Source organism: Scyliorhinus torazame, chromosome 14 (genome assembly GCF_047496885.1).
Source record: "Scyliorhinus torazame isolate Kashiwa2021f chromosome 14, sScyTor2.1, whole genome shotgun sequence".
Classification (NCBI taxonomy): Eukaryota; Metazoa; Chordata; class Chondrichthyes; order Carcharhiniformes; family Scyliorhinidae; genus Scyliorhinus; species Scyliorhinus torazame.
The window spans coordinates 96818038-96890126 of NC_092720.1; positions in this window are offsets into that span (position 1 = coordinate 96818038).

Consider the following 72089-nt stretch of genomic DNA (forward strand, 5'->3'; position numbering starts at 1 on the left):
ACCGGGTTGATTGAATATCACTCCCACAACGTGGATTGTACCAACCATGTTTTGTTATACTCTTGACGTAGCATAAGCTGCTTCCTTGATGTGCACTGACAAAGGAAGGTTCAGACTTGGAGATAGCTTTAACATGTTTATTAAACTATTAACACTTCTCCTACTTGGATTTGACGCTACTGTTAATCCTGCTATAGCTACTCAGACTGACGAACCAGTCTGCTACAATCCACGTGGTGGGAGTGATATTCAATCAACCCGGTGTCTGTACTCAGAGTGTCTCCACTGGAAAGAGACTGAGCATGTGTGATGTGTCCTTTTTATGGGTTGGTGTAATGCCCTCCTGTGGTAGTGTCACCTCTGTGTGTATCGTGACTGCCCATTGGTCGTGTCCTATCTTACTGACCTATTGGTTGACTGCCTGTTTGTCATGTCTCTGGTGCTCCCTCTAGTATCTAGCTAGCTGTAGTGTATGTACATTAACCCTTTGTGTACTTACAGTGATGTATGTCAGCACAACAGTCACAGTCTCTGACTAGGGGAATTAGAGCACGCCAGAAATCTTCCACTGACTCACCAGGAAGTTGACTACGAGCGGAGAGGATGTGTCTGGTGTAGAGTGCGTTAGTCCGCTGAGCATAGTTTTCCTTCAGTAGCGCCATGGCATCTTCGTAGGTGGGCGCGTCCTGGATAAGTGGGAAGACGTTGGAGCTCAGCCGCGTGTAGAGGATCTGAATCTTCTGAGCTTCCGGAACTGGGTCTGGTGCAGACCTGATGTAAGCTTCGAAACAGGCTAGCCAATGTTCAAAGTCCTTTTTGGCATTGCCTGATTGCAGATCCAGCTGCAGACGATCCTGCTTGATGCGGAGGTCCATCTTCTGAAAACTTTAGTGTAATAAATTGATGCACGATCAATTGCACAAAGACGAGAGTTGGGTGCAATCAAAGCTTTATTACACTAAGATGTGTGGCCTCCTACAGCAGCTGGCGAAATGGCTGCTGTACGAGGAGCACACATATTTATACTCCGCCTACTGGGCGGAGCCAGCAGGCAGGGAACTACCCCTGTACCTGTAGTACAGGGCCTTACCACCAAGCACCTAATATATACATCAGTGGTGACTACCACAGTGCCCCAAAGGTGCGGTGTGTTCCAATGGATGACGGCTGCTGGTGATGATATTGATCCGTTCAAATATCTGGGATCTGCAATGCAAGTTGTTAAAACCCAATTTCAAGAGTTGAGAGGCATTCTTTTGGAGGCATTGGAGGCGGATGAGGTGTTTTTTATGACAGAGAGAGCACTGTCCTTGGTGGATCCAGGGAGCACATTTAATCCTATCTCCAATGTCTGAGACTGGGTGGGTCTTCCGACCCCTGGTCCCATGTTGTCCTGTTCCTAATGTCGGTCGAGGCGGGTTGGGGATGGCTGACTCCACCAGGTCATTCCCCACTGCTGCATCCTGGGTTGTTAGCCGCCTGGGCCCGGGCAGTCGAGTCAGCATGTTGGAAGCAGTGAGGTTTTGTGCTTCGATCGTTGGAATCCTTGGAAGATCCTGAAAATTGCTCTCCATCTTTGATCCTGCTTTATCTTTGATTTCTGCTTTCTTCATGCCCCAGTGGAGAGGTCTTTATCCTGATGACTGCCTCGCATGTCAGTTGTTATCCTGGACTTCACCACTAATAATTATGGTGTTGCCTGTGGATGTCGTCAATTTATTTGCTTGCAGGGAAGTAAATAATTTGGGCTTGATGCCCTGCACCACTGGTTATCCTGATTTAATAAGTTTATATTATGTTAAGCTGAATATTGAATCCATGATTTGTGCCAAAGCATCTTTATCCTATTGTATCCTGGGGCTGGGAGGAGATGAGCAGAGCTGGAGCAGGAGGAGCGGTGGAGTGTTAGGGTCAGTGGGATTAGTTCTGTCGTCACTTTGTTCAAGGCTTCCTCCAGTGAGAGCTAATGTCTTTTTTTAACTTTAGGCTAAGTCTTTTCTTCTTCAGGCCCCGGTGAGCTGTGTATTATACTGCTGGGGACTGGGGTTTGCCGGATTCCCCTTTAAGGGGAGCCGGCTGTTTCCCCTGATGTGGGGCTCCCTCTTTGACTGTTATTGATATCTGTGTGGACTGACTGTGGCGGTGTTGAATGTTGAGCCTTGGTGTCACGGACACTCAGGTACGGACTTACATTGGATTTTGAGTGGCCTCATCCTTTCTTCCTTTCAGTGGCCCAGGTTGTAGCAGGGGTGTCTCATGGGTTAGGTTGGCCCTCCCTCCTAGGGCGCTCCTAAGCTTGGGGGTTGCTCTGATGGCCTCCCATCCTGGAGTGAGTCTGCTCCCTGTTTTATGATTGGGACCAGTTTATATTACTTTTAGTTCTTAGCCCCATAATATCCTGTTGACCTCTGAGGTGGGTACTGGTGCAAACAGCATGGCAAGCTGGTACCTGACTATCCTCTGTCCATTGTGGTCACCCAGTTTACATTTAGTCTCCCCCAAATAGCAGACACCGCATTGGGAGCAGTGAGTACAATAGACCAAATTGAAGGAGGTGCAAGCGAAATGTTGCTTCACCTGAAAGGAGTGTTTAGGCCCTTGGCAGGGAGGAGGTAAAGGGGCAGTTGTTGCATCTTCTGTGATTGCATGGAAAGGTGCCGTGGAATGGGGTTGAAGGTTGGGAATGATGGTGGAGTGGACCAGGGTGGCATGGAGGGAGTAGTCCCTCCGGAATACTGGCATGGGGGAGATTAAATGCACAACCCCAACCTTCCAGCTGCTTGCATGTCAAATCTGCATCTTGCTCTCGTGCCCACATGTCCTTCCTCAGTCTGCTGCAAAGCTCAGATTGATACCCAATGCAAACTAGAAGAACAACACTTTGTCTTCCGATTTGGCATGTTACAGCTTTCTGGATGTAACATTGAGTTCAACAACTTTAGACTGTGAACTTTCCCCTCCATCTTGAGCCCGCCCTTTTGTTTTTTGTTTTTGTTTCCCTTGGCTTGCCCGAATACCACCTCACCCCCGCTCCACATGGCCAACTGTCCCTTGTGGTTAAGTTTTGCTCCCACTGAGCTCTAACCTTTGTTCTCCTGTTAACACATTCTGTAATCCTACCTTTATATCACTCTTAGCACTTCTTCAGTCCTTATTGGCACCATTGACACCCTTGTGTCTTATGTCCATGACATCTTTGTCAATCTCTCCTTAACTCCGACCCATCCCTGACCTTTAATTCTACCCCACCCTCCCTCTCCAACTACATAATTCATTTCATTTCTATCCTTCTGGAGTTCTGGAGAAGGGTCATATTGACTCAAAACTTTAACTCTGTTTCTCTCTCCCCAGATGTTGCTGAGTTCGTCCAATATTTTCTGTTTTTATTTCAGATTTCCAGCATTCGCAGTATTTCGCTTTTACCTTATGGATACTTCTTGATCCTCAACTTTGACTATGATTTCCAACTTCAAAATGCAAAAGATCTACTCAACCTTACGTTTATACTGTATTCATTTGCTGGGACATCTAATTGTGAAAGTTAAACTCTTCTAAATTTAATCATAATAATTCATAGGTTCTCTACTCAATTTTCATGAGTGCAGGAATGTCACGGCTGCTAAGGGACAATGTCAGTGTCTAATGGACTGTTGCTCTTTTTGAGACAACCTGCTGGTTTTGCCTGACTTACGCAGGAAACCTGAAGAATGGGCAGAAATACACTTTTCTGGTGAAGGGAAATTCAATATTCTGGCAAACATGATACTGAGGAGGGCACGATATTTGAGGTAGAGGGAGTGTTCCTCTTCAACCAACAGTGCAGTGTGTATGGCAGGAAAAAAATAATGCTGTATTCCATGTTCAGAGATTGTTGGAGAAGATAAGAAATACATTTTCTGGATTGAGAAAAAGTGGCCTGGTAAGAATGCTTCTAGTTTTTCAACTCAAATTAATATGCATGTTACGAGCACCGAGCCTCCAAAATCAGGGCACCTCTTCTCTTACACAAATAACTTTCTATATCTGCTATGTTTCTTCCTGTAATTAATACCTTGTACCTCAGACTTGACTCAGAATGCAGCACTCCTCCTTCTGAATCTGAAGGGTGTTGATTCAATTCCCATTTTAGAGACTTGAACACATAATCCAGGCGGACAATTGGAATGTTGAACTTTAAAAAAAATTAATTCATGGGATTATGGGTGTCGCCGACTAGGTCAGCATTTGTTGCTCGTCCCTAATTGCTCTTATGAAAGTGAAGGCATCAGGCCTACTCAAATCAAAATGATTGAAATTAAGAGTGGATAATGAGGCATATAATTATGTTTGGCATAGACTCTAAAAAGAACTCCGCTGATGTTAAATGCAAGGGTATACCAAATCTAGATAGGGAAACTGAAAAAGCCGGTTTTCAACTGTTTTGTTTGCAATTTGGTACAATGTGACGAAAGAAATGTCAACCAGTGAGGAATGTTCCAGTCCTGTTGTAATCATTCAACTAAAATGTTTATTAAACTGTAAAATACACAACAATACAGAACAAAAATTACACCCCACTACAATCGTGGCTACACACACTATATCATTGCAAATCTACCTACTTTCCTGAACTCCAAGAATATACTTTCCCCAAATACAACATCCCATAGATTTTGACACTATGAGCCAAATCCAGCAATAATTACCACACACGCCTTTCTTCTGGGAAATTTATTTCTGGTGTAGAGTTGGCCACCTAGGGTTTAAAGCAGCAACCTTCAGGCAAAAGCTTGTTGGGCATGGCTGTGTTCTTAGTTACCACTAATATACTGTGTATTTCTTTTGATGTAACCTTACCTAAACAACTTAACTTAGAAGTTCCCCCTTTTAGCATTTCCTACCTGTGAGACCCCTTTTTAGCATGCAAGTGTGGCATCCATTCTTATTTCTGCATTTGAACCCCTACCTCCTGGTATCTTTAACTCTCTATACCCTATTGTTCTTCACTTCACTCAGAGAAATATATGTTCACCCTGTTTCTAGGCCAATCCGCATAGCAAAAACCCTAGGTGCAGCTGAATCCTTATTAATTTATTTTTATCCAATTCTTTAATTCAATTCATTCCATCTTTTTGACAACTCCAGAAAACAATTCAGTTTGGTGTGCCCATGCCATTGTGGGTGCTAATACATTCATTCAGTTTATGCTTATTTGTGCTGACTGCCAAACAATCCATAAGGAGTTTCTAGCATCTGCTGTCCACCTTGTGAAATATTAATCTGTAAATCGTCTAATGACCAATTAGTTATTATCCTCACAATTAGTTATTATCCTCACAATTAGTTATTATCCTCACAATTAGTTATTATCCTCAGGGGGGGAGGAGATAGTTGTCATCCCTTTGAGATGGAGTTGTTTTCATGATACACCCAGTGATGGAAAATTGGAACTAACTCACTCCTCCATGGCAGTGTATGCAATCTGATATCTAAACCAGGCATGTTTGTAGTACTCCAGACTACTAGTAATGATTGATCACCCAGTCTGACTTCTACAAGGGAACTGCAAAGAAGTGCTGTAGAGATAGTAGGTACACTGATTGTAATTTTTCAAAACTCCCTAGATTCTGGAAAGGTCTTATCCGATTGGAAAATAGCAACTATGACTCCACAATTGAAGAAAGGAGAGGGACAGAAAGCAAGAAACTGTAGACCAGTTGGCTTACATCTGTCATAGGGAATATATGATTTCCTAAAGAGATTATCGTAGTGCACTTAGAAATTCTTAATTCAATTAGGCAGCGTCAACATGGTTTTGTGAATGGAAATCATGTTTGGTTAATTTATTAACGTTCTTTGACGAAGTAACAAATAATGTGAATGAAGAGGAATGAATACATGTAATGCATTTCAATTTCCAAAGCTCATTTATTGAGGTGCCACAGCAAAGGTTACAACACAAAATATGAGCTTGTGCTAGAGTAAGTAACATAAGTATTGGTTAGTAACAGTAAGCAGAGAGTAAGGATTAATTTTCAGGTTGGCAAGCTGTATTTAGTGGAGTATCACAGGGATTAGTTCGGGGGCCTCAACTATTGACAATCTATCTAAATGACTTGGATGAGGGACTAAATGTATGGTTGTTAAAACTGCTGATGACGCAAAGGTAGTTAGGGAAGTAAATTTTAAGGAAGACATAGAGACATAACAATGAGAGTTAGATTGGTTAACAGAATGGGTAAAAGTTTGGCAGATGGAGGAGAATGTGAGAAATATGAACGGGTTCACTTTGGCCGGAAGAATAGAAAACATAGAACATAGAACATAGAAAATACAGCACAGAACTGGCCCTTCGGCCCACGATGTTGTGCCGAACCTTTGTCCTAGATTAATCATAGATTATCATTGAATTTACAGTGCAGAAGGAGGCCATTCGGCCCTTTGAGTCTGCACCGGCTCTTGGAAAGAGCACCCTACCCAAACTCAACACCTCCACCCAACACCAAGGGCAATTTTGGACATTAAGGGCAATTTATCATTGGCCAATTCACCTCACCTGCACATCTTTGGACTGTGGGAGGAAACCGGAGCACCCGGAGGAAACCCACGCAGACACAGGGAGGGCGTGCAGACTCGGCACAGACAGTGACCCAAGCCGGAATCGAACCTGGGACCCTGGAGCTGTGAAGCAATTGTGCTATCCACAATGCTACCGTGCTGCTCTTAAGAACAAATAAATCTACACTATATCATTTTACCGTAATCCATGTACCTATCCAATAGCTGCTTGAAGGTCCCTAATGTTTCCGACTCAACTACTTCCACAGGCAGTGCATTCCATGCCCCCACTACTCTCTGGGTAAAGAACCTACCTCTGATATCCCTCCTATATCTTCCACCTTTCACCTTAAATTTATGTCCCCTTGTAATGGTTTGTTCCACCCGGGGAAAAAGTCTCTGACTGTCTACTCTATCTATTCCCCTGATCATCTTATAAACCTCTATCAAGTCGCCCCTCATCCTTCTCCAGCAGAATATTATTTAAATTAAGGCATATTGAAGAACTCTGCGGTACAGAGGGATCTGGGTGCCCTGGTACATGAATCACAAAAGTTTAGTATGGGAGTACAGCAAGTGATTCGGAAGGCAAATAGAATGTTGCCGTTTATTGCAAGAAGAATGGAATATAAAAAAGTAGAGAGGTTCTGCTGCAATTGAACAGCGCATTGATGAGACCACATCTGGAGTGCAGTGCTGGATACAGCTTTAGCTTATTTATTTAAGAAAGGATGTAATTGCAATAGAAGCAGTTCACAGAAGGTTCAGTTGACTGATTCCTGAGGTAAAGGGGTCATCTTATGAAGAAAGGTCTGACAGGTTGGGCCTGTATCGATTGGGAGTTAGAAGAGTGAGGTGATCTCAGTGAAATGTATAAAATCCTGAGGTGACTTGATCGGGTGAGTGCTGAGATGTTTCCTTTTATGAGAGAGACTAGAACTAGGGAACATTGTTTAGAAGTAAGGGATCTCCCATTTAAGCCAGAGATTGAGAGAAAATCTTTAACCTAAGATGTTTATTGGTCTGTGGAATTCTCTTCTCCAGAGAGCAATGAAAGCAGGGTCACTGAATATTTTTATGACTGTGTTGGATTTATTCTTGGTTAACAAAGGAATCAAAGGGTATAAGGGGTAGACAAGAAAATGGAGTTGAGGCTACAATCAGATCAGCCGATGTCTTATCAAATGGTGAAGCAGGATCGAGGGGCCGAATGGCCTAATTCTGCTCCTAATTCATATGTTCATATGCAACGATAAACGTATTAATGGTACTGGGAATTTCTCAGTTGGTTATAAATATCCTTGAATGTCAATCTCCGAATAGGTTAGATGGGCTTTTTAAGATAAGCTTAACTGGACTGGTTAACTGGATAGTTATTCTGCTACCTTCCTTAATCTGCATCTAAACTTCCTGCACTTAAGTAAATGCCACATGTTCATACTCAATACTCAGGCAGTATAGATTCCATATCTGGCTGAAACAAATGCCAGAATGTGGGTTTCTCACTGACCTAGGTTGGAGACTTCAGCATGGTGTTGGGATTAGGTACTGGAAAATTCAGGCTAACTAAAAAAAAACTCTACTCAGTAACTTTTGCCAATAGTTTATCCCAGATGGTACAACTCACACTTCCTTCTAATTGATATCATGTACTGTACACACAGCAGCAGTGGTAGTGTTAATCCTATAGCTGATAAATTTTCAGTGCAGACTTTCCAGCATTAACTGAGCAAACACAACATTAATGGCTATCATGATGATATTTTCAGTGTCTGAACAAACTTGTCTTTCAAATTATTAACCCCACAAGAAATTTAGACCATCTGCCTGGGCACAAATCTTCTTTTTACGAGTCATTATTGGCAGACTTTCCTGTTACACTAAACAGCTCCAACTGTTTTTTTTCCCCCCGGTGATTTCAATCTATGTCAGTCAATCGATTTGGTTGCAAAGTCTCTTCCTAATCTTTGAGTCCCTCTCAGTAGACCACCATTAATGCATTGCTGAACAAATGAAAATTTTGTAGAGCTTTAAGAAAATGTTAGATGTACATTCAGGAACTTTTGAACACATTGAACGGTTAGGCATTTGCCACCCTATCCTTGAAGCTATGAATTGGTAATCAAATTATTGATTCCTTAATTAGGTCAAAAATAGTTCAAAAGATTATCCAAGCCAATCCTGACCCAATATCTGAACTCTCATATCAAAGAAAGAACAAACAACAGTACAGCACATGAACAGGCCCTTCAGCCGTCCAAGCCTGCGCCGATCACATGTCCTATTTAGTCCAACCGCTTGCATCCTTCAGTACCCCGTCAGTTCATGTGTCTAGATAAGTCTTAAAGGTCGCTAACTTCTCTGCCTCAACCACCTCACTTGGCAGTGCATTCCAGGTCACCAGCACCCTCTGTGTAAAAATACTTCCCCCACACACCTCCACTGAACCTATCCCCCCTAACCTTGAACTTGCGCCCCCTTTTAATTGTCATTTCTGCCCTGGGAAAAAGCCTCCAACTGTTCACCCTATCGATACCCCTCATAATTCTATAAACTTCTGTCAGGTCGCCCCTCAGCCTCTGTCTCTCTAGGGAGAACAATCCCAGTTTATTCAATCTCTCCTCATAGCTAATACCCTCCACACCAGGAAACATCCTGGTAAACCTTTTCTGTACTCTCGCCAAAGTCTCCACTTCCTTCTAGTAGTGTGGTGACCAGAATTGACACAGTATTCCAAATGTGGCCTAACCAATGTTCTATATAACTAACATAATTTGCAAACGTTTATACCCGGTGCCCTGTCCAATGAAGGCAAGCATGCCATATGCTTTCTTTACCACCATTTCCACCTGTGCTGCCACTTTTAAGGATCTGTGGACCTGTAGGCCCAGATCTCTCTGTGTGTCTATGCTCCTGATGGTTCTGCCATTTATTTTAAAGCTCCCACCTGAATTGGATCTACTAAAATGTATCAGCTCGCATTTGCCCTGATTTAATTCCATCTGCCGTTTCTCCGCCCAATTTTGCAGCCTATCTATATCCTGCTGTATTCTCTGACAATCTTCATCACTATCTGCAACTCCTGAATTCTTAGCATCAACCGCAAACTTGCTAATCAGACCAACTATGTTTTCTTCAAAGTCATTTACATATATTACAAACAGCAGAAGTCGCAATACTGATCCCTGCGGAACACCACTAGTTACAGACCTCCATTCGGAAAAACACACTCCTCCTGCTACCATCGGTCTTCCATAGCCAAGCTAGTTCTGAATCCATCTAGTTAGTTCACCCCTGACCCCGTGTGATTTAATCTTTTGCACCAGCCTGCCATGAGGGACTTTGTCAAATGCTTTACTAAAGTCCACAGAGACAACATCCACAGCCCTTCCCTCGTTGATCATTTTTGTCACCTCCTCAAATATCTCAATTAAATTAGTGAGACATGGCCTCCCTGGTACAAAATCATGCTGTTTGTCGCTAAAAGGACCATTCGCTTCCAAATGTGCATAGATCCTGGGCTGGATTCTCCTTTTGGGAGTCAAAGTCCCCACGACGGGGTGAAAACGGTGGTGTTTTATGCCAGGAAAACCGCCGCAAAATGGCCACTGATTCCCTGCTCCAGGGAGACCTAGCAGCCAGCCAGCATAGAGCATTGCCAGGTCCGTGGCCGCACATGCACATGGCGGCGGTCTACAGCGGCCGTGCGGTGCTTCATGGCGGACCCAGCCCGCGGACCCGGACCGTAAAAATAGTGCCCCCCCTTCGGCCACTCGCGTGCCCCGGTCCGCCCCCCCCCACCCCCCCGCCCCCCCCCACAGTGCCGCCAGCCCTGAGTAAAGCCCACCCTGCCTGCAGATCGGCCCGCCCCTGACTGTGGCTGGACTGAGTCCACAGCCGCCACGCTGAGTTCACGACGGGAAAGACCACATGTATCCCACGCCATCGGGAACACGGCCGGTCGGGGACAGAGCATCACGGGACAGGCCTCGGGCAATGGCCTGAGGCTGTGGATATAGCATGCAATGTACTCCGAGAGTACGCTGCTTTTATGGGGGTGGAGCATTGCGAAAGCGGTGCAGTAACCGATTTTGGCATCATTGGGGATTCTCTGCTTGTCGCCAAACGTGATTTCAGCGTCAGGGATCGGAGAATCCAGCCCCCTATCTCGGAGAGTCTTTTCCAACAATTTCTCTATCACTGACGATAAGCTCATTGGCCTATAATTACCCGGGTTATCCTTGCTGCCCTTCTTAAATAACAGGACAGCATTGGCTATCCTCCAATCCTCTGGGATCTCACCTATGGCCAACATGAAAACAAAGATTTCTGTTAGAGGCTCAGCAATTACATCTCTTGTCTCCCTCGTAAATCTGGGATAGATGCCTTCTGGCTCTGGGGATTTGTCTACCTAAATGCGTTTTAACACACCTAACACTTTCTCCCTCGTAATAATGACTTGTTCTAAAGTGTTTACATATCCCTCAGACACCAGCAATCAACGTGTCCCTTTCCTTTGTGAATACCGATGCAAAGTACTCATTAAGGATCTCAACTACTTCCTTTGGTTCCATGCATAATTTCCCTCCTTTGTCATTAAGTGGACCAACTCTTTCTCTAGCTATCCTCTTGTTCCTAATATATGCAAAAAATGCCTTGGGATTTTCCTTAATCCTGTCTGCCAAGGACATTTTGTGACCCATTTCTGCCCTCCTAACTCAGTTTGAGCGCTTTTCTACTTTCCCTGTATTCTTCAAGTGCTTCATCCGATTTTAGTTGCCTAGACCTCATAAGACCATAAGACATAGGAGCGGAAGTAAGGCCATTCGGCCCATCAAGTCCACTCCACCATTCAATCATGGCAGATTTCAACTCCATTTACCGCTCTCTCTCCATAACCCTTAATTCCTCGAGAAATCAAGAATTTATCAACTTCTGTCTTAAAGACACACAACGTCCCGGCCTCCACCGGCCTCTGTGGCAATGAATTCCACAGACCCACCACTCTCTGGCTGAAGAAATTTCTCCTCATCTCTGTTCTAAAGTGACTCTCTTTTATTCTAAGGCTGTGCCCCCGGGTCCTAGTCTCCCCTGCTAATGAAAACAACTTCCCTACGTCCACCCTATCTAAGCCATTCATTATCTTGTAAGTTTCTATTAGATCTCCCCTCAACCTCCTAAACTCCAATGAATATAATCCCAGGATCCTCAGACGTTCATCGTATGTTAGGCCTACCATTCCTGGGATCATCCGTGTGAATCTCCGCTAGACCTGCTCCAGTGCCAGTATGTCCTTCCTGAGGTGTGGGGCCCAAAATTGCTCACAGTATTCTAAATGGGGCCTAACTAGTGCTTTATAAAGCTTCAGAAGTACATCCTTGCTTTTGTATTCCAAGCCTCTTGAGATAAATGACAACATCGCATTTGCTTTCTTAATTACGGACTCAACCTGCAAGTTTACCTTTAGAGAATCCTGGACGAGGACTCCCAAGTCCCTTTGCACTTCAGCATTATGAATTTTGTCACTGTTTAGAAAATAGTCCATGCCTCTATTCTTTTTTCCAAAGTGCAAGACCTCGCACTTGCCCACGTTGAATTTCATCAGCCATTTCTTGGACCACTCTCCTAAACTGTCTCAATCTTTCTGCAGCCTCCCCACCTCCTCAATACTACCTGCCCCTCCACCTATCTTTGTATCATCGGCAAACTTAGCCAGAATGTCCCCAGTCCCGTCATCTAGATCGTTAATATATAAAGAGAACAGCTGTGGCCCCAACACTGAACCCTGCGGGACACCACTCATCGCCGGTTGCCATTCCGAAAAAGAACCTTTTATCCCAACTTTCTGCCTTCTGCCTGACAGCCAATCATCAATCCATGTTAGTACCTTGCCTCGAATACCATGGGCCCTTATTTTACTCAGCAGTCTCCCGTGAAGCACCTTATCAAAGGCCTTTTGGAAGTCAAGACAGATAACATCCATTGGCTCTCCTTGGTCTAACCTATTTTTTATCTCTTCAAAGAACTCTAACAGGTTTGTCAGGCATGACCTCCCCTTACTAAATCCATGCTGACTTGTCCTAATCCGACCCTGCACTTCCAAGAATTTAGAAATCTCATCCTTAACGATGGATTCTAGAATCTTGCCAACAACCCAGGTTAGGCTAATTGGCCTATAATTTTCCATCTTTTTTCGTGTTCCCTTCTTGAACAGGGGGGTTACAACAGCGATTTTCCAATCCTTTGGGACTTTCCATTATTCCAGTGACTTTTGAAAGATCATAACTAACACCTCCACTATTTCTTCAGCTATCTCCTTTAGATCTCTAGGATGTAGGCCATCTGGGCCCGGAGATTTATCAATTTTTGGACTTCTTAGTATCTCTAAAACTTTCTTGTTGTGATGGCTACCATATTCACCTCTGCCCCCTGACTCTCCTGAATTGTTGGGATATTACTCATGTCTTCTACTGTGAAGACTGACGCAAAGTACTTATTTAGTTCCTCAGCTATTTCCTTGTCTCCCATCACTAGATTACCAGCGTCATTTTGGAGCGGCCCATGTTTACCTTTGCCTCTCGTTTGTTTTTAATGTATTTCAAGAAACTTTTACTATCATTCCTAATGTTACTGGCTAGCCTACCTTCATATTTGATCCTCTCCTTCCTTATTTCTTTCTTTGTTATCCTCTGTTTGTTTTTGTAGCCTTCCCAATCTTCTGACTTCCCACTACTCTTTGCCACATTATAGGCTTTCTCTTTTGCTTTGATGCATTCCCTGACTTCCTTTGTCAGCCATGGCTGCCTAATCCCCCCTCTGATAACCTTTCTTTTCTTTGGGATGAACCTCTGTACTGTGTCCTCAATTACTCCCAGAAACTCCTGCCATTGCTGTTCTACTGTCTTTCCCACTAGGCTCTGCTCCCAGTCGATATTCATCAGTTCCTCCCTCATGCCCCTGTAGTTACCTTTATTTAACTGTAACACCTTTACATCTGATTCTACCTTCTTACTTTCAAATTGCAGACTGAATTCTACCATATTATGATCACTACCTCCTAAGTGTTCCCTTACTTTAAGATCTTTTATCAAGTCTGGCTCACTACATAACACTAAGTCCAGAATGGCCTGTTCCCTCGTGGGCTCTATCACAAGCTGTTCCAAAAAGCCCCCCTGTAAACATTCAATGAATTCCCTTTCTTTGGGTCCACTGGCAACATTATTTACCCAGTCCACCTGCATATTGAAGTGCCCCATGATCACTGTGACCTTGCCTTTCTGTCATGCCCTTTTGATTTCGTGGTGCATTTTGTGCCCCTTGTCCTGACCACTGTTAGGAGGCCTGTACATAACTCCCATTCTGTTTTTTTTGCCTTTGTGGTTCCTCAACTCTACCCACACAGACTCCACATCATCTGACCATATGTTGTTTAGTGCTATTGATTTAATTTCATTCCTAATTAACAAGGCAACCCCGCCCCCTCTGCCCACCTCTCTGTCTTTTCGATAGGTTGTGAATCCCTGGATGTCTAAATGCCAGTCCTGAACCCCCTGCAACCACGTTTCTGTGATGCCTACCACATCATACCTGCCAGTCACAATCTGGGCCACAAGCTCATCTACCTTGTTCCGTACAATGCGCGCATTTAAATATAGCACCTTTAATTCTCTATTGACCGTCCCTTTTGTTTTCTTAGTGTGGTGGACCTTGGTTTACTGAGCCTTTCCATACACCGTGTCATATTTTGTGAGATGGGGACTATCGTAACCTCTCCTGAGTTCTGTCTTTTCGTGCTTTTTTCATGTATGCATCCTTTTTCTTTTTGACTAGACTTGCAATTTCCCTGGTCATCCACGGTTCCTGAATCCTGCCTTTTCTTTTCATCTGCACATGCCTATCCTGAACTCCCATCAACTGCCCCTTAAAAGACTCCCACATGCCAAATGTGGATTTAGCCTCAAACAGCCTCTCCCAAACAACAGCCTCCAAATCCGGCCTAATCTGGTTGTAGTTAGCCTTCCCACAATTTAGAACCTTAACCCCAAGACAACATTTGTCCTCTTCCATGAGTATCCGAAAGCTTACGGATTGTGGTCACTGTTCGCCACATGTTCCTCCACTACAACTTTGATGACGTGGCTGGGCTCGTTCCCTAGTACTAGGTCCAGTATAGCCCCCTCTTAGTTAGAACCTTAGTTAGGCCACACTTGGAGTATAGTGTTCAATTCTGGTCGCCACACTACCAGAAGGATGTGGAGGCTTTAGACAGGGTGCAGAAGAGATTCTGGTGATACACCACTGTACTTCCCTAGCATTGTACATAGTTATATAATAGCTGTGTGTAACGTGGCCTTGTAATCCTGTGTATGGTACTGTGTATTGTACTGTAGCTCTGTAGAGGTTCGGTCACCTGTATGTAACCTGACCTGGCCACGGAGAGCTCCGCCTTAGCCACTCCCCCGGGAGTTAAGTATAAGACCCAACTTCTGAGACCGGAACCATTTTGTCTGGGGTCGTCTGTGTCGGGTAAGCTTCCTATGTAGTGTATTAAAGCCTTAGTTAAAGTCTCAAATGTCTTTGTGGTTCTTGACGCATAGTGCATCAATTTAATACAGTACAGTTATAATGGAGGCTGCTCTGAAACCCGACAAGCTCTCGCTCGACCCCCACGCTCCACGCGCGGATCACCTTTTCACCTGCTGGCTCCGGTGTTTTGAGGCCTACCTGGAAGCATCCTCCGCCTTCGCCAAAACAGACGCTGACCGACTCAACCTCCTGAGCTCACGGCTCGACTACGGCCTTTTCGACCTAATCACGGGAACTACGACCTACGCCGATGCCATCGTGAAGCTCAAAAGCCGGTATGCACGAACTGTTAATTCTATTTACGCCCGCCACCACTCGCCTCCCGGCACCAGCAGCCGGGTGAACACCTATCCGTGTTCGTTCGGGTCCTCCGTGCCCTCGCACTCACCTGCAACGCGCCAGCAGTCTCCGCTGAGCAGAACACTGAGGCCCTGGCGCTCGATGCCTTTGTAGCTGGCATCGCTTCCGTCCCAATTCGCCAACTCCTACTGGCACAAACTACCCTGACTCTGGACACGGCAGTCACTATGGCAAAGGCCCAACAGGCAGCCTATGACAATAATGCGTCCTACACGCCTGCACAAACTTCCTATATGCCTGCCCACGTTCCCTACGTGGCCGCTACCTCCCAGCAACAACCCCTGCAAATCACGGCCCACCCAGCCACACAGCAGTAAAAATAATGCCTGGGCCCCAGTGTTACTTTTGTGGCCAGGCAAAACACCCCAGGAAACGCTGCCCTGCTAGAGATGCTACCTGTTCAGCCTGTGGCAAGAAAGGCCATTTTGCAAACGTCTGCCGCTCCACTGCTGCCTTGGGGTCCAACACCGCGGCCTGCTACTCCTGGGTGCCGCCATCCTCCGTTCCCGGCTCGATATTCGACATGTGCGACGCAGGGGCGCCGCCATCTTTGATTATCCCCGGCCCGGCTCCCGTCACTTCCGGTCCGCCACACGTCACTTCCGGTCCGCCGCCGATCGTCGCTTCCGGGTCCACCCCGCCGCCGATCGTCACTTCCGGTCCTGCGCACTGGTCTGCATGGGCGCCGCCCGGAACCCTGACTTACGTCACTTCCGGTCCACCGCCGATCGTCACTTCCGGTCCTGCGCACTCGACCAAAATGCTGCAAACAACTGAGATGCAGCTACTGACAGCAACCTGGCCTCCAACAGCAGCCTACGACGCCTGGGCGCCGCCACCTTCTTCCGCAGGCCGCTCGCCGGATCCGGCACCCTTCTCCAACAGCTCCACCATCGCATCCATCGTCCTCGACCAGGACCGACCGCATCAGCTCGCCAGATCCACCATGGAGGTTCAGGTAAATCGTTTCACTGTTACCTGCCTCTTCGACAGCGGCAGCACGGAGAGCTTCCTCCACCCGGACACAGTACGCCGCTGCTCCCTCAAGGTACTACCCACGCGCAGGCATATTTCCATGGCCTCCAACTCCCAGTCGGCCGAGGTTTCGGGCTACTGCGTCGTCACCCTCTCAGTGAACGGCGCGGTGTTCCAGGGTTTCAAATTCATGGTCCTCCCTCACCTCTGCGCCGCCGCGATCCTCAGCCTGGACTTCCAACGCCACCTGCGCAGCCTCACTTTGCATTTTAACGGCCCCCTCATGGTCTCCAACCCCCAGTTCTTCCCTGATCCCCCCCCCGGGTCCCACCTGTAGTCTCTCCACGCTCAGGATTTCCCCTCCCTTCACTGTTTGCTAATCTCACCCCCGACTGCAAGCCCGTGGCTACTAAAAGTCGGCGTTACAGTTTCGGGGACCGCCAATTCATTCGAGCGGAGATTAAGCGTCTTCTCTCGGAAAAGATCATTGCTCACAGCACCAGCCCCTGGCGAGCCCAAGTGGTGGTAGTCAAGTCTAGCGAGAAACACCGCAGGTCATTGACTACAGTCAGACCATCAACCGGTACACGCTGCTTGATGCGTATCCCCTCCCCCGCATATCTGACATGGTCAACCAGATTGCACAGTACCGGGTGTTCTCCACCATAGACTTGAAATCCGCCTACCACCAGCTCCCTATCCGCCCGGAGGACCGTAACTTCACGGCCTTCGAGGCTGACGGCCGCCTCTACCACTTTCTTAGGGTACCCTTTGGCGTCACCAATGGAGTCTCGGTCTTCCAACGGGAGATGGACCGAATGGTGGACCAGAACAGACTGTGGGCTACCTTCCCGTATCTGGACAACGTCACCATCTGCGGCCACAACCAGCAGGACCATGACGTCAACCTCACTAAATTCCTCCAAACTGCCAAACGCCTCAATCTCACGTACAACGAGGCAAAATGTGTTTTCGGCACCACCCGCCTCGCCATACTTGGCTACGTGGTGGAGAACGGTGTCCTCGGCCCCGATCCCGACCGTCTGCACCCCCTTCTCGAACTCCCCATTCCCACCTGCCCCAAAGAACTCGAGGCGATGCCTCGAGTTCTTTGCCTACTATGCCCAGTGGGTGCCCGAGTACGCTGACAAGGTCCGACCCCTCCTCCGTTCCCCCTCATTCCCCCTCCCGCCCGAGGCCTGCCAGGCCTTCCACCTCCTAAAAACCGCTATCGCCAAAGCCGCCATGTATGCGATAGACGAGTCTGCACCATTCCAAGTCGAGAGCGATGCCTCCGACTTTGCCCTGGGTGCCACCCTCAACCAGGCGGGCAGGCCCATTGCCTTCTTTTCCCGCACACTCCAAGGCCCCGAGATCCGCCACTCCTCTGTTCAGAAGGAGGCACAGGCCATAGTGGAAGCCGTCCGGCACTGGAGGCACTACCTGGCCGGAAAACCATTTACCCTCGTTACTGACCAACAATCAGTTGCGTTCATGTTCGACAACAAACAACGAGGTAAAATCAAAAATGATAAGATATTACGGTGGAGGATCGAACTTTCCACCTACAATTATACTATCTTATACCGGCCAGGTAAGCTCAATGATCCTCCTGATGCCCTGTCCCATAGTACTTGTGCCAACGCACAGGATGACCGACTGTGGGCACTACATAATGACCTCTGTCACCCGGGCGTCAGGCGGCGCTACCACTATATCAAGGGCCACAACCTGCCCTTCTCAGTCAAGGAGGCTGAGGCCATGACTAGGGACTGCCAAGTCTATGCGGAGTGCAAGCCGCAATTCTACAAGCCAGACAAGGCGCACCTAATCAAGGCTACCCGCCCCTTTGAACGTCTCAGCATTGACTTCAAAGGGCCCCTCCCCACCCACAACTGCAACACGTACTTCCTCAACGTCATCGACGAGTACTCGCGGTTCCCCTTCGCCATTCCCTGCCCCGACACGACCTCCGCCACCGTCATCAAAGCGTTGCACGACCTCTTCATGCTGTTCGGTTATCCCAATTACATTCACGGTGACCGGGGCTCCTCCTTCATGAGTGACGAGCTGCGTCGGTACCTGCTCGCCCGGGGCGTTGCCTCGAGCAGGACGACCAGTTACAACCCCCGGGGGAATGGACAGGTGGAGAGGGAGAACGCGACAGTTTGGAAGGCCGTGCTGCTAGCCCTCAAGTCCAAAGGCCTACCAGTCTCCCGTTGGCAGGAGGCCCTCCCTGCCACACTCCACTCCATCCGGTCCCTTTTGTGTACTGCAACGAATGCTACCCCTCATGAGCGGATGTTTCTCTTCTCCAGGAGATCGGCATCCGTGACATCGCTTCCGTCCTGGCTCCTGTCCCCGGGAGACGTCCTGCTCCGCAAGCACGTGCGGACCTCTAAGGCGGAGCCCCTGGTGGAGAGAGTCCGTCTCCTCCACGCCAACCCACAGTACGCGTACATAGCGTACCCCAACGGGCGTGAGGAGACCATCTCCATCAAGGACCTGGCCCCCTCTGGGGCCCCTTCCGCCCCACCCCGCAACCTCCACCCCGCTCCCTCTCTGCTCCCGTCGATCCCTCGGCCTGTTACTACTCCATGCCAGCCACTGTCATCCCGCAGTTTCGCCTCGAGCCAGCCGAAGCGGTGGGGGACGTCATGCCGCCTCGCGACCCAGCACCACCGACCGCACGGGTACCACCGGACACTACCTCAGCGCCGCAGCTCCGACGTTCAAAGAGATCGACCAAACCCATCGTTCGTCTCGACCTCTGACGACACGGAACCTCCTGATGGACTCTGTTCGTTACTCCCTATTTGTTCACTGTGTTTGCTACTCCATATTTTCACCCTGGACTTCCTTCTAAACAAGGGGTGAATGTGGTGATACACCACTGTACTTCCCTAGCATTGTACATAGTACGTGGCCTTGTAATCCTGTGTATGGTACTGTGTATTGTACTGTAGCTCTGTAGAGGTTCGGTCACCTGTATGTAACCTGACCTGGCCATGGAGAGCTCCGCCTTAGCCACTCCCCCGGGAGTTAAGTATAAGACCCAACTTCTGAGACCAGACCCATTTTGTCTGGGGTCGTCTGTGTCGGGTAAGCTTCCTATGTAGTGTATTAAAGCCTTAGTTAAAGTCTCACATGTCTTTGTGGTTCTTGACGCTTAGTGCATCAGAGATTTACCAGGATGTTGCCTGGTATGGAGGGCATTAGCTATGAGGAGCGGTTGAATAAACCCGGTTTGTTCTCACTGGAACGACGGAGGTTGAGGGGCGACCTGATAGAGGTCTACAAAATTATGATGGGCATAGACAGAGTGGATAGTCAGAGGATTTTCCCCAGGGTAGAGGGGTCAATTACTAGGGGGCATAGGTTTAAGGTGAGAGGGGCAAGGTTTAGAGTAGATGTACGAGGCAAGTTTTTTACACAGAGGGTAGTGGGTGCCTGGAACTCACTACCGGAGTAGGTGGTGGAAGCAGGGACGATAGTGACATTTAAGGGGCATCTTGACAAATACATGAATAGGATGGGAATAGAGGGATACGGACCCAGGAAGTGTAGAAGATTGTAGTTTAGTCGGGCAGCATGGTCGGCACGGGCTTGGAGGGCCGAAGGGCCTGTTCCTGTGCTGTACATTTCTTTGTTCTTTGTTCTTGTTCTCGCTAGTCAGACTATCCATATATTGTTCCAAAAAACCTTCCTGGGCACACTGAACAAATTCCTCACCATCCAGACCCCTAGCTCCAAGGGATTTCCAGTCAATATGAGGAAAATTAAAGTCTCATGTTCTTCAACTTCTCGTGGGCTGTTGGGAGACCAGTACTATATATACCCAATATAGTGACTGCCGTCTTCCTGTTTCTGAGTTCTACCCACAGTGTCTCGTTACTTAATTCTTCCAAGATGTCCTCCCTCTCTACAGCTGTAATATCTTCTCGAACCAGTATTGCAACTCCCCCACCTCTTTTACCTTCCCCTCTGACTTGCCTAAAACACCATTATGCTGGAATATTTAGCTGCCAGTCCTGTCCCTTTTTTAACCAAGTCTCCATTATCGCAACCACATCGAAGTTACACGCATGATTCAAGGCTCTAAGTTCATCTGTCTTACCTGTTTTACACCGTGCAATGAAGCAGATGCACTCCAGACCTCCAGGCCACTGAGTTCAAGCCTGCCCTTCCTGTTAGCCAACCTGGCCCTGCTACCATTCTCATCCCCAGTCTCTACACTTGCTGGCTTACTATTCTGATTCCCACCCCCCTGCAACATTAATTTAAACCCACCTGAACCATACTAGCAAGCCTCCCAGCCAGGATATTGGTGCCCCTCCAGTTCAGGTGTAACCCGTCCTTCTTGTACAGTCCCCAACTTCCCTGGAAGACATCCCAATGATCCCAAAAACTGAAGCCCTCCCTCCTGCACCAGTTCTTTAGACACGTATTTAGCTGCACTATCTCCCTGTTCCTAGCCTCGCTAGCATGTGGCATGGGGAGTAATCCTGAGATTACTACCCGAAAGGTCCTGCTTTTTAATCGTCCACCTCATTCCCCAAATTGCCGTTGCAGGACCTCTCTACTCTTTCTACCTATGTTATTTGTGCCAATGTGGACAATGACCTCTGAGTTAATTTCCCTCCTGTTTTAGGATGATTTACCCGCTCAGAGACATCCAGGAACCTGGCACCAGGGAGGCAAACTACCATCCTGGAGTCCCTTTCACGGCCAAAGAAATGCCTATCTGTGCCCCTGACTATTGGATCCCCCACCACTATTGCTGTGCTATGCTTTGTATGCCCCACCTGTGCAGCAGGGCTAGCTGTTGTGCCTTCGTTCAGGCTACTGCTCCTGCTGTCCCCTGATGGACCTTCCCCCTCATCAGTATCCAAAACGTCATACTTGTTAGATAGGGGGACAGCCGTAGCCAACCCCTGCACTGTCTGTCTATCCCCTCTGGTGGTCGCCCATCTATTTTCCTGTACATTGGGTGTGACCACATCTCTGTAGCTATTATCTATAACAATTTCTGCTAAGTTTGTGTTCCTCAGTGCTTCCAGCTGCTGCTCTAACCCATACATGTGTTCGGTGAGCTTCTGCAACTGAATGCACTTCCCACAGATGTAGTCCTCAGGGACACATGAGCTGCCTGTGATGTCCCACGTCGTGCAGGAGTAGCACACAACACCACCAATTGACATCTCTCTCCCTCTATTGGTTGTTAGATTAAAAACTAAATACTAGTTAGGCCCTTAATAGAAATTTACTGCTGCTGCTTTCATGAATAGGCCCCCAAAAATTAATGTGTCTCCTGGTTAGTACAGGTTGGCGTATAATGTTAAATCTAGCTTGCCCTCTGGTAAGTGTGAGAAGAGAAAAAAAACCTCTTCCCTTGCAAAATGCAGCTCAAAACCTACTCCGGTGAGCCTTCCCAGACTGCACTCCGGATTTCCCCCACTCAGCTCCGCTCCCGATATGAAGGACTTACCTGTCTTACCTGCTACTCACCAATCAGCTCTCTCCCTTTTAGTCACCTGCAGCAGGGCAGGGCTATTCACTGGAAATTAGAGAGTGACAAATCAAGGGATTAGAAAGCACCTCCTCCCACCCAGCCTCGAATTCCCAGCTCTCAAACTCACTCTTCGATGTGCCTTCTCTGGGACTGTTCTTAAATAGGTCTGAGCTGGGCTGGGATGACTCACACACCTAGTAACTTAAAAGCAAAACAATTGCAAACAGCGCCGCTTGCCTCCTAATTAGGCTGCAGGCGATTGACAGTTAACTGCCACTCAGTTATGTGAGTGGGAGGCCTTCGTGCTCGGTGGGCATCGCAGGGGTTTGTGCTTTATCGACGCTGGTTTTCACATTTCGATATGATGTTTTTACGTTTCCATTTCTCTTAAGTCATTTTTGGGCTCCAATAGGAGCAGCCCCTTTTAATTTGTCTCTTGGTTAATTCTGTTCTTCTATTAAGCTTCTTACACCCAAAATATATTATGTGAGTGGGTGGGGCAGCTCCTTATTAACCTTTACTGCACAACTTCTAGATTAAGCTAAACTACTGAAAAATCCCTGCAATGAACAAATTCTTCTTCTTCTTATCACTGACAGTTTTTTTGCCAAGTATATAAAACATAGAACATAGAACATACAGTGCAGAAGGAGGCCATTCGGCCCATCGAGTCTGCACCGACCCACTTAAGCCCTCACTTCCACCCTATCCCCATAACCCAATAATGCCATCTAACCTTTTTTGGACACTAGAGGCAATTTAGCTTGGCCAATCCACCTAACCTGCACGTCTTTGGACTTGTGTAGCAAGTGCTTATATATTAAGCACTTGCTACACAGTGTGGCAAAACCTTTATAATAGTGCATTGATTTATTTGCATACACACTTTAGCAGAAGATAATAAAGAACATTAAGACTACATGAGGAAGTAGAATCTTCACGTTATAGAAATAAACTATTTTGTTAATTACTTTTTGTACAATAATAATGTTAGAAAGAATTGTTACTCTTGATTGTATTCTGTTTAAATGTGACTGGTGAAATCAACCAGCCTGTAACCCTATGTGTAGTATAAAGCAGAATCATTCCATCTGCTCTTTCATTGCAGAGTGTATTTTAACTAATTACATATTATCATTGGGGTTTAATTGCCATGCAGAACATGGCTATAAGAGATTGCATCCGCAGTGGAGAATAAATTGCTCTCAATGTAACTTTAAGATGGTGTGCTGGGAGTTTGCTGCAATTGGTGTTCTTTCACTGATGACTGAATGTGATGCTAGTTGAACTAAATGGTATGGAACAAAGGTGTTGAAATGTTTGGCACAGGCAGTTGGATCCATGTACCACAACCAAAAACAAGGCTGCACATAATTAAATCTTTCTCGGATCAGGCAGAATCCTGGGTAAGTACGATGTATAACATTTCAAATAAATATTTTCACATTTATTGGACAAACATTCTAAATCACCTCAAACATCACATCCTATGAGTTGTTTCTTATTGACACTGTATAACATTTTGCATATCAATTGATGTAAAATTGATATTTCTTAATATGTATCTTAATTTCTCTTCCTGATAAATTTAAACCCATGCACTAAAAATGGCATATTGCATTAAACCATAATGATAAAAATATTAAATGTGAAAATTTGAATTTATATTAAAATTGTACTTCTTTATTTCATTAATGATCAATAGATTTTTTTTCAAAGAGATTGCTATCTTCTTGAATTCTTTAATACTTTACTTCATCAAAAAAGTGTCACTGTAATATGTAAAACAATCAGCTGGTCAAATTATCTCAACACTGTCATATTCGGAATGATAGAAAGATTATCATTCTCCTGATTGCTCAGCCAGTCCGGGGTGTATCTGAACATTAAAGACCAAAGCTAAAGAATGTTGACTGATCTCAGTTACAGCAGCAGTAGAGGTTCTGAGGAGGAAAATTGTTCAGGGTTCCTGCATTTGCTCCCGGAGATAGGCATTAAGTGAGAATAGAACCAATCTCTCTACAGTGCTCTCTGCATTCAAATAGCTTGTGTTATGACGATGGAGAAATACCTTGGAATTATACAACTAAATATTGGACTTTAAAATAGACCTGAGTTGTACATGGAGACAGACATGAAATATAACTGAGAATGTACAACTAGTCACTGACAGGAATGACTGCAGGGGATTTCTCTAAGGAACACTGGAAGCAGCCCCTGTGCTTCTGGACAACCATCCAAAGATTGATTACAATCTTCAGTAAGGACAAAGGAACGTAATGGCCCTCTCATCTCCAAGACCTGGGTATAATTGCCTAGACAGGCTGGTGCATTCCGCTCTTCCTGAAACACATCTGGGGGTTAAAAGCCTGCTTGCTACCAGCCTGTCTGTCGGTCTGTGTGACAGACTTGAACAAGTATTGAAAAATGTTACCTCATTTAGGAATTTTGATTCTTCCATCCTGACCTGCATGTGCTGTGAGAAAAGAAACTGAATGTTTGCCACACAGAAAAGAATGCAATAACCGAGGCAGGGGCCCTGCAAAGCTAGCTAGCTTTTGCAGGAACATCTAAAACTCTCTCGCTTTCTGCAAAATTTGATAAGTGAGCTGAAAGATCGTAGCTAGAAAAGAATTGAAATCTCTACCAAATTACTGAACAACAGGTGAATCGCAACGGCCTGATAATTCCAGCCATTGCGTCAAATAAGAATAATAATTATCTTTATTGTCACAAGTAGGCTTACAAGAACACTGCAATGAAGTTACTGTGAAAATCCCCTAGTCGCCACATTCCGGCGCCTGTTCGGGTACTTGGAGGGAGAATTCAGAATGTCCAAATTACCTAACAGCATGTCTTTCGGGACTTGTGGGAGGAAACCGGAGCACTCGATGGAAACCCACGCAGACACAGGGAGAACATGCAGATTCCAAACAGACAGTGACCCAAGCCGGGAATCAAACCTAGGACCCTCGAGCTGTGAAGCAACAGTGTTACCCACTGTGCTACCATGCCGCCCATGTGCTACCGTGCCACCCATAATAAAATGCGTTACCCAGTCTAGCATTTTGATTATCAAGGACAAGGACAGAACCTGATTAACAAGACACTTAGAGAGTCACCACGTGCTGAGTACCAAGACAGATCTGTAAATAACAAGTTGGAATAAAACTGCGTTGTACCAATCGCAACCATGTTGGTTCATCTGTACCTCAGAGCACCCAACACCACATGATACCAGTGAGTGGATCGATACCTGCCGGCAAATCTGCCATCCTGAGCCATGGACATCAACAACAAACCGCAGCCGTTGCAAGTCGCTGGGAACCTGGGCACCAATTGGAAGCTCTTCAAGCAGCGATTTGAACTGTACATGCGAGCCAACGAAAAACAGGGCGCCTCGGACGAAACAAAGATTGCCACGCTCCTCACTACCGCAGGTCAGCACACCATCCATGTATACAACTCCTTGGTGTTCGCAGAAGGCGAGAACCAATCTAAATATGACACGGTCCTCCTCAAGCTCGACCAGCACTTCAACGTTGAGGTAAATGAAAGCTTTGAGAGGTATATCTTTCAGCAACGCCTGCAAGGTAAGGATGAGCTCTTTCAACCCTTTCTGACGCACCTCCGCATACTCGCGCAATCCTGCGGTTACGGCAACACCTCAGAGTCCATGATCCGGGACCAGATCGTTTTTGGCGTTGCCTCCAGTGGCCTACGCCAGCAGCTTCTTAAAATTAAAGGCCTGACCTTAGCATCTGCGGTGGAAGCCTGTGTCCTCCATGAAAATGCGACCAGCCGCTTTGCCCAATTTCAGGCGACCAAATCGGCACGGAGGGGGTCCCTAGCAATCGAATCGGCAAGCCAGGCCGCCCACGAGGCTGAACGCATCCAAGCACACATAACACGGCAGCCAATCACAGACAAGGGCAGAGACAGTATAAGACAAGAAACACGACACCTGGTGGACAGTCCATCTGGAGACAAGGACAAGGACAGGACTTGATTAACAAGACACTCAGAGAGTCATCACGTGCTGAGTACCAAGACAGATCTGTAAATAACAAGTTGGAGTAAAACTGCGTTGTACCAATTGTAACCGTGTTGGTTCATCTGTACCTCAGAGCACCCAACACCACAGTGCGTGCCTAGCATTCCTCCTTGTATTTTGTTTTTTCCCTTTCCCTTTCTAATCCTTCCAGTTCCCTCTCTATTGGCTGTTGTCGGCCTCAAATAGGTTTTGGAACAGACCGACAAATTGCCCCCATGCAGTAAGGAAACCTTTCTCCGACCCTCGGATGGCATATTTGACCTTCTCCAGGTAGAGGAATTCCGAGAGGTCAGCAAGCCAGTCTGCAGCTGTGGGTTTTGCTGCTGATCGCCAGCCGAGCAGGATTCTTCGGCGTGCGACTAGGGAAGCGAAAGCTAGGGCGCCGGCCCTCTTCACCATATGTAGCTCTGGCTGCTCTGATACCCCGAAGATTGCCACATTTGGGCATGGCTTCACCCTCACCCCCTCGGAGAAGGCTGTCCAGAACCCAGCAACTTTGGGACAAGCCCAGAACATGTGGGTGTGGTTGGCCGGGCCCCTCTGACACCATTCACATTTGTCCTCCACCTCCGGGAAGGACCTGCTCATTCAGGTTCTGGTCAGGTGTGCTCTGTGTACCACTTTGAACTGCATGAGGCTGAGCCTTGTGCAGGAGGAGGTGGATTTGGCCCTGCTCAGTGCTTCGCTCCAGAGTCCCCACCCCATTTCTGTCCCCAGTACATCCTCCGGTTTCCGTCTGGTCTCGTCCAGTGGTGTTCGGGCTCTGTCCAGTAGCTGTCCGTATATTTTCCCATAGAGTCCCCCTTCCTTATTATTCGTGGTCATCAGGTCCTCTAATAGTGTGGTCTCTGGGGCCCAGGGGTCTCCTACTGTCTCTTTGCAGAGGGAGTGCTTTATTTGTAAGTGTCTCATTTCCTGTCCTGTCGTTGATTTTCATTTCTACCGTTGCCCATTAGTGTTGCCATTTGTACGATTATGTGAAATATTATTATCAACAGCAATTTATGTGAAATAAAATTCAAAGAATCTCCCCTCAAATCAGAATTTATGGGGAACAGCATTGTTTATTAAAACATGAGGGTAATTGTGAAAGAAAGGGATACTTTGTCAGAGGGAATTGGATCTCAAAAAGCTAAAGGCACAGATTCACAAAAATTCACTCTGTAAATCTTCAGTGATACTGTTTGTTTGACCTTTCAAAGTACACAGCACTGCTGTCTACAGTGGGAGCCAAAAATAAATCAAGACCAGATCAACCTTTTGTCAGTACATCTGTAATTTTGCTCGCTAACTAACAGTTGTTGACAAATTATGGAAAATTATTTTTGCATGTGAGAAAGATATCATATTTTAAAATCTATAAAAATAAATTTCAGTGCCGTGACTAAAGTGATAAAGATTTTTAAATTTGGTGTATGAATATTCTGAATTTCTAATATAAATTTCACCTCTGCATGGTTAGGGCTTTCAAAATAGAAGCTGCAATAGTTTTGTTCGGCATCATGGCTCAGAATTTCTCAGAGACTTGTGCTATCATGACAGATCAATCTCATACAACATGGAATGGCACAAAAGTCCCAGGAAATTAGGGTGTAAGTTACTTGCACAACTAGTTACACCATGCCCTAATTTCCGGGTTTCTCTCCTACGCCATTGCTGCCCTCTCTGCACAGTGAACAGTTAATTAGAGTAACTCTTCTCCAATTTAAATCAATGGCAATCACGATTTTGATACACAAATACTGATTTAATCACCACTGCAAATTAGTTCATTGAAGAATGATGCTGGTCTGCTTTCTAACTTCAGTTAATATTTCCCCAGTTCATTCGATTAAATAATAATTAATACTTATGACACTGCAATAATTGCCAAATGTGATTCAATGTAAATTGCCTTCACTTCATTTCTTTAAGCATACTGGGCATGATATTCAGATCCGTAATGCAGCTAGCATTGATGTTAAGGAATCCACAGGCCCTCTGAATGGGCCATGCAGTTACGTCTGGCGCAGCCTGCATGGCATCCCTTTCAGGAAGGGTACTTACTCGGGCAGGTTGCAAACACTGCAAATACTCCCTAACTGGCCAAAATTGGATTGGATTGGATTGGATTTGTTTATTGTCACGTGTACCGAGGTACAGTGAAAAGTATTTTTCTGCGAGCAGCTCAACAGATCATTAAGTACATGAGAAGAAAAGGGAATAAAAGAAAATACATAATAGGGCAACACAACATATACAATGTAACTACATAAGCACTGGCATCGGATGAAGCATACAGGGTGTAGTGTTAATGAGGTCAGTCCATAAGAGGGTCATTTAGGTGTCTGGTGGGGAAGAAGCTGTTTTTGAGTCTGTTCGTGCATGTTCTCAGACTTCTGTATCTCCTGCCCGATGGAAGAAGTTGGAAGAGTGAGTAAGCCGGGTGGGAGGGATCTTTGATTACACTGCCCGCTTTCTCGCAGGAGGTATAGATGGAGTCAATGGATGGGAGGCAAGTTCGTGTGATGGACTGGGCGGTGTTCACGACTCTCTGAAGTTTCTTGCGGTCCTGGGCCGAGCAGTTGCCATACCAGGCTGTGATGCAGCCTGATAGGATGCTTTCTATGGTGCATCTGTAAAAGTTGGTAAGAGTCAATGTGGACATGCCGAATTTCCTTAGTTTCCTGAGGAAGTATAGGCGCTGTTGTGCTTTCTTGGTGGTAGCGTCGACGTGGGAGAACCAGGACAGATTTTTGGAGATGTGCACCCCTAGGAATTTGAAACTGCTAACCATCTCCACCTCGGCCCCGTTGATGCTGACAGGGGTGTGTACAGTAGTTTGCTTCCTGAAGTCAATGACCAGCTCTTTAGTTTTGCTGGCATTGAGGGAGAGATTGTTGTCGCGACACCACTCCACTAGGTTCTCTATCTCCCTCCTGTATTCAGACTCATCGTTATTCGAGATCCGGCCCACTATGGTCGTTTTGTCAGCAAACTTGTAGATGGAGTTGGAACCAAGTTTTGCCACGCAGTCGTGTGTGTACAGGGAGTAGAGTAGGGGGCTAAGTACGCAGCCTTGTGGGGCGCCGGTGTTGAGGACTATTGTGCAGGAGGTGTTGTTGTTCATTCTTACTGGTTGTGGTCTGTTGGTCAGAAAATAGAGGATCCAGTTGCAGATTGGGGAGGAGCCAAGTCCTAGGTTTTGGAGCTTTGATATGAGCTTGGCTGGGATTATGGTGTTGAAGGCGGAGCTGTAGTCAATAAATAGGAGTTTAATGTAGGAGTCCTTGTTTTCGAGATGCTCTAGGGATGAGTGTAGGGCCAGGGAAATGGTGTCTGATGTGGACCGGTTGCAGCAGTATGCGAATTGCAGTGGATCAAGGCATTCTGGGGGTATGGAGGTGATGCGCCTCATGACCAACCTCTCAAAGCACTTCATTGCGACTGAAGTCAGGGCCACTGGTCGGTAGTCATTGAGGCACGTTGCCTGGTTCTTCTTTGGTACCGGTATGATGGTGGTCTTCTTGAAGCAGGTGGGGACCTCGGAGTGGAGTAGGGACAGGTTAAAGATGTCCGTGAATACCTCTGCCAGCTGGTCCGCGCAGGCTCTGAGTGCACGACCAGGGATCCCGTCTGGGCCTGTCACCTTCCGAGGGTTCACTTTCAGGAAGGCCAATCTGACTTCGGAAGCTGTGATGGTGGGTATGGGTGAATTATGGGCTGCTGGGGCACCCGCCAGCGGATTGTTGGTTACCTGCTCGAACCGAGCATAGAATGCATTGGGTTCATCGGGGAGGGGTGCGCTGCTGCCAGAGATACTGTTCGGCTTCGCTTTGTAGCCCTTTATGTTGTTTAGTCTTTGCCACAACCGCCGAGTGTCTGTCTGTGATTCTAGCTTGGTTTGATATTCTCTCTTGGCATTCTGGATGACTTTGCGGAGGTCGTACCTGGATTTCTTGTATAGGTCAGGGTCGTCTGCCTTGAACACCTCAGACCTGTCCTTCAGTAGGGAGTCAATCTCGCGATTGAGCCATGCTTTCTGGTTGGGGAACGCATGTACTGCTTTCTTTGGCACCCAGTCGTCCACACATTTGCTGATGAAGTCTGTGAGGGTGGTGGCATACTCATTTAAATGTGATGTCGAAGAGCCTTACTGCCTGATTTGACATTTGATTTACAAACATGGAGGTCCATTAAACATGTAATGTAATGGCTTCCACGTGTGTATTTTTTCAGACCATCCCTAACTAAAACAGAATCTCTCTGGGAGAGGGATTTGTAACTGGATTTCCTCGCAGTCGCATCAGACTTCTGACAAATGAACCTGTGCATTTGGTTGCTAAGGAAACAGAAGCTAATTGGAAAGAATAAATCAGGCAGGGAGGTCAGATTTCAGCTTAAGGTCAGAACAGGAGTGTGGCTATGAACCGGGTTGTATTAGCCAGCTGAGAGGGCTGAATTCTAAAAATACTGTGAGCCAACAGACATGCTGAAGAGCTGGGTGGATTCTACTAGAGCTTGCCGCAACATGTACCAGGATGTCATTAACTGGTTTGATGAAGTTCATCCTGGGAAACCAAGATCCAAGTGAAGGGGGTTCCATGTCTGCAAATCAAATGTCTAATTGGTGGTAATTATATCCATCGAACCCGGATGGTTACTTGTGGATTAGATCCAATATGTTGAAAGAATGATTGATATCTACAAGAGGATGATTGAGCTGTGAGAGACATTGGAACTGCATACGGTGCAACATATTTGCCAAGTGTGCCTCATTAGAAATCTATGAGATGTATTTTTGTCATATCAGCTATATAAAGTTGTAGTAGCGTGGCCCCTTTAAGGGGCAATCCCTTGGAGTCCATGTGACAGGCTCGGGGCCTATCATGCAGGAGCACACAAACACCGAGCAATGAGGAAAAAGTGCGGGGTCCTGGAAGCAGGGTCTTGGGCAGAATGGACCGGGAGCCAGAGAGTGAAGACCCTTTTAGAGGCTTCACCAGTGTATAGTTTACCTTTATTGTTACCAATAAGCCCTTGTTCTGTTATATTGGAAGGCTCCCTGGTATTACATCGAAAATTCTAACTGAGCAGTCCAGTTTTAACACGGGGACGATTGGGGTCACCCATTCAGAAAATGCATGGATCTGATAATTCCCAGTTCTTACAAGCATTTAAGTTCAGCTTCCACTTTGTAGTGTTAGGGACCGGTCTCGCCCTGAAAAACTTTGGATCGGATCAGGACTGATGCAAACAATGACCTTTATTCCTTTTATTTGACATAACTCGTTCTGGAATACGTCTTTATATACGTCCTGGAAAACACAATCCAAAATTTTGAAGATATCCAACCAGTTCAACTTGACTTGGCACAGCCACTCCTGTCCCATGAGACATGGCCGATGTCCCTCGTCAGTGATCATAGGTAACTGGGCATCCTGTTGCTGATATAACACTGGCGTCATGGTTGTCCCCAAAATCTTCAGTCTATCCCATATATGTCGCCAACCTGACCATTGTACATCTCAAGTTCAAAGACTGAACTCATCTTCGAAGATATTTAAACGTTTGTTCTCCCACAACCATGGCCAATGCCCCAGTGTCAAACTCCATCTTTAGTGGCTTTCCATTTACTATGAGGGCCATCTCAATTGGGACTGTTTTTATATTTTAAACATTTTTAATATATTACCTTATGTGTTTAATACGAAAAGGCCTGTTTGGCTTAATTCATCCTTACTGAACACAGTCAAGTACCTCCTGAATTGGTAACACAGTATCCTTTTAAAATTCAAAACCTCTACTAGGACAAAATGGGGAGTGGGAAAAGAGAGGAGTCATTGTACTCACTGTACCTGATCATAACAATAGTAAGTGTTAATGTACACTGGACATTTTTATATTTAAGTATTTTCAAGCTTACACCAACTTTGAAAATGCAGTCACGCATCTTGCTCTAAAATTCTACTGATGCCAATTAAAGACATTTACATTCAGTATATTACTATCTGGACCAGACAGCAACAGTGGCTAGGGTACTGGACATAAACCATAATATCTTGTTTTAATTTTGTAAGACTGTGAGGAAAGGATACCTCGCTCCAGGTATGATTTCACACAAAATAAGGATATGGTATATTAAAACAAACTTTATTACTAACACAGTATTAAAATATCCATAACATCACTCAAGAAAATAGCTTACAATTACCCTCATTTTTCATCAAGGTGGAGAATGATGGAGTTGATTCTGAGGCTATGGTCCTGAATCTTAATAAAGGAAACTACGACGATATAAGGCGTAAGTTGGCTATGATCAATTGGGAAACGTTACTTTAAGGGATGACTGTGGATAGGCAATGGCAAACATTCAAGGAGCGGATGGCAGAGCCGCAGCAATTGTTTCTTCGTGTCTGGCACAAAGGTAAAATGGGAAAGGTTCCTACAGATTGGAGGGTAGCTAATGTAATCCCACTATTGAAAAATGAGTGTAAAGAGAAAATCGGGAATTATAGGCCAGTAAACCTGACATTGGTAATGGTAGTGGTAGTGGGGGCACCCCTGTATTATTTTAAATGATGCCATATAAGTAAGCAATCTCATGAGAACTCCAGACTTCATCTCCTGTTAAGTTGTGACTATTTATGGATAGCATTTAACAAGCTGACTGCAGGCAAGCAATTTAAGATACTCAATTCCTGACATAACTGATATATGTTTCTCAATAGAGTCTGAATTGCTAACCAGGATGAATTACCGTTTTAATAAGAGACCTTATCCTAATGAACTGCGTTAAATTTTTGCAACCATGATGCACAAATTACTTCCAAAGATATTGATCATTGTGCTCGTTCCAATACCAGGTTTAGATTTGATCCATAAACCAAGTAGCAAAGTCAAATAAAAATGTTTGAGTCAATGAACCAATGTCCAAGTCATGTAAGTCAATTCTAAGCTAAAATCTGCAGGTTAGAGGGCTATGTGCCCAGAGGTAATAATCAACATTTTTACAATGCCAAATAGAAATGTTTCTGGCTGATGAATAGTGATTTGTTATTGTATCCCATGCTAGTTTCAATGGGACTGTGTGATCCCATGTTTCAAGTGACATGCTTTTCTTCTTAGATGGGGCGAACACTGCGGTGGGAGCCTTGATTACTATACAGGACACAGAGATAAAACTCGGCACTATGCATGACAGAGCACTGATCACTGGAAAATGCGGACAGCATCCAAGATAAGGGGCTGGATTCTCCTTTCCGGGGACTAAGTCCCCATGCCGGCGGGTGAACTGGCGCCAACCACTCCGGCACCAACAGCCCCCGAAAGTGCGGAACTCTCCGCACTTTCCGGGGCTAGGTGGACGCCGAAGGGGTTGGCGCCGCTCCAACCGGCGCCGAAGTGACTATGCGGGTTTGCGCAGGTGCCGAAGGGCCGGCATGATCTTGCGCATGCGGGGAACCGCCGGTGTGGTTCAGCGCATGCACAGACCGGCCGGTGTATTCTGGCGCACACGCAGGGGGTTGTCTTCTCAGGAAGAAGTACCCCCACGGCACAGACCCGTCCACAGATTGGTGGGCCCCGATCGCCCTCCCTCCCCCCCCCCCCCCCCCCCGGGTCAGATCCCCCCCCCCCCATGCCCACCCCCCGAGGACTGCCCCAGCTGACCTACCTGCCAGGTCCCGTCGTGTGGAATCTAGGAGATTTATAACAGTTTCTAATTCATTTACTGTGTTTGACAGAAGTAAGTAGTGAAAACTTTTCAGATAATTTTCGAAAGGTTTGTAGAAAATTGCGAAGTTTAAAAGATGTGGGGAAATAGTACAAAATTATTAAATGGGTCACAGAAAATAGCTCTCAGACTTAACAGAATAGGCACAGCACAACAAAGTGTCATGTGTGTTCCAGGTATGCTGCAGTCCAAATTGGATTGATGCTACACATTATATCCAATAACAGAATATGCGATACCATTCTGAAATGTGGGCCAGTGCGCTAATAGATTCAATTTTAAACAGAATTGTGAGTATTAATTTCTGGAAATGAGAGAACAGGTAAATTGAACACTGATGAGGAATCATGCTCTTTCTAAACAGAGAAAGGCAAAATCAAGAAGTACAGGACACGACTGACATTGAAAATAACAGGATAATTCAAAGATTAGTAAATAGGTAATACCAAGGTTGGGGTTTCATGAGGCTGAAGCAGAGGAGAATGAGTGAGGGATGAACTCTTTCAAAATAATTATTTGGGGAGGAGACAGCATGGTAAGACTTTTGTTCAATGCTGTGATTATTCAGGGAGCGGGAAAGATATATTGGAAGAACAGAGGAGGAAAATTCAGGAGGGAAAATTAGGCATACTAGCACTGATAACATGGACAGATTTATATTTTCCAATCATTGCAGAAGGGCGGTAGAATAATAAAATATTCATCCATTGCAATGAGAGGAATTGCAGTTTCTGCTTTGAAGACTTTTTAGACTTTGTTATAACCCCAGCGAAGGTTATGGGATAGGAACCACCAGGTTTCCCGTGCCCTCCGAGGAATATGAATTTCCCCAGTAACGGGAGTAGCCCCTCGAGTATCAGTGGGACCAACAAAACTTAGGGCGTTCCTGGGGTTGGCCAATTGTTATGGAAAGTTCCTTCCAGGGTTGGCCACAACATTGGCTCCCCTCCATAGACTACTAAAGAAAGGAGAACTTTGGGAATGGGCCTACGCCGAGCGCTTGCCAGAGTAAAACAGCAGCTTTCCTCTTCAAGACTGCTTACTCATTTTGTCCTTTCTGGGCCACTCTTACTGGCCTGAGATGCATCCCCTTATGGCGTGGGGGCTGTGCGAGCTCAAGTAATGGAAAATGGTTCCAAGTAACCTATTGTGTTTGCATCTAGGACATTAGCCGACATGGAGAAACAGTACGTGCAAGTGGAGAAAGGACTGGCGTAAACAAATTCCATCAGTACATCTACGGGTACCACTTAACCGTCCTGAGATTCTTCAAGGAGGACCGTGCGATTCCCCCTTAGCCTTCACCCACATCCAGCGCTGGGCGCTATTCCTGGCAGCGTATGATTACGCATCGGTACACAGCTCTGGGGCCCACATACATCACGCGGACGCTTTGAGCCACCTAACACTGCCCACTGAGCCACCTACTCCCAACACGGCCGCTGAGGTAATAGCTGCCCTTCATTTCATAAACTCATTACTCATCATGCCATCTCGCACCCATGGCTTGACCCAAACCGACTCACAGCTCTCCCTCGGCAGGCACATGGTGCAGTACATTGCCCAATAACTCAGCATCAAAGAGAGCGGGCTCTTATGGGGCACCTGCGTGGTGGTCCCCAAGCATGGGTGTGTGCTGCTCTTACTGGACCTCCATTATGGACAACCAAAAGTGTCTAAAATGAAGATGCTTGCCCGGAGCTACGTCTGGTGGCCCTGCACCGATGCGGACATTGAAAGAGTAGCCCAACAACACCCCCAATGTCAGGCACACCAACGATTACCCCTGCCAGCCCCACTCCACCCTTGGCAATTGCCCGGAAGGTCTTAGGACTGGGTTCATGTCCGCCTTGAGGGCTCTTTCCTGTCCTGATAGACGCTCACTCTAAGTGGCGCAGATATAGGCGACAACCACCCAGGCAAGCATGGAAAAACACTGCCACGTTTTCACGCACAAAATTCCTGAGGTACTGGTGTCTGATAACGGCAAGGCGTTCACAAGCCCAGAGTTCACGGCGTTTACCTCCGCCAACGGGATTCGATATTTGGGGACTGCACCCTATCAGCCGGCTTCAAACGAATTGGCCGAAAGAGCAGCCCAAACTTTTAAGTCGGGCATGAAAATGCTGGTGGCTGGATCCTGGGACACTCACCTGGCGCATTTGTTTTTAATCTCACGACACCGCATGCCACGACAGGCGTCAAACCAGCAGAGCTCTTGGTGGGTCATCGACTCTGGTCATCCCCGAAATAGGAGGGTCTGTCAGAACCAGGACCAGTCTGAGATTGACGTCGGTCAGCATGCATTGACCCACTGCTTTGCCACCGGCGGAATAGTACACGACAAAACTTTGGCCTTGGGGCCGTTTGGGTTCCAGGTGTCATCTTGGCAGCCAGTGGGCTGGTATTCTACAAGGTCAGGGCACAAGGGCAGGAATCCGATCGCCACCTGGATCACCTTTGGAGCCACGTGCCAATTATCCTGACCCGCTCCCTCTGCAGTCCCAGGCTCGCCACTGGCCCTAACGCCCCTATTGCCATCACCAACGGCTCTGGTCCCAGTGGTGGTCACAGACAAAAGCCCCCAACTGAGGACACCGAGATGTTGAGTCAGAGACCGAGATGGACACGCTGCCCCCACCCGAGGCACCTGCAGCAGCACCGGCCACCGCGCCAGCAATGCCGCAGGTGCCTCAGCAGTCGTCATGCAAGTGCCATTCTCCAGTCTAGGCTGACACAGACCACGCCAGAGTATCAGCCCCGATCTAAACCATCTCTGGACTTGGGGGTGGGGGGTGGTTATAACTCCAGTGGTGGTCACGGGGTAGGAACCATCTGGTTTCCCATGCCCTCCAGTGAATATGAACATCCCCGGTAATGGGGCAGGACTTCCCTTTAAGCTGAGTAGCCCCTCCAGTATAAAAACGCTGACCTGGGTGCAGGTCAGGGAAGGAGACCCTCCGGGGGAGTGTTGGTGGTGGTGTTTGACTGAAACTAGTAATAAACCTCGTTGTGCCTTTCTGAACTACTGTGTATGTGTGTCTGCTTCCCTCAGATCTAACAGACATCATCATATTTTTCTATAAAATAAGGATATGTAGAATCATGCAGAATCAAAAACAGATTATCATTCAAGCTTTCACTTATAGTGATGGCAATGATATATAACAAGTGCAGACCTATTCCTAACAAAATCAGGGAGTAGATCCTGTTGGTCCAGTGGAGAAAGATGTCATTAAGCAGTTTATTTCCTAAAGTTATTGGTAAGGGACAACTTCAATTACATTCTCCTTATCAGGAGTTGTATTTTGACTTTTTTATCATCACATATTGCAGAAACAATTACCCAGCTGGAGTGAGAAAAAGAATTTTATAATGTGGCAGGCTCTAATGGATTTGTAAAGGCTTAAGACACTGAACTCAGAACTACACTGTGTTTGAGTCTCCAACCCATCCATGGTCTGATATGGTGGTTAGTATAGCCTTTTAAGTGCATGTTTAAATATGTGCTAAATGCTTAACAAACTGTAAGTAGGAAGCTTATTGATTTAAGAAGGATATAGAATATTTAATCATTAGTTAAAGCCTTCCTCTGACAATGAGCAGCCCACGCTATTCGAGTTGTCAATCGGAGGTTCATCCCCGATGAGGCTGGAATTCCAGCTCACTGGCTCGATTTCCCTGGCAACTGCCAGGATTGTGCAGCTGAGCCCACTCAGGTTTAAAGGCCGAGAGAGCACCAAACACAAACATCTTAAGAACCTTTAGCTGAGGTACAACAACTGCCCATGCTGCAGCCAATGGCCAAGAACCTCATCAGAGCACTAGTTCAGTTAGGAAAGCACATAAGATAGGCACAAGGGCCTTCCACTGGGATGAGCACTCGAATTTATTTTGGAAAATTAGAAATTACAAAATGCTTACTGAAATGTGTTCTGGAAGTATCAGGTGTGGAGTGTTAGGAGATTATCCTATTGGGGAACGAACTGCCCCCACAACTATTACTTCTGCAGATGCTGTCTTTATTGCATTAGTTCTCAGTGGAGATTTCCACCAAGTTAAAAAAAATAAGTGAATGTACACAATTAACTGATACTAGGCATACAGAATTTTCCTTAAAAGCTGAACAGTCTGCTAAATTTTAAGTTCTATCCACTGAAGGTAGAAATGTATGTTAATTGGGCTTATCCATGAGACACCATAGGCATCTCTCTTTGTTAGGGTCTTGATGGGCACCACTTCACACTAAGGCAAGGAGGCAGGCCTCCATGAACTACCATAATCAGTCAGGGGATTGAACCCACGTCATTTGCATTATTCCACACCACAGTCCAGCCAACTGAGCTAATTGAGCCCCAGTATACAGATAATAAGGAATGAATCAAATATGTCATGTTCTTACATGAAGCATTTGCCATACTCTTCATGATCTTGGCCTTTCACCACATAACCACAATTTTTCTAGTGTTTGTGATCAAGTGGGGCAATCTGTTTTTGTCAGTAAAGTGACATTTTCTGTGAAATAATGATGCTTTTAACACTGCAATGTTCGCAATTGTTCCATGGGGAGAGAAGCTTTTATGCATCAAGGATGTGAAATCTTACAGCACCATCCACCCAGCTGTAATACAATTTTTCAACTATTAATGGAGTTCCTTCATCCATTCATTAATTATGCATGTGAAGGAACTACATCCTGAATAAAAATTATACAATTATTTCTCCTGGGAATAATGAACATAAGTGGAGTAGGCAACTCAGCCCTTCAAACGTGCTCTGCCATTCAATAAGATCATGGCTGATCTGATTGTAACCTCAATTCCACGTTCCCACCTACCCCTGACAACCTTTCACCCCCTCGCTTATCAATAAGCTAGCTACCTCTGCCTTAAAAGTATTCAAACCCTCTGAGAGAAAATAAATTCTCCTCGTCTCTCTCCTAAATGAACAACCCCTTATTTTTAAACAGTGGCCTTTCATTCTAGTTCATCCACAAAAAGAAGCATCTTCTCCACATTGACATAAGAACATAGAGCAGTGACTCTCAACTCACTTCTGGAATTCAGCTCTTTTGTCCTTAATGTTTTCTTTCTCTTGCTGAATCTCTGGTTTCGAAGTTATCCATTTAGTTCTTGTGAATTTACTCACAGTCACTTCTCATTTTGCATTTTCTTTAGAGGTTACCTGGTTAATGTAATTGCACAGAATCTCAGTTATTGGATGGCTAACCCGACCCATTTTAAAAGTGAATCAAGTTATTCATATTTATTAATTGGGTGGGTATATTTCATTTCTATAACTTTTTCAATATAACAATTTATCAAAATAAATCGAATAATGTACGCAATGCTATATGCATTTTAACTTTTGTGTAAGAACTAGCGACCTGTGAACCACACTACAGATTTGCTAGTTCTTACACAAAAGTTAAAATGCATATAGCATTGCGTACATTATTCGATTTATTTTGATAAATTGTTATATTGAAAAAGTTATAGAAATGAAATATACCCACCCAATTAATAAATATGAATAACTTGATTCACTTTTAAAATGGGTCGGGTTAGCCATCCAATAACTGAGATTCTGTGCAATTACATTAACCAGGTAACCTCTAAAGAAAATGCAAAATGAGAAGTGACTGTGAGTAAATTCACAAGAACTAAATGGATAACTTCGAAACCAGAGATTCAGCAAGAGAAAGAAAACATTAAGGACAAAAGAGCTGAATTCCAGAAGTGAGTTGAGAGTCACTGCTCTCAACATCAAGGCAACATTTGACTGAGTGTGGCATTAAGGAGCCCCAGTAAAACTGAAGTCAATGGGAATTAGGGGGAAAGCCTCAGCTCGCTGGAATCATACCTGGCACAACGGAGGATGGTTGTGGTGATTGAAGGTCAATCATCTCACTTCCAAGATGACATCGCAGAAATTCTTCAGGGTTGTATCCTAGGCTTAACCATCTCCAGCTGCACCATCGGTTTGTCCCGGGGAGAATGGATGGGGGATTCCTGAGCTGGCACAGGGCAGGTATTAGAAGGATGGGGGACCTGTTTATAGATGGGACGTTTGCGAGCCTTGGGGCGTTGGAGGAAAAATTCGGGCTCCCCCCTGGAAATGCCTTCAGGTACATGCAGGTAAGGGCGTTTGTAAGACGGCAGGTGAGGGAATTCCCGCTGCTGCTAGCATGTAGAATCCAGGATAGGGTGCTCTCGGGGGCTGGGTTGGAGAAGGCAAGGTCTCGGCGATCTACCAGGAGATGCAGGAGGAGGAGGAGGCCTCGGTGGAGGAGCTGAAAGGTAAATGTGAGGAGGAGCTGGGGGAGGAGATAGACGAGGGTACGTGGACGGACACCCTGGGTAGGGTAAATTCTTCCTCCTCATGTGCCAGGCTTAGACTGATATCTGCATAGGGCGCACATGACTGGGGGAAGGCTGAGTCTTTATTTTGGAGTAGAGGACAGGTGTGTGAGGTGTGAGGTGAGTCCAGCAAATCACGCCCACATATTCTGGGCGTGCCCAGCGCTGGATGGGTTCTGGAGGGGCATTGCGAGGACGGTGTCGAAGGTGGTAAACACCCGGGTTAAGCCGAGTTGGGAGCACGCACTATTTGGGGTATCGGACGAACCGGGAGTGCAGGAAGCGAAAGAGGCCAGTATTCTGGCATTTGCGCCCCTGGTACAGTGGAAGGGTGCGAGGCCCCCAAGCGTGGAAGCCTTCATCAGTGACATGGCAGGGTTCATTAAATTGGAGAGGGTAAAATTTGCCTTAAGAGGATCTGTGCAAGGGTTCTGCAGGTGGTGGCAATCGTTCCTAGACTTGCCAGAGGAGCGTTAGGAGGTGGACAGCAGCAGCAGCAACCCGGGGGGGGGGGGGCGTACTTTGTGTCTACTACTGTGCTTATTATCGTTTAATGGGGGGCTTGTATATTGGGGGACTACGTGACATAGCTATATGATGTTTATTTATGTGTTCTTTGTTTTTTCTTATTTCTGTAAGTATAGGGGCTTTGTTGAAAATATTGTTAAAAACTTGAATAAAAATGTTTTTTTTTTTTTAAAAACCCATCTCCAGCTGCTTTATTAATGGCCTTCGCTCAGTGACGTGAGGATGTCGCTGCTGACTACACAATGTGCAACCCCATTCACGACTTCTCATATACTGAAGCTCAGACGTAAATGCAATGGGTCAAGGGCTGTAGACCTCTATGGCTATGTCCAAATATAGCAAGACATGGACAATATCCAGGCTAGGGCTGACAAGTGGCAAGTAAATGCCCAGCAATGACCATCTCCAAAAAGAGCGAAGCTAACCATCACCCCTTGACAATACCATCACTGAATCCTCCACTATCAACACCCTGGGGGTTACAATTGACCAGAAACTGAACTGGATTTGCCATATAAATAAGAGCAGGTCAGAGGCTGGGAATCCTGCGGTGAGTAACTCACCTCCTGACTCACCAGGACCTGTACACTATCTACAAGGCAGTCAGGAATATGATGGAATACTCACCACATGCCTGGATGAGTGCAGCTCCATTACACTTGAGAATCTCATCACCATCCTGGACAAAGATGCCTGCTTTATTGGTAACCCTTCCACAAACATTCACTCCCTCCACCACCGACGAACAGTAGCAGCCGTGCGAACCATCTACAAAATGCACTGCAGCAACTTACCAAGGCTCCTTCGGCAGCACCTTCCAAACCCACGACCACTACCATCTAAAAGGACAAGAGCAGCAGATACATGGAAACCCCACCACCTGGAGGTTCCCCTCCAAGTCACTCACCACCCTGACTTGGAAATATATCGTTGTTCCTTCACTGTCACTGCGTCAAAATCTTGCAGCGGTTCAAGAAGGCAGCTCATCTCCACCTTCTCAAGAGGAACTAGGGATGAGCAATAAATGCTGGCATAACAGTGACGCCCACGTCCTGTAAAAATTAGTGATTTCTTTTAAAAATCAGGTGGACATAGACATAAGACATAGGAACAGAAGTAGGCCAATCGGGATATTGAGTCTGCTCCACCATTCAATGAGAAGATGGGGTTTGGAATGTACAAAACTGGTAAATAATTTAATTAACAGAGTAAAACAGACTTCCGGTTGAGGCTATGCCTAGGTAGGTTGCATGGTCAGCAGACTTTTGGGCCCTTTTAAGGAGCTCCAGCGGCACTTTGATGATGATTCCAGGTGTGGGAAGGAAACAGTGAGGGTCCCCCAGCGCTGTATGGAGTGGACCAGGAGTGGGGCAGTCAAAAAAGCGGCTTTAGAGAAGAGAGGAGAACGGGTGCGAAAAGACAAGATGGCGGCTGGCGGGGATCAGGCAGCGTGGGCCCAGTGGTCACGGGAGCAGCAGGAGTTTTTGAGAAGCTGCTTGGCGGAGTTAAAGGCGGAGGTACTGGCCCCTATGAAGGCGTCGATCGAGAGGCTGGTGGAGACCCAGAAGGTGCAGGGGACGGCGATCAAGGAGGTGCAACAGAAGGCCTTTGATAATGAGGATGAGATTCTGGGCCTGGCGGTTAGAGTGGAGGTGCACGAGGCGCTGCACAAAAAATGGCAGGAGAACCTGGAGGACCTGGAGAATAGGTCAAGGAGGCAGAACCTCCGGATTCTGGGTCTCCCTGAAGGCGTGGAGGGGTCGGATGCTGGGGCGTATGTGACCACGATGCTGGGTACGCTGATGGGCGCGGGGGCTTTCCCGCGGCCCCTGGAGCTGGATGGGGTGCACAGAGTCCTGGCAAGAATGCCGAGGGCGAAAGAGCCACCGAGAGCTATGGTGGTAAGGTTCCACCGCTTCACTGACAAGGAGTGTGTCCTGCAATGGGCGAAGAAGGAGCGGAGCAGCAGGTGGGAGCACACCGAGATCCGGATTTATCAGGACTGGAGTGCAGAGCTGGCCAAGAAGCGTGCGGGATTCAACCGGGCCAAGGTGGTCCTCCATGGAAAGGGGCTGAAGTTCGGGCTGTTACAACCGGCGAGGGGGTTACATATCAGGACCGGCACCACTATTTCGATACGCCGGACGAGGCGTGGACATTCATCAAGAATGAGAAGCTCGACTCGAGTTAATGGACTGCATTATGTTGTGGGGGTTGTTGGTGGGGGGGGGGGGGGGGGCGGTGTTATGTTGGGGTTTTCCCCGTGTTTTCTTGTGTTTTTGTGGCTCCTTTGCCCTGGGCCCTCGAGGCTTTGGGCAAGGTCGCAGTTGGGAAGAGCTGCGTCACAGGAGGTGGGGTCGGCCCAGACAGGGAGCGCGGTTTACCCGCAAAATGGTGGGGTGGCACCTGAAGCTGGGGGTTTGAGTTACAGTACGTTGTTTTGTTTTTCTTTCTCTGTTCACACGGGGTGTAGGGGGGGGGACTCTCTCTACCCCACTTAGGTGGGGGGGGGGGGACGGTTTGGAGATTTGTAAGGGGAACCCACAGGGGGATTGGAGGTGGATGCGGGAGCGGCCGGGGTCAGCATGAATCAACTGACTTACGGGAGTGCATGGGGGGGGGGGGGGGGGCGGGGGGGGGGGGAGGGGGGTTAAGTGGATGCTTGACTGGGGGCGGGGGGGGCTGGGATGCTGCTTGTTGACTGAGGGGGAATCGATGTTAAAGGGGAGAGTCAGGACGGGGAGCCTCCGCCTGGGGGGCTAGAAGGTGCGGGAGGCGCGGGCACGTGGCTGGCCTAAAAAAGGAGATGCCTAGTCGGCAGGGGGTGGGGGTAGTCCCCCGACCAGGCTGATCACGTGGAACGTGAGAGCCTGAATGGGCCGGTCAAGAGGGCCCGTGTGTTTTCGCACTTAAGGGGGCTAAAGGCAGACGTAGCCATGCTACAAGAAACGCATCTGAAGATCGTGGATCAAACCAGGCTGAGGAAGGGATGGGTGGGCCAGGTTTTCCACTCAGGGCTGGATGTGAAGACCGGGGGGGGGGGTCGCAATTTAGGTGAGCAAGCGGGTGGCATTTGAGGTGGCCGGTATTGTGGCGGATAAAGGGGGTAGATATATTATGGTGAGTGGCAAGTTGCAGGGGCCCGGGTGGTGCTAGTGAATGTGTATGCTCCGAACTGGGACGATGCAGGGTTCATGAAGCGGATTCCGGATTTGGAATCAAGCAGTTTGGTAATGCGGGGGGGGGGGGGGGGGGGGGGGGGGGGGACTTCAATACGGTCCTGGACCCGGCACTGGACAGGTCTAGGTCGAGATCGGGTAAGAGGCCGGCAGCGGCCAAGGTCCTGAGGGGGTTCATGGACCAGATGGGGGGAATGGACCAGTGGAGATTTGCCAGGCCAAGAGCGAAGGAGTTTTCTTTCTTCTCCCATGTGCACAAGGCGTACTCGCGGATTGATTTTTTCATGGTAAGTAGGGCGCTAATCCCGAGAATGGAGCGGGTGGAGTATTCGGCCATTGCGATCTCGGACCATGCCCCGCACTGGGAGGAGTTGGGGCTGGGGGAGGAGAGAGGCCAACACCCTCTGTGGAGACTGGACGTAGGACTATTGGCGGATGAGGAGGTCTGTGGGCGGATTCGGTGGTGTATCCAAAGCTATGTGGAGACCAATGATACGGGGGAGGTTTCAGTGAGTGTGGTCTGGGAGGGCTGAAGGCAGTTATCAGGGGGGAGCTAATTTCAGTCAAGGCCAACAGGGAGAAGAGGGACAAGATGGAGAGGGAGAGGTTGGTGGGGGAGATACTTAGGGTGGACAGGAGGTACGCGGAATCCTCCAAGGAGGGGTATAAACTGAATGTTGGGAAAAGCGAGCTTTTTGTGATACATGCGAGGGACCAGGAAACGAGACTGGGAGAGCTACCGCTTAAGATGGTGGAGAGGAGCTTTCGCTACTTGGGCATTCAGGTGGCTTAGAGTTGGGATGCCCTGCACAAGCTCAATTTAGTGCGGCTGGTGGATCAGATGGAGGAGGACTTTAAGAGGTGGGACCTGCTGCCGCTTTCCCTGGTGGGCAGGGTGCAGTCCGTGAAGATGACGGTCCTCCCCAGGTTCTTGTTCGTCTTCCAGTGCCTTCCCATCCTCATCCCCAAGTTCTTTTTCAAGCAGGTAAAAAGGATTATTACGGGATTTGTGTGGGCAAACAAGACCCCGCATGTTAAGAGACTGTTCTTCGAGCGCAGTCGGGGTGGGGGTGGGATGGCGCTGCTGAACTTTTGCATGATTCGAAAGTGGGTAGTAGAGGAAGGGTGGGCAGCATGGAAGCGGTTGGAGGTGGTGCCTTGCAGGGATACTAGCCTGGGGGCATTGATAATGGCTCCGCTGCCGCTCCCGCCGTCACGGTACACCACGAGCCCAGTGGTGGCGGCGACATTGAGGATCTGGGGTCAGTGGAGACGGCGCAGGGGGGAGGCAAGGGCTTCAGTCTGGACCCGGATATGGAACAATCACAGGTTCGTTCCAGGTAGAATAGATGGTGGGTTCCTAAGCTGGCACAGAACGGGTATCAAAAGGATGGGGGATTTGTTTGTTGATGGGACCTTTGCTAGTCTGAGGGCGCTGGAGGAGAAATTTGGGTTGCCCCCAGGAAATACCTTTAGGTACATGCAGGTTCCGGCGTTCGTGAAAAAGCAGGTGGGGGAATTTCCATTGTTACCTGCCCGGAGGATACAGGACAGGGTGGTCTCGGGCGCGTGGGTGGGGGATGGCAAGGTATCGGACATACACCAGGAGCTGCAGGAGGCCTCGGAGGCCTCGGTGGAAGAGCTGAAGGGCAAGTGGGAGGAGGAGCTGGGTGAGGAGCTAGATGAGGGCCTGTGGGCTGGCGCCCTGGGCAGGGTCAATTCCTCCTCATCTTGCGCCAGGCTTAGCCTGATTCAGTTTAAGGTGGTGCACCAGGCGCATATGACAGTGGTGAGAATGAGTAAGTTCTTTGGGGTGGAGGACAGGTGTGTGAGGTGTTCAGGGGGCCCAGCAAACCATGTCCATATGTTTTGGGCATGCCCAGCACTTACAGAAATTTGGAAAGGCTTTGCAAAGACTATGTCCATGGCCTTGGACACTCGGGTAAAACCGAGCTGGGGGATAGCGATATTTGGGGTGTCAGACGGTCCGGGAATGCAGGAGTAGAAAGAGGCCTGAGTTCTGGCCTTTGCCTCCTTGGTAACCCGGAGAAGGCTCTTGTTAATGGGGACAGACGCAAAACCCCCCAATGTAGAGGCTTGGGTCAGTGACGTGGTGGGATTTCTCAGGTTGGAGAGGATAAAGTTTGCCTTGCGAGGGTCCTTGCAGGGGTTCTCCAGGCGGTGGCAACCGGTCCTTGACTTTCTCGTGGAATGTTAAGTGGAGGTCGAAACAGCAGCAAACCGGAGGGGGGGGGGGAAAGAGTGGATAGAGTTTGTTTGTAAAGGGCAGATACCCCACCTTGCTTTGCTAATTGGTTAAGTTGTTTTCTTAATTATTACTATACTTTGTGTTGCTTCCTTTTTGTAGTGGTTTGTAAAAATTATTGAAAAAGTTTGAATAAAAACAAATTTTAAAAATAAAAACAGTAAAACAGAAAAAGGTGATTGATTGTGCTACTATTAAGGACTAAATGAGATCCTTCATCAAATATATAGGACTGGATTCTCCATTTCAGCGGCTAAGTGCCGGCTTGAACAGAGAATTCACAGATGTTTTACGACGCCAAAATCGTGCCGAGACCCTCACCGATTCCTAGACCGGTGAGCAGCTAGCAGCGGCAGCAGGTGAAACACCCGGCTCCCACACCGAAAACAACTGGAGAATGGCCAGGTCCTTGGCCACGCATATGCATGGCAATGACGTGCCGCAATCGCGCCGTACAACATGGCGCCGGCCGTGCGTGGACCCGAACCGCCATCCACTACCCCACAGGCCACTCCCTGGCCACCCCCCACACTTTCAACAATAGAAATTGAAAAAGAATTAAGGCCTTGGAATTCACACAGTAAATGAAAAGATGTAAAAAAAGAGGAAACACTATGAGAATTGCCCGTAATCGCAGAGATTGGGGTCTGAGATTACCATCAGTGAACTTGAATATGGTGTTGATAAAGTCACTGCTTGTGAAAGAGCAGAAACATGACCCTAACTGCTATGTTCTTGTTCACGTTTTATTCGTTGCAGGAAAAACATTCAAGGTCAATAATAAGTGATGCAACTCAGGGACATTTGCCTAAATTGATCATGATAGATGACCGTTAGCAAAGATTTAAAAATCATGAGTCAGCCTGCCAAAATATTGGATTTTAAAAAAGATGTCATGACGATGGAGTAGGAAAATGGAAGGCGTATTATATAATCCAATTTCAAGAAGGCGTTTGATAAGATCTCTCACAAGAAACATGGATTTAGAAGGTGCTTGTAAACTAGAGAAAAAAAAAGTGATCGGATCATGGAAATCAGAGGGTTTTAATGAATGCAAAATTGTGCACTTGTCATGATAGTGAAAAGCATGGAATTTGTCTATGGTGTTTGCAGTTGGAGATCCAAAAGAGGTGGCAGCATCTAGCTCCAATAACATTAGAAGTGGCAGCACGCTGATCCAGTGATGTCAAGGCTACTTTCTAGCAACTGATTCACAATGCTGGATTATAAATACATACAACAGCAGCAGTACTCCCTTACTGCCCACTCCTCTCTAGGTGGTTCCATACTGGCCAGCTTTATTTATGTAGGGAATCTGCTAATAATTTCTCCATCCCCCCTCATTGAGGAAGCTCATACTCCCTAAGAATTGTGGGATTGCCATTAGTCCCCAGCCAGTGGTAAGCAGACAGGTTATAACATCCCTCCCCCACAAAGTCCAAGAAATCCACCGAAGATCCTGGCGAAGGAGGGTGTCGGACTCGTTTTGCCGCAGGCCGGACACCATTTGCATGAGGCGCTGGCTCGGGCGATGTGTAACGAGACGGAGAACGGCGCTTCCGTGATGAACGGCGTAACGGTTGTACATCCACGACCCGTGGGCCCGAGGACTCCCCCTCTGAGGCGTCCTGTGTCTCCATCTCGGAGTCGGAGTCCACTGCCTCCGTCATCTCGGCGTCTCTATCTCCACGCGGTTCTGCAATGACCTGCGCAGGCTTTGAGTGCGGCACCAGAGGAAGATTGTGAGGAATACTCTCCACTGTGTCTGGTCTCTGTGGCTGTAGAAATGAGCTCCGGGGGCGGGGAATCTTTGGAAGAGATGGTTTTCTGGACCGAACGTGGTCTATATGCTTGCGCTGGAGACGACCCTGGGCTTGCACCTGGTAAGATATAGGGCCCGTTCGGCGAAAGATAACGGCAGGGGCCCATTGGGCACCACCAGCAAAATTTTGAACGAACACTGGGTCACCGGGCGCAAACTGCCGAATCGGCTGATGCCGAGAAAAACCATGTCCTTGCCGTTCTTGAGTGCGGCGTACCTTTGCGCCAATGTCCAAGAAAACCATGCTAAGGCGGGTGCGAAGTCTCCGGCCCATTAGGAGTTCCGCGGGAGCTACCCCAGTCACCGCATGTGGAGTGATCCTGTATGAGAACAAAAAATGAGCCAGTCTCTTGTTCATAGACCCAGACAACTGCTTCTTTAGACCCCATTTGAATGTCTGCACTGCGCGCTCTGCCAACCCATTGGAAGCCGGTGGTATGGAGCGGTGTGAATATGGCGTATAACGTTCATCTTCATGAACCTCGCAAACTCCTCATTTGTGAATGGAGTGCCGTTGTTCGTGACCAGCACCTCGGGGAGGTCATGCGTACTGAAAGACAAACACATCTTCTCGATTGTTGCGCAGGACGTTGTGCCTACCATCTTATGCACATCTAACCATTTAGACTGGGCATCGATGAATAGAAGGAACATGGACCTTGAAAAGGGCCAGCGAACTCCGCATGCAAGCGCACCCAAGGCCGCCCTGGCAATTCCCAGTGGTTTAGGGGCGCGGCCGGCAGAAGCTTCTTATGCTCCTGGCAAATGGAGCAGTTTTGGGCCACCTTCTCAATGTCGGTGTCGAGGTCTGGCCACCAGACATAACTCCGGGCCACTATTTTCATTTTGGTCACACCTGGATGCCCATTGTGCAAGTCCCTTAGTATCAGCTCGTGTCCTTTTTCCGGGACAATCACACACATCCCCCACAAGAGGATACCGTCTTCTACGCTAAATTCTGACAGCTTGGAGGAAAATGCCCGCAACTCGCCTGGGAACTGTCTATGCTGCCCAACATACAGGACTATATGCCGAACCATTGACAGGACTGGCTCAGTTTGGGTCCACTCACGGATCTGTGATGCCATGACAGGCAAGGAGTCCATAAAATTTATGGTTGCAACCACCTCACCGGTCGTGGGGGTCGACATGGGGCCAGTCGATAAAGGCAATCAGCTCAGTGCGTCGGCATTCGCTTTCTGGGTTCCAGAGAATACTCGTAGGCAGTGAGCAACAAAGCCCAGCGCTGGATCCGTGCGGAAGCAATGGGCGGTATTGGCTTATCCTCGCGGAAAAGTCCCAGCAGAGGCTTATGATCAGTCACGATAGTGAAGTGGCGGCCATACACATACTGGTGGAAGCGTTTCACCGCAAAGACCACCGCCAGGCCCTCCTTCTCGATCTGCGCGTACTTCTTTTCCGCTGCAGTCAATGTGCGGGAGGCAAAAGCTATCGGCCGCTCAGCCCCGGTCTCCACCTTGTGGGACAGTACGGCCCCAATACCATATGGGGATGCATCACACGTTATGAGCAAAGGCTTTCCAGGATCATAGTGGGTTAGTAACCCAGACGACGAAAATTGTTGTTTTACCCGCAGGAAAGCAGTTTCTTGCGGCTGACCCCAAACCCAGATGTGATTCTTCTTTAGCAGAAGGTGCAACGGGGCCAAAGTAGTTGCCAGATTGGGGAGGAACTTCCGTAATAATTTACGAGGCCGAGAAAAGAACAAAGATGCGAAGTGTCAGTCGGGGCGGGGGCCTGTTGAATTGCACGCACCTTGTCTGCGATGGGGTGCAAACGTTCGTGGTCCACCCGATAACCCAGGTAGACTACTTCCTTCGCCTGAAAGATACACTTTGTACGACGTAAACGGACTCCAGCCTCTGAAAAGCGTCTAAGGACAGCCTCCAAATGTTCCTGCTCCGACGTCCCTGTAATCAAAACGTGGTCTAAGTAGACAGCGACACGCGGTAAACCTCTCAAGATGCTCTCCATGACGTGTTGAAAAATAGTGCAGGCAGAGGATACCCCAAAGGGCAACCGTGTATATTCATACAGGCCTCGGTGTGTATTTATAGTTACATATGGCCGGGAGGCAGGGTCCAGCTCCAACTGTAGGTAGGTGACTCACACCTAATTTTGTGAACGAGAGTCCACCTGCAAGCTTCGTGTAGAGATCCTCTATGCGAGGCATTGGATATCGGTCGAGCCGGGATGCCGTATTGACTGTAAGTTTATAGTTGCCGCACAAGCGAACTGTGGCATCTGGCTTCATTACAGGTACAATTGGTGCTGCCCAGTCAGCGACGGGCCCGAGGACTCCAAACGAGTGAGTTCCCCTTCTACCTTATCGAGCAAGGCGTAAGGCACCGGGCGCACCCGGAAATAGCGCGGCGTGGCTCCTTGTTCAACTTGGATACGGGCTACGGCCCCTTTTATTTTCCCCAAACTGGGCTGGAATACATCTGGGTACCATCCTAGTACCTCCTTCAACCCTCCAGAATCTGTTTGGAGGATGTGCTGCCACTGCAGCCGCAAATGGCGCAACTAGTCCTGACTCAACAGGCTGGGCCCGTGGCCGCGCACCACGATAGGTGGGAAACGCCCCTCCTGGCATCCATAAACAACCGGGGTCATTGTAGTTCCTGCAATGTCCAATGGTTCCCCCGTGTAGGTGGCCAACCTAGCCTGTGTTTCGGTTAATGTAAGGGTCTGTATACCCTGCTTGATGCGGTCGAATGTAATCTGGGCGATCACGGAGACCGCTGCGCCAGTGTCCAACTCCATCTCAAGCGGGTGACCATTGACACATACTGTCACCTTAATGGGGGCCACACGAGGAGCAGCCACACAATGCAGCTGCAGGCCTTCGTCCTCCGTCTCCCCGTCCTCGGGAGTAGTCGCCGCAGGTTCATCCACATGGAAGGTACGGCCCCTGGGCTAGCCCCAGTCTCTGTCGGAACGACGGTGCCTCTGGCGCCCCCAGGACCGATGTCCGCGACGGGGTCGGCGCCCACAAGTCCGAGACTAACATGGCTCCTCACTCCTCATCCATCGGTTCAGGAGAAGGCTCCCTTCGGAGAGGAACATCCGGCAGCCACTGGTGTCGATCCGGACGCCGCCCCGCCCAAGGTACCGCAGGGGTGCGGGGAGACGCTTTTGGACAGAAGGGGTTGCTACCCAAGGCGTGCACCTCCATTCCCTGTAGCTCCTACACTCCCCGTTCTGCGCTCCCTCGGGACAATACTATTTGAATGGCCTGTTGAAAAGTCAATGTTGGCTCAGCTAACAACTTTCTCTGGGTGGCCGCATTGTTAATACCGCAAACCAAATGGTCACGTAACATTTCTGACAACGTCTCACCATAGTCACAGTACTCCGCAATCCTGCATAGCCTGGATAGAAACTCTGCAAGGGATACTCCTGGGGTCCTCTCAGCAATATTAAACCGGTAACACTGGACTATCATGGACGGGGTTGGGTTAAAATGTTGCCCCACTAAGTTAACAAGTACGTCAAAACGCCTTGGTGTCCGGCGCAGCTCCTAATCACCCCAAACGTATGCGGGCCGCAGGCGGTGAGCAAAATGACCACCTGCCGCTCGTTTTCGGTGATATTGTTTGCCCGGAAATAGTAACGCATCCATTGTACGTACTGGTTCCAACTTCCCAGCGCAGCATCAAAAACATCCAAATGTCCATACAGAGGCATGGTGTAACAGAAAAACAATTCCAACCTGTATCCAACAAAAATCCAGGGAGGTGGCTTCAGCAGCGTAGACAGCTATCCACTTTAACCCCCGTTGCCAGTTTTGTGAGGGCCACGAGAATCCAGCACGAGCTGTAGGATAGGAAGAAATAACATTTATTTACAATAACATATATATTTATACAACAGCAGTAACTCCCTTGCTGCTCACTCCTCTCTAGGTGGTTTCAGACTGGCCAGCTTTATTTATGCAGGGAATCTGCTAATGATTTATCTGCCCCCCTCATTGGTGAAGCTCATACTCTCTAAGAATTGTGGGATTGCCATTAGTCCCCAGCCAGTGGTAAGCAGGCAGGTTATAGCAGAAAGATTCTGGTTAATTATGGCCCTAAGTTCAACTAATTTTGTATAACAACATTCCAGTTCTGTGATGGAAAGCAATTCCATATGATCAGTGGAATGGATCAAGGCCATCTCTTATAATTTACTCCTATCCTTGGATTGCCACCTTGCCGTGGTGGAGAGGCTTGAACGCTCCGTTGATCCCGAGAGCAATGCTGTTGGGAATCTACTGGCAGTCCCTAGCTTCGGACAGGCACGGAGGCGATGGAATTGGAATAGAAGAGTGTTTCGGCAGCTTTCTTCACAACTGAGCAGGCCTCTTCGGGATCCATTCTGCTCATTCCGCATGGGGAAAGGGCTAGAAAAGATGTCCTAAAATAATCTGCTCCGTCCCAACCTAGCTGGAAAACCGCATCCAGCAGGCTCATCTACCTGCGGTCGGAAAACCAACAATAAGCTGAATTTTGAAACCTGGAATATGTGAACCCTCATGGATAATAAGCAAAACAAATGACTGGAATGGAGAACTGCCCCTGTTTCCCGTGAACTAAGGCACTTCAACATTGAAATTGCTTCCCTGTAAAAGTCCTGAAGAACAGGAGACGAGCAGCTGAGGGAAGATGGCAGTGATTACACCTTCTTCTGGAGAGGAAAACCCGATCATCAGCCCAGGACACATGGAATTGGTTTCGCCATTAAGAACAAACTCATCAACCAACTCTCGGAGCTCCCTGTCGGCAACAACTAACGCCTCTTGCCCCTCTGTCTACAACTTGCCAAGAACCAACAGGCAACGGTCGTGAGTGGTGCCTATGTCCCAACTCTTGATGCCAATGATGAGTTCAAAGAAATCTTCTACTCCACCCCGGACACCATACTCTTCAACATTCCTAAGGAAGATAAGATCATTCTCCTTGGATACTTCAACGACAGAGTTGGTAAAGACTCATAACTCTGGAAAGAAACCATCAGAAAGGGAGGAGTTGGGAATTGAAACTCCAACAGGGTAGTCCTACTTGCCAAATGCGCAGAACATCAACTTGTCATCAATAATACACAGTTCCACCAAAAAGACAAATTTAAGCCTTCCTGGAGATATCCACAATCAAATCATTGGCACATGATCAACTTTATCATCGTCATCTCAAGCTGTGAAGAAACCATCAGCTACAAGATCAGGAATCATCAAGACGAGGACGAGCACATGATCCAAGACCTCATCGACAAGATGAAGAAAGCTCTCCATGTCTGGCAAAATGACGTAATCAACAAGGCAAAGAGAAGAGCCAAGGCAGAGGTATAAAGAAGAACATGGGAAATCAAGAAGCAATGGTGGACTGACAAAGATAAGGAGCTACAACTCCTTGCTGACAAGTATGACATCGGGGCTTCTTCTGTGCCACCAACACAAAATATGGATCCAGTACCCTAGGCCTCAAACCAATATGGAGTAAGGATGGAACCCTCTTGAGAATCAGAGAAAACATCAGCCTTTGATAACAAGAACACGTCAAAGAACTACAAAATTGCAATACAACCATAGATGAGGATGTGTTTGAGGAAACTCCCCAACTCCCCATTAAAGATGATCTTGGACTCCCACCAAGCATGGATGAAGTCAAAGCCACCATTAAACACATGAGGAATGGAAAAGCTGAAAGAATGGATGGGATTCCAGTGGAGGTGTTCAAAATTGGAGGAGAAGAGATCACCCTCATGTGTTGTTGAAAATCTGGGACAAAGAAGAAATTCCTGGTGACCTCACGGATGTTGTCATTGCCACCAACTTCAAGAAAGGAGACAAAGCGGACTGTGGGAACTACAGAGGAGTCTTCTGACTCTCCATCACCGGGAAGATGATACCTCAAGGCCCTGGAGAGGTACCATCATTGCTGTTTGAGATGGACAAGCTGGGAGGACAGGTATACCAACATTGGTGCCCTTGAGGGAACCAAGAGCATTAGCATCAATGCCAGGATCATCCGAAACCAACTCCGCTGGGTCGGCCATATGCTAAGGAGATCAGGGTCCCGATTGCCAAAACAAATATTCTTTGCCCAGCTCAAAGAAGGCTTCCCAACTAGAGGAGGACAAAGGAAGCTTTCAAAGACACCCTGAAGGTTTCCCTCAAGAAAGGCAACATAGACATCAATGCCTGGGACACCCTTGCTCAGAAGAGGTGACCAACTTGGAGGAGCCTACTGATTAAAGGGGCAAATTTCTTTGAGGACACCTGACAGCAAGAGGAGGCCTGGAAAAAGAGCCTGACAAAGGAATACCAGCGATCTAGAGTCTAAGGACCGATCCCACCACCCAGAAACACCTGTGGAGTGTGCAGTTGAAGATGTGGCTCTAGGAATGGGGTCATCGACCATGCTAGAAACCACAGAAACCATGACCAGTAACACAAAGTTTCTTAAGTGGACGATCATACTCGTTAGTGAATGATCACCGAAAAGGATGATATAATTTAGTGAAAATGAGTACAGAAATTCTGGGAATTGGTATATTATCATGGCGCAAGTCTTCTGGTGTCTGGGGCATCAGAGAGCAATGTCCAAGTGAGATGCGTGTTGGGAGCCTGTGGAAGTCCTGCACTGCCCAAAAAGTTTCAACTTTGATGGGCAATTGGCCTGGGCCCTGAATTAATATCTCCAACTCTGAGTTGAAGTCAGAGACATTGGAAAGTTCCGATATATTTACCTGCATAGTTACCTAGGCAGATTAAAACCTGGTCTAATGTCTGGGTAACTACACAATTTACCCCCAAATCCCGAAGACTCGTCTCCCCCAATCATCCACCTGACTACTTGATTACCCCTGACCAGATCCAAATACCCCCCCCCAACCTCCCAACGAGCCCCCTGGCTCCCTTCCCGCCTCCCTCCACCCTGACTAACCCCTGCTCTCCCAGTTGTCCCCTTGCCTGCCTGAGTACATCCCAACTCCCCCCGGCTATTCCACAGACCACCCTCCCAACCAGCTGATTAACCTCGACCACACCTGACCACCTCCCCGGCCACCCAAGTACCCCCAAACACCCTTCTAACTCCAAACATGCAACTATCTCTGACTACGTGACTACCCTTGACCACCCAACAAAACCCGACTACCCAACTGCCTTTGATCACCCGACTACACCCTACCCCCAACCCAACTGACTACCTCCCGGTCACCTTCACCCCCAGCCACTCGTCTGTTCACCACTCCCAAACCTGACCTGACGAGAGTCAGAGCGGAGATTCAAAAAAAGCTGGAGCTGAGAGTCAGCACAGAGATTTAAAAAGAGCGGGAGCTGAGAGTGAGAGCGGAGATTTAAAAAGAATAGGAGCTGAGAGTGAGAGCGGAGATTTAAAATGAGTGGAGCTGAGAGACAGCGGAGATTTAAAAAAAGTAGGAGCTGAGAGTCAGAGTGGAGATTTAAAATGAGCGGGAGCCGAGAGTCAGGGCAGAGATTTAAAAATAGCGGGAGCTGAGATTTAGCACAGAGATTTAGAAAGAGCAAGAGCTAAGCGTCAGAGCGGAGATTTGAAAAGAGCAGGAGCTGAGAGTGAACTGTTACTTTAAGTAGATATGCATGGCATGAGAAAGGTAATTAGGAAACAATGATGAGCTTGGAGCTTCCTTTCAAAAGGGGACTTATCTGGAGACACTTGGTTTAGCACATTATTCACAGAACTGTTTTCCAAAATGCTGTGTTGTAAAACCATGCTTTAGGAAGAACAACTTTATAAATTTACTGGATGGAAACCTCCATTTGAATTGTTTAAATACAAAAACCACATACATGGGCTTGAAATCGCAGTCAAAGATGACTGCACATTTGCATCACTGCACCTTATAGAATCCAAGGTCATTAAATGGAGCCAACCTGTCTGCAAAGGCTCACCAGGAACAGTTGCCTTGAAGGAGCAGGGGCCAACCCCTATCACATTAGCAATGTTTCCAGGCAATCATCTGGATAGTCAACTAGGTGAAGACAAAATCAGGTGGACAATGGGGCTCTAAATGAGAGAGGAATTTGCAGCCTTGAACTAATCAAGTTACAACTGGAATACACTGGCCATGACCATATTTATGTCACTGGGCAATTGTTGAGAGGTCATGTGACAAGCCAACCTTTTGTTTGTTTTAGCACCTGTTCTCTCTGCAGACCAAGGCAAGCAAATGAGATGCTGAAGGAACTAGAGCCTGAGTGAAGTTTTCTTTCTCTCTACATCTAATTTTTGAAACCTGTGTGCTCCATTTTGATTATCCAGGTGCTGCAGTCAAAGATTTTTTTAAATAACTCAACTCCACAGCTGCACCTTCAGAAAAACAGATGAATTCTCCATATATGGCTTCAAAATAATCACTAAATCTATTCTTGCCCTTTGTAATCTGTGTTTGTGTGTGTACCTGAACTTTGAATGTGTGTGTAGAGAGATTTTATCATTGTGTTCGACCAGGTTAAGTACAATAAATAATATTCTCATTTCCTTTTTAAAAACACAAGGAAACCTGTCTGCATCTTTTCTAGTCAGAGCACATTAACACTTAAGCATGCACTGAATTGGCAAGTGTATCCTTTTTTTCAAGGATAACAAGGAGGGGCAATTCTAACCCTCCTCACCTGATGGTAACAGAAATTGGAAGGCTGTGTCCTTATTTGGACCAAAAGACAAATGAGAAATTGGATGTGGGAAATCAAATCAAGTATTTCAAATACATCCATACAGATTTTCTTATGGTTTGCAGTGCTACAGTACTTTTTGAGGGCAGTACCTTTCTCGAATAGGGTGAGGTAACATTCCACAGTTTAAAAACCTTATCCATTAACGAGTTACACAGCTAGTCATTCAGAGGTAAGTGTCCATCCAAAAGATAGAAGCCTCAAAGTCCTAAAACATGTGGCCAACCATTTTGCAATTAAACTTGAAGATTAGGCGAAGGATATAGAACGAAAAATGGACAGGCTGGCATTATCAAAGATACTGCTGGAAAAGCGGAGACCAGGGGTTGGATTCTCCCAAAATGGGACTATGTTTCCACACCGGAGTAAAAACGCTGGAGTTCTACTCTAGAGATTGCTGGAAAAAAGCACAGCTAATTCAATGTCCTGTAGGGGGCTTTCAGGGACCCGGAGTAATTCACGCAGCTTTTGCTGTGGATACAGGCCCCCACACTTCCGTTTTGAGTCCGCGTATGTGCACGGCGGCGGCGCCGAGGTCCATGGCGGACTCGGACCACAGAGGCAGACATAAAAATTAGACCCCCCTCCGATCTGACCGCGCGGATCTAACCCCGGCCGCTTATAAGGACCCCCCCCCCCCCGCGGTGTCCAATCCCGCCGCCCCCTCACCAGGGCCGTCGCGGACTGAGTCCGCAGACGTCACGCCAGCTTCCCGACCGGTAATACCAGGTTAGTTCCACGATGTCGGGAACTCGGCCATTTGGGAGCGGAGGATCGCTGGGCTGGCCTCTGTCAATCGGGTCCCGGAGAATCGCCGGAGCGGCGTCGGGCCCGGTTTTGGCATAAAATTGGATTCTCCGCCCCCGCGCCGAACACAATTTCAGCACGGAGAATCCAGGCCCAGAGCTAGAATTCCATGCAAAAAAAGAAGGAACAAGAGATACAGAAATGGAAAGAGAATGGAGAATTCCAGGAAAGGGCAAAAGAGCAAGCTTTCCAGAAGGAAAAGTACGAAAGGGAATTGAGGCAGCTAGAACTCAGTAGGGAAAGGTCCCCATGTACCCAGAGGTAGCTGTCCCTGTCTCAGGATCGAGTATTGAGCTTTTAAGGTACTCACAATTGATGCCACAATTTGATGAGGGATGTTGAAGAATTTGTCATTTCAGTTGAGAAGTTTGCAAAGTTGAAGTAGTTAATTGAAATTTGGACCCTTCTCCTGGAAAGTAGATTAACAGGAAAAACCCATGAGGTTTATCCTCTATTGTGCGATGAAAGTTCACCAGACTATGAGAAGACGAAAAGTGCTATCCTGCGTGCATATGAGCTGGTACCAGAGGTGTACCATCAAAAATTCTGAACTTTCTGAAAATGGTCTGAACAAATCTACATTGAGTTTAAGAGGATTAAGCAACTTGTTTCAATAGATGGGTACAGATGCTTGCGATAAATTCAACCTATGAGGGCCTTAGAGATGTGATTCTCCTCAAAGAACTCAAAACATCACTTCCCATTTCCATAAAAATCCATTTGGAAGAACAAAGTGTCTCCAGCCAGACATCAACTATGCAAAGTAAAGCCATCATAATCCCAGATGACCATAGGCTGCTTTCCCCTTTTGAGGGGGAAAGCTTGAGGATTGAAGAGCCGAGTGACCTACTCCTGCTCCGAACTCATACGTTAATATGTTCTGTTATGGGCCAGGGTTTAGAGAACCCCAAAGTGTATCATGGAGTTCACCTGACCCACAACTTTTAATAAATTGTGGTATGGGGAGCACATGGCCCCCTCTACAGGTGTGGTACAGCAGAAATGGAAACTTTTTTTTTTAAAGCAAAACAATGTTTATTCTATGAACTCAAGTTAACCTTTTTAAATCATACAGTGAAGATATTAACAACCATCAATTAAAATACAACCCCCAAAGACTACAACACTAAGTAATCCTTAAAGCTTTCCTTTTAACATCCATACGACTTAAAACACCTTTTACCAGAAGCACATCAGGTTAAAGTCACTACTGTTATTAGTTTTAAATCACCAGAATTGATTTACAGTCTTTAGATTACAGAGAGAGATTCATACACCTTCTGGCTGTGACTGCAGCTATCCAGCTCTGAAAACGAAACTAAAACACACCCTGCAGCCTGCTCAAAAACGAAAGTAAAAAGCTGACAGACAGCCCAACTCCACCCACTCTCTGACATCACTGCAGTAGTAAACACCCATTTCTTAAAGGTACTCTCACTACAGATATTTATATCACACCCATTTATAAACACCCATTTCTCAAAGGTACTCTCACATGACAGTTTTCAAGGGCAATTAGGGGTGGACAATAAATACTGGCCTTCCCAGTGACATGCACAATTCAAGGATGAATGATACAAATAAAGCTCACCAGATGTCACCAGATGAGTTTCCTCCATCTCCACTTCAAATCAGCTCATAGGTAGGTTGTGGGGAAAGGAGGTCAAGTGGTGGAGGGGAGGAGTGGCGGGGGGCGGGGGGGGGGGGGGGGGGGGGGAGTCGGTGGCCTGTGTTATATTTTGAAGACCTTTCTTGCTCTTTTTGGCTCTGCAGGAATGTAACTTTTTGAAGGTCTTATGGCCATTGCAGCCTTCACTGATCTATTTAAGAATTACAATTAAGTTGCTTCATCAGAGTACAACGTGCTCATTTATAGCCAAATCTTAGATCGGATTCTACAACCAGTGGTATGACCTTGATTTTTAAAATCAGGAGATCTAATGCCTTGTTTAGGTAGATGACGTGAATACATGCAAAGAATTTGCTTCCAATATCAAGACCAAATTGCTTGCACCGAGAGGTCACTGCCTGAAATTTGCAGCCACGCCAACCAGCTGAAATTCTTCGGTATTTTTTAAAATCGTAGATGCCTGAATGTAATTTAATCTCAAGCGTTGAACATGATGCCCATAAACCACTCAGTCTTAACTGTAGTGCTTCACAACATAGGTTGAACTCTTGATTAAAGTGCAGTCTTAACTCATACCCATCCTCACAGTTTGATGTATTTCATATCACATCCTCTGTAACCTTGGATAATTATTGCATCTATACTTGTCAACAGAGCTCTCTTGCGCATTCATTCTTACAAAATTGGTCTAGTTGATGGCATTGATTCAAATTATGTACAAAATACTTTGGTCATTTTGTTCCCTATTTCAAAACATTGTGATTAAATATTAATCCTGGTGCAATGTATATTGTAGATTCTTGTGACTATGAAGTGATATTACACTTGCATTGAAGCAGTAAGGGATGTCCTGATGTTTGTGGAAAGTCACAAATCATTGGCATCACAGAGGTGAATAAAATGGGAAAACGAGGTCAACCAAATCCATTCAATACTGAGATATGCGTTTAAAATGCAGCTTTCTATTTTTTTTATGTGACGACGAATGAGTCAAAAGGTGTAGATTAATAATTGAAAACGATGAAAATGATTACCGATCTTCATTGCAGTCAATTACAGTCCTGCAATAGCTTTCTGAAATAAACATTTCCCTTCACTTTAATTCAATAAAAAAACGGTTTCAAAAACCTTTCTCAATTCTTATGAGTTTCGGTTTTTCAGTACTTCACATCATTCAATGATCCCAGGCATTTATAAAAGGATATCGTTAAAGCATTTTGTGATGGTCCATGTGCTTTTGGAGGAAAAAAAACTATATTTTAGTTTGGAATGATTGTCACTTTTAGAACTGGGCTTCTCTCGGAGATGATTTCCGGTAAGTTTTCAGATTTCCAGTAACTGATGTAACCAGGTTGCCTGGGTGATAAAGCAATAGAAAAAAGATCAACAAGAAGTTAATCATAGGGAGAATAGATGGTAGCTGTGGCTCAGGCTTCAAGTAGAACTTTTGTTTTAAAAGAAACTGAGGGTAGAAAACATCTCTTTAAGCTGAGTTGAATTTCTGTGCATGCAGGCTAAAAAAGTGTGTAAACCTTGGCAAGTACCTTACTAACAGTGAGTTGAACTTCTGGGATACCAAGCTGATAAGAGAGAGAAAGAGAGCTTTAGATGCAAGACTCAGAGTTAAAGAACATTAGAACTAGGAGAGTTCTCCTAAGATGCTTAAGATGCTAGTGGCACCTATGTTGAATTGGGCATCTACACGCATGGGATGGTTGGAGAAGATTTGAATGGAAAACCTTGCTGAAGTAAGTGAAAGGCCCAAGAAATCACAGCTCCAATACAAATCTTTGAAAATGTACTTATTCCAAGTGGTTAATCTTCTAATGTCTGGTAAGTACCTGACTTGAGTTATTCTGGGTGTAAGCCAAATGGGTGTTGTAGAATTTGAAGAAAGACATTTGGTGTAAACTTTAAGTATCAGTGTACATTGTGCTTTCAATATATTTAACATAACAAACTATTAAAGATATAGGGCTGGATTCTCCGTTTCAGCGGCGAAGTGCCGACGCCAGCAGAGCATGTGTGGTATTTTATGACCAAAACATCTGTGTGGAACCCTCACTGATTCTGGGACTGGTGAGGGGCTAGCACTGGCTCTGGGTGAAACTCCCGCCCCCCACTCCAAAATTGGCTGGAGAATGGCCTGGCCGCGCATGGCTGACGACCTGCAGCGGTCGCGCTGTACAACATGGTGCTGGCCGTGCGCGGACCCGACCGCCATGCTAGTCCCCCCGACCAGCAGCATTTATCCCGACCGCGCGTGGCGGCGCTCCGGTCCTCTGCCGTAACACATGGCTGAGACCACATGAGTCCCGCACCGCCGGGAACTCGACCCATTGGGGATAGAGCATCGCGGGAGGGCTGGCTGATGATGTGCCAATGCCATTGCAATGGCACGAGGCATGCGACGCGATGACACCATTTTGAAAGGGGCGAAGCATGGCTGACCAGCGTCAAACCAGCACCGGCCCCGATTTCAGCGTCGGAGCCCATTCTCCGCCCTATTGCCGAACATGAGTTCGGCGTCAGGCAACGAAGAATCCTGCCCATAATGTAGTCATTAATATTCATTTTCTTTGATATTTGGTGCAGTGAAATGTTTTTGTTTTAACTTCGAACGTTGTGGCTTCATTCTTTCAGTAACTAGCTGGATTTTCAGATTTGCAAAAAAAAACATCACTGGTCTCTACTGGGACCTGAACAATTTATATAATATAATAAAGACACCCGTATATATTACTACATATATCTGTATGATACCCTACTTGCTGAGATTTGATTATTCCATGATGAACACTTGGCAATTGATATGATTAATTCATCCTATGAGCTGGGATCAATCAGATGCTGGACTCAAATGCTTGCCCTAGCAAAGGAGATTTAAGTTTCTTATCTCACTCTCTTCTGTCCGGATCTGTTTTATCTTCATGCGTAAATCTCTTGCACTTTCTTCGCAGTGAAATGATCTATGCCTTCCTATGATCTCTAACAATCAAATCACCTAGATTTACTCCAGGCAGACTTCTGAACGGGTCAGATGACCTCCTTCATTTTACCATGGGTTGAATTCTCCGCAGCCCTGTGCCCAAATCATGTTTGGCGCAGGTCGGAGAATCGACGTTTACGCCTGAATCGGGCCTGGCGTCACTCCCGCGAGCGAATTACGCAGCACGGCTGAGGGGCCATTGCCAGAGGCCCTCCCAGCGATATTCCAGTCCCGACCGGCCAAATTCCCGACGGCATGGTTCTAACCACGTCTGGCCGGTCTTTAAAGACATGGGGCTGGATTCTCCAAAAATGGAGCTATGTCCCCATGCCGGCGTAAAAACGCTGGCGTTTCACTCCAGACTGTCCTAAAATAAATAAAAACCAATTCACTTCCTGCAGGGAGCTGGCACGGGGAGCTTCACGCAGCTTTGGCTGCTGATACGGACCCCCGCACTTCTGGTTCCGAGTCCGCACACACGCACGGCGGCGGCCTCCAGCGGCCGCGCCGAACGCGATGGTGGACTCAGCCAGCAGACCTGGACCAACAAACAAGGTCCCACCGTTCTGCCCCGCACCGCTCCATATGACCTGCCCGATCGCCGCTCCGGCCGCCCATAAGGCCCCCCCCCCCCCCCCATGCTTGATCCCCCTGCCCCCCCCCCCCACCAGGGCAGCCGCGGACTGAGTCAGCAGCCGCCGCGCGAGAGTCCCGACCGGCCAGACGTGGTTAGAATCACGTCGTTGGGAATTCGGCCAGTCGGGACCAGAGTATCGCTGGGAGGGCCCCCAGCCGTGCCGCATAATTCATGCGTGCCGGGCCCCATCCGGACTGAAACGTCGATTCTCCGCCCCCGTGCCAAACACAATTTAGGCGTGGGGTTGCGGAGAATCCAGCCCATGTTTCCCAAATCAGAACAATTTAATGAACCCTGACTGTATGATGCTCTGTACCAGAGACAACATTCATTCCTTGCAATTGCATCTGTTCCTGACTCATTCAGGAGTCTCAAGTGAATCCTTATCCTTTGATCAATGGCAGTACCAGTGAGATGTTTCAGGATGATCTCACTGCCCAGCAACTGTTTCTTCCACCAACAGAATCTACTACATCAAAGAGTCACCATTGATAAAATGCTGCTCATGCCCTGGTTCAATGTCAGGGAGATGCCAGGGTTCTGTCATACATGAGATTCTCCCTCTCTCCTTTCCATTCATTGTTTACAAATTCAGGGCGGCATGGTGGCACAGTAGTTATCACTGCTGCCGCACAGTGCCAGGGACCCAGGTTCAATTCCAGCCTCCGGTAACTGTCTGAGTTGAGTTTGCACTTTCTCCCCGTGTTTGCGTAGGTTTTCCAGGTGTTCCAGTTTCCTCCCCAGCCCAAAGATGTGCAGATTAGGTGGATTGGCCATCCTAAATTGCCCCTTAGTGTCCAGCGATGTGCCGGTTAGGTGGGGTTATAGGGTTAGGGGAATAGGGTGGGGAGTGGCCAAAGGTTGGATGCTCTTTCATGGGGTCGGTACAGACTTGATGGGCCAAATGGCCTCCTTCTGCACTGTAGGAATTTTAGGGTTCTTTTATGATTCTTTTATTGCAGGTGCAAGGAGAGTTAATAGGAATTAATAGAGATTTCTCTCTCCCTCCCTTTCTTCTTGATAATGTTGTTGATCAGATCCTAGAGGAAGAGCCCATTGTCATGATGATACACTGGTTAGGTCGGTGTAATGACTTAGGCCAGACCTTTGAGATTGGCCAATTAGAATACAAGTTCCCTGATTAGTGGCCCAATCAGGGAACCCCTTTCTCTGTATATAACAAGGAGTGTCAGGTCTTCTGCACTCCCCGTGCAGACAGCAAGCTGAATGCACCTGGTTGTTGGTTTTGTAAATAAAAGGCATTCTGGTGATGGGACCTCTGCCTCTGTGGACTTATTACAGTAGGGAAATATCGCGATGCCTCACTTGTCTAAAAGGTCATCAGCCACCATTGGTTCCAATGACATTAAGTACTAGCTCTGTGAGTCTATCAATTCTAGCAAAGAATATTTTATACGGAACCACAGAAGGCCCATTGTTCGAATAAGGTGTGGAAAAATGCAATCTGTTTATGAAAGAAAGATTGGCATATCATACTGAAGTGCAAAAGTGCATCCCAGCTGTGTTTGAGGTACAATGGTGCAAGGCCAGGAGAAACAGACAAGCTGAGACAAGGCCTGCAATATCAATGACATTGCAAGAAGCTTGTAGAGAACCAACTTCTCAGTAATTCTACAGCATGCCAATTTTCACAATTAAATTTGTCAGGCGGTATATTCTATTCCAGGGGCAGGACTTTGTCAGCAGGGAGGGACAGAATATAAAATGCCTTGGGTGTCAAGACCACCACCTACCCCCATCCCTGAGCTGTCTCCCATAACACGGTAGATGGGCAGCTGTCGACATCGGCAGCCCATATGCCATTTAAAAAATTAAGGGTCAGTTGAACTGGTTAACAAGCCAATTGGCTCAGTTAACATGTCTGTGCACACTATGATATGGTTGGCATAGGCAGCCAAGTGGGAGTGAGTCGGCCATGTTTTAAACAAAGTATTTAAAAAGTGAGAAGATTGGGGAGGAGGGAGTGGACTGCCCTGTGTGGATCAGGAGCACCACCACCAAAACTTTAACCCCTCCACTTTATTTCCTCCCACCTGGATTGCAAAACTAGCCTCACCAGCACTTTTGCTTCCTTGTTGAGCTGCCTTATCAATCCCCACTCTAAAAGGCCTACCCTTGGCTTTAGTGCTCATCATCTCTTCTTCCTGCAATCTCGTTGCACTGCCCAAAGCTGAACTCTTGCACTGCGGTGACTGCTGGAGCTGCCAGTCAATCTGCTTGACTAGCAGCTCTCAAGAGAGGGGTGGACGTCCCACTATCACTTTGTTTAGCCTGTTCACAGCATTCTCTCTCTCTGCAAGGTGGGCTTCTTTCGAGCATGCAGGCTGCCAGTTGGATTAGATTGGATTGGATTTGTTTATTGTCACGTGTACCGAGGTACAGTGAAAAGTATTTTTCTGCGAGCAACTCAACAGATCATTAAGTACATGAGAAGAAAAGGGAATAAAAATACATAATAGGGCAACACAACATATACAATGTAACTACATAAGCACTGGCATCGGATGAAGCATACAGGGTGTAGTGTTAATGAAGTCAGTCCATAAGAAGGTCATTTAGGAGTCTGGTGACAGTGGGGAAGAAGCTGTTTTTGAGTCTGTTCGTGCGTGTTCTCAGACTTCTGTATCTCCTGCCCGATGGAAGAAGTTGGAAGAGTGAGTAAGCCGGGTGGGAGGGATCTTTGATTATGCTGCTCGCTTTCCCCAGGCAGCGGGAGGTGTAGATGGAGTCAATGGATGGGAGGCAGGTTTGTGTGATGGACTGGGCGGTGCTCACGACTCTTTGAAGTTTCTTGCGGTCCTGGGCTGAGCAGTTGCCATCCCAGGCTGTGATGCAGCCCGATAGGATGCTTTCTATGGTGCATCTGTAAAAGTTGGTACGGGTTAATGTGGACATGCCGAATTTCCTTAGTTTCCTGAGGAAGTATAGGCGCTGTTGTGCTTTCTTGGTGGTAGCGTCGACGTGGGTGGACCAGGACAGATTTTTGGAGATGTGCACCCTTCGGAATTTGAAACTGCTAACCATCTCCACCTCGGCCCCGTTGATGCTGACAGGGGTGTGTACAGTACTTTGCTTCCTGAAGTCAATTACCAGCTCTTTAGTTTTGCTGGCATTGAGGGAGAGATTGTTGTCGCTACACCGCTACACTAGGTTCTCTATCTCCCGCCTGTATTCGGACTCATCATTGACTTTCCTTCTGGGGGGCTACAGGTAAAAATCCAACCCCAGAGCATAACAGTGTCACATCAAGTCCGGTTTTTGGTGGAGTCTGAAAGTATCACATTTACTGTCATCACCAGCATTAACTGAAAAAGGTTTTTTCTTTTAACACCTCATACAGGGTGACATTTCTCCAGCCAGGAAGCTGAGAAAAAAAATTCACTAACAACAGGAATCCAGGACAAATGAGCATCAGCAACCAGCTTCTCCAAGAATATTTCAGGGGCTAAAGACCAGTGTAAAACAAGTCTAAAGGAACAAATCATCAGGAAAATGGCCCAGAACTAATGCACGCATCAGCAGCTGTAATCAAATGCAGAGGTTCCCAACCTGTGTGCCGCGGGACACTAGTGTGCTGTGGAGTCTCTACAAGTGTGCCGCAAAATAACATGTGCGTGGGCTTAGCTGACGTCAAAAAATCAGAACTGTGCTTGCATAGCCTTTTCCCAACCGGCGTAATGCATGGTTCGGAATACCGACATGAAACATTCCGAACCAGGCACGTGCAGCCTTTTCCTGGCTGGCGCATGCACAGGAGACCCCAGAGGCTGAATTCACCGTTCCTGAGACTAAGTATTGATGTCATCATGAAAACGGTAGACGGCGTCATCGGGTCCCCAGCTGCAGAGATTCAACTGCTCCCAAGGGGCTAGCACGGGCGCATCGGGAAACTCATCGAGACCTTAATGGACCGGAGGGCGATTCGCCGGTTCCTTCATTGACGACCCGCCGCGGCTGCACATAACTCATTCTCCCCCCCCCCCGCCCCCCCCCCCCCCCCCCCCCCCCCCGCCTTCCCCCCCACACACACACACAAGCATCACAGCCAAGATGGACGCAAGGAGGGCGGCGCCGCGATTCCAGGACGCCGAACTAGAGACCTTCCTGGAGGAGAGGAGGCTGGTGCTGTACCCCGGGCCGGGCCGGAAATCAGCAGGCGCCATTGGTCACCGTGCCTGGGCAGAGGTGGTAGGCGCCTTCAGCGCCGTCAAGGAGGTGGCCTGAACGACAGACCAGCGCAGGAAGAAACTGCACGACCTCCTTCCTACCCGCCACACACATGTGACCCGCCCCCCCCTCCGCCCCTGGCAGTGTTGATGGTCAGACCCCCACCCTGACCCACATGGCTGCACCCACCCATGCCTGCCGCAATGGCTGGATGCCCTGGCCACTGATGCCACCTGAGACCCAATCCCTGGGCTGCATGCGTCAAACCGTCTAACACTGTTGCTGTTTGTGTTTGCAACCCCCCCACCCCCCCACCCCCCTCCAGGGCAAGGCTGCGCACAACCACTGGGAGTGGGAGAAGACTGGTGGGGGACCACCAGACCTGCATCCACTCACCGTGCCTGAACAGAGGGCACTAGACATTGTCGGTGGGGTGGAGGAGAGAGATGTCGCCGACTTGGAGGTCAGCAGCGCGCCACGAAGCGAGACCCCCTGCCTGGTTGCGGTCCTCAAGACAAATGCATGCCCAACCCAACCCCACCCCCACCCCAACCCCTCTCACCCAAACCCCACAACCTTCACCCCAACCCCCACACCCCAACACCCCTCATCCCTCACCCTAACCCCACACCCTTCACCCCAACCCCCCTCACCCCAACCCCACACCCTTCACCCCAACTCCCTTCACCCCTCACCCCAAACCCCCACACCCCTCACCCCAACTCCCTTCACCCCTCACCCCAACCCCCCACACCCCTCACCCTAACCCCCCTCACCCCACACCCTTCACCCCAACCCCACACCCTACACCCCAACCTCCACACCCCAAACCCCCTCACCCCAACTCACCTCACCCCATGCGACACCACCTGGAGGACCAGTAAGTGTCGGGTGAGAATGTGCAGCCCCTAAGCCAACCAGGGTGAGGCACCACCACCATGCCCCTGGCATCAATCCCCCGTTTAGCACAGGGCTAAATCGCTGGCTTTGAAAGCAGACCAAGGCAGGCCAGCAGCACGGTTCAATTCCCGTAACAGCCTCCCCGAACAGGCGCCGGAATGTGGCGACTAGGGGCTTTTCACAGTAACTTCATTTGAAGCCTACTTGTGACAATAAGCGATTTTCATTTCATATTCATTTCCCACACACTTGTAGATTTTGACCGAGCGACAGTGAAGGAATGGCAGTATATTTCCAAATCAGGGTGGTGAGTGACTTGGAGGAGAACCGCCAGGTGTTGATCCTCCCATGTGCCTGCTACCCTTGTCCTTCCAGGTGGTAGAATTCACAGGTTTGGAAGGTGCTGTCTAAGGAACCACGATGAGTTCTGCAGTGCATCTGCCACTGTTCATCGGTGGTGGAGGGAGTGAATGTTTACGGATAGGGTGCCAATCAAGTGGGCTGCTTGATCCTGGATGGTGTCAAGCTTCTTGAGTGTTGTTGGAGCTGCACGCATCAGGGAAGTGGAGAGTATTCTATCACACTCCTGACTTGAGCCTTGTTGATGGTGAACAGAATTTGGAGAGTCTGGAGGTGAGTTACTTGCTGCTGGATTCTTAGCCTCTGACCTACTCTTATAGCCACAGTATTTATATGGCTAGTCCTGTTCAGTTTTTGGTCAATGGTAGTGGTGAATTCGGCAATGTATGCCACTGAATGTCAAAGGGAGTTGGTAGGTTCTTTCGTGTTGGAGATGGTCATTGCCTGGCACTTGGGTGACACGAATGTTACTTGCCACTTATCAACCCAAGCCTGGACATTGTCAGGCGGTTCTGCACATGCGGTTCTGCGCATGCGCCAACTCGCGTCGGCCCTTCGCCGCCGGTTGGCACGGCGCCAACCCGTCTGGCGCCGGCCTAGCCCCCAGAAGTGCGGAGGATACCGCAACTTCTGGTTGGCCCGATGCCGGAGTGGTTTGCGCCGTTCATGGCACCGGCGTCGGGCCATCCCGCCAAATGCGGGAGAATCCCGCCCAAGGAATCCTATGGCGCGTAACCCGCCTCCTGGCCCCCCAAAGTCTGTCCACCATCTACAAGGCACAAGTCAGGAGTATAATGGGATACTCTACACTTGCCTGGATGAGTACAGCTCCAACAACACTCAAGAATCTCAACACCATCCAGATTGCTCCCCCTTCCACAAACATTCAAACCCTCCACCACCCACGAACAGTGGCAGCCGTGTGTATCATCTACAAGATGCACTGCAGTAACTCACCAATATTCCTTAGACAGCACCTTCCAAGCCCACAACTGCTATCATCTAGAAGGACAAGAGCAGCAGATACCTGGGAACCCCACCACCTGGATGCTCCCCTAGAATTAACGCACCACCCTGTCTTGGAAGTATATTGTTGTTCCTCTACTGTCACTGGGTTAAAATCCTGGAACTCCCTTCCTAACAGCACTGTGGATGAACCTACATCTCAGCGACTGCAATGGTTCAAGAAGGCAGCTCACCACCACCTTCTGAAGGGCAACGAGGGATGGGCAATAAATGGTGGCCTAACCAGCGATGCCCACATCCTGAAAATTAGGTTTTTTTTAAATGGTGCCATGAGACTTCATGGGGTCCAGAAGCTATGTTGAGGACTCCCAGGGCATCTCCTTCCCAACTGAGTACCACTGTACCGCCCACCACATCTGATGGTGATGACAGTGTCTGGGACTGGGCGGTATGATTCCATGAATATGACTACGTCAGGCTTGATTATGTATATCTTAGCTTGACTGGTCTGTGAAACAGCTCACCCAATTTTGGCACAATGCTCCAGACTTTGCAGAGTCGAGAGAACTCGATATGCTGTTGTCATTTCCGTGCCTGGGTCAATCCTAAGATGGTGCATCTGGTTTCACACCTTTGCAGCAGTTTGATACAGCTGAGTGGCTTTTCACTTCTATCAAAGTTAAGAGTCAACCACATTGCTGTGGGTCTGAAATCATATGTAGACCAGGAAAGGACAACAAGTTTCCTTCTCCAAAGGACATTAGTGAACCAGATGGGTTTTTATGACAAGCGACAATGGTTTTATTGAATTCAAATTCCACCATCTACCTTGGTGGGATTTGAACCCAGGTCCTCAGAGTGGTTCCCTGTTTCTCTGGATTGCTAGTCAAGTGGCAATAACACTAAACCACCACCTCCTCCTGATGTGATCTTGGTGTCCAAGATTTTTTACAATCGCAATATGAGCACACGTGTGAGGTTCAATATTGGTTTATAAACCTATTTTGGTGAATCCACTGCAAATTTCCATGAAATTGTCATATTGAAGATGGTATTTTCGATAAATGGCTATTTGAATAACTGGGTCGTGGACTCTTCTATAGAAGAAAATGCACCTGGGTTTTGTTGTGGCTTTATGCAAACAACTCTTCTATTAAGATGTTAGCGAACCAAGATGTTCAGTTACAGTGCAATTGTGTCCCTGCTGGATATGAACATGTACCGTAAACATTCAAAATACTTTACAATAGACAAACTAATTGTGTAAGGCAGCAGTCAATTTGCAATGGAAACATTCTGTGACATACAAACTTTGCCAATGTTCAGATTACACTGACAATTTGTACCACACCTCCATCATTTCCTCATAGGAATGATGCCCTGGGATCGTGAAAGGCACAAAGCAGCAACAGTTACCACTGCAGACTTGGAAAATAAGAGAGCTATACCTTGCCAATGCTCCATCATAAATTGGTACCGAAAATAATCCTCTTCCCAAAGGTTTTTTGTAATAATTGACCTGTAGCTACAGTAGATATAATTCCCACCCTCACAAACAAATCTGGGCGTAGGCACAGGCTGTGAAGGCAGCAGGAACAACACTGAACATAAACTTTAAAAACAAGGACAAATGCGCGGGACAGAACTGTCTCGGTTTCTATCTGCTAGGAGTGCCAGGAAGGAGAGGATGAGAGCGGTGAGGTGCAGAAATGGGTATGGAGAAGGAGGAGTGGGGGAAGGAACACCGTGGTTCGGGGAAGGTAAAGATCACTCCGGGGGGTGGGTAGAAGACTGGCTGCAACAGGGCACACATGGCAACAACAGAAACAAGTACACCTGAACGGCCATCTTGGATGGCCCCCAAACAAAGAAAACCCTGCAGTGCAAGGGCCAATACACATGGTGAACATGGCGACAGCACCCATCTTGGATGGCCCCCTGTCATGTGAGAGTACCTTTAAGAACTGGGTGTTCAAGAAATGTACCTTTTAGAAATGGGTGTTTATCAGTGATGTCAGACTGTGGGTGGAGCTGGGCTGTCTGTCAGCTTTTTACTTTCATTTTAGGCTGTTTACTGCAGGGTGTATTTTAGTTTCATTTTCAGAGCTGGGTACCTGCAGTCACATCCAGAAGGTGTATGAGTCTCTCTCTCTGTAATCTAAAGACTGTAAATCGATCCTTTGGTGATTTTAAACTAATAACTGCTTTCAGTAGTGACTTTAACCTGATGTGCTTCCGTTTAAATGTTTTTTTTAATCTTATGGATGTTAAAAAGGACAGCTTAAGGATTGCTTAGTGTTGTATTCTTTGGGGGTTATATTTGAATTGATGGTTGCTAAGATGTTCACTGTATGTTTTAAAAAGGTTAACTTGAGTTCATAGAATAAAAATTGTTTTGCTTTAAAAAATACTTTTCCATTTCTGCTGTACCATACCTGTAGAGTGGGCCGTGTGCTCCCCATACCACAATCCATTAAAAGTTATGGGTCAGGTGAACTCCATGATACACTTTGGGGTTCTCTAAACCCTGGCCCATAACAAATTGGGGGCTCGTCCGGGAAAAAAGTCCATCTATTGGATTAGCTTAGTAAACATAAAGACAGTGAGGGGTGAGCATATTGTGGTTGCTTTTCAGGTGTGGTATTTTAGTTTAAGTGGGGAGTGTGTTGTGGACAATGGCTCTTTCAGAGGCTCTGAGGTTTTTGGGGGTGGAGACGGTCACACGCAGTACCTTACGGACAGAGACTAAAAGCACTGTTAGATTGGGCAAAAATATTGCAGTGAACATTAACTGACAAAATGCGAAAAGCTGAGGTAATTATGGCGGTGGCTAAGCATTTTAAGTTGCCTGAGGTGCAGTTTGACTCATTGGGAATGGCAAAAATTCAGTTCCAAATTAAACAAATGGAACATGAGAAAGAATTAAAGCAGCTTGAATACGAAAGAGAGGAAAAAGAAAGAGAGAGAGCGGAAAACGAAAGAGAAAGAGATAGAGAGG